This window comes from Podarcis bocagei (assembly GCF_964188305.1).
Source record: "Podarcis bocagei genome assembly, chromosome: 5".
Taxonomy (NCBI): domain Eukaryota; kingdom Metazoa; phylum Chordata; class Lepidosauria; order Squamata; family Lacertidae; genus Podarcis; species Podarcis bocagei.
Window position 1 is genome coordinate 3056278 of NC_138129.1, and position 53434 is coordinate 3109711.

At 45.8% G+C, this 53434-nt stretch overlaps 1 protein-coding gene across 1 annotated transcript; it reads left to right on the forward strand.

The window, feature by feature from the left end:
• The first annotated feature begins 18753 nt into the window (after positions 1–18753).
• On the forward strand, positions 18754–46422 carry LOC308588143 (uncharacterized protein). Its single transcript, XM_081196464.1, has 16 exons — positions 18754–19050; positions 19274–19400; positions 20614–20701; positions 24098–24205; positions 29444–29569; positions 30280–30331; positions 31808–31868; positions 33935–34026; positions 35677–35850; positions 38059–38100; positions 39964–40119; positions 41096–41169; positions 41539–41587; positions 42802–42859; positions 44500–44579; positions 46019–46422. The coding sequence occupies exons 2-16, from the start codon at positions 19292–19294 to the stop codon at positions 46058–46060; spliced, it is 1311 nt and encodes a 436-aa protein (XP_081052590.1). The 5' UTR covers positions 18754–19050; positions 19274–19291; the 3' UTR covers positions 46061–46422.
• Positions 46423–53434: the final 7012 nt, after the last annotated feature.

Here is a 53434-nt window from a genome sequence, read left to right on the forward strand (position 1 = left end):
TACCCACTCTGGAAGAATGGCAGATGAAAGTGATGGACTATATGACATTGGCTGAGATGACAGGCAGAATCCGCGACCAACGTAAAGAGACGGTGGAAGAAGAATGGCGAAAATTTAAAAGTTATCTTAAGGACTATCATAAACTTAATGAATGTTAAAGTGTTGTGGTTCCTAGAAACAAAGGGATACAGCGATATAAGATTAGAACATAGAGAGGACTAGGATGACAGAGATTGAAAGTAACAATTGGGAGTTGCTAAAAATTTTGGACATTGGGATGCAGAAAGGGGGGGGTATGGGGAAGTCCTAGAAAAGAGGTTTAGGAAAATATGTTATGATATTATACGTGTATGTTTGTCTTTTTAAGTGTTTGTTTGTCTTCAAAAATTTTGTAAAACCAATAAAAATTTTATTAAAAAAAAAGCAAGTCCTAGGCTCTGTGGTTTAACCCACAGCACCACCCATGTCCAAGTTGTATAAATGTGTAAGTAAAACCATATATGTTAAAAACTCCACAGTCTCCACTGACCTTCATCCCAAGGAAACCAAACTCTGGGTAAGGACCTGGAATTCCCAGAGCCTCTCACTGCTTTGAGAATGGGGTGGCACATAACTGTATTATCTCAGTAATCCTCACATCATTTGATTGGCTCCCGTCCTAGCTGCCTTTCCTCCAAGGACCTCCAAGGGGGCATGCATAGTCCTCCTCCTCACCCCAATTTTATTCTCACAACAGCCTTCTGAGGTAGGTTAGTCTGTGGATTTGAACCTGGGCCTCTCCAGCCCAACACTCTAACCACTACGCAACACAGTGTCTCCCTCCCTTGCACTGAGTGAGTCCAAGAGAGGCGTTTCTGGGTTCAAAGCTCAGGCTTCCAACCATTCCACAGCAACCATAGGCTTCAAGGTTGCCTTCTAGCTAATCTTCTAAGCCATGGGTAGGCAAACTAAGGCCCGGGGGCCGGATCCGGCCCAATCGCCTTCTAATTCCGGTCTGCAGACGGTCTGGGAATCAGCATGTTTTTATATGAGCAGAATGTGTCCTTTTATTTAAAATCCATCTCTGGGCTATTTGTGGGGCATAGGAATTTGTTCTTTTTATTTTATTTTTTTCAAAATATAGTCCGCCCCCTCCCCCAAGGTCTGAGGGACTGGCCCCCTGCTGAAAAAGTTTGCTGACCCCTGTCTAAGCTGTTAGGGTATCATCTTGGTTTGGCCGCCACAGACAAATGTGACTTCCCCCTCTGGGGCCAGTTTCCTAAAATTCAGTTCATTGCCCAAATAACTTTTGCAAAGGAGAGGAGGTCTGTGTGCGTCGCTTACGACATGCCTGGATATGGGATTTAATCTCCTGGCTCTTTTGTTTGTTGAGACAGCACCAGAAGTGGGCACAGGGGGTGTGAGTGTTAATGGCTCTTTTTGAAACGCCCCAGTGAAAGTTGCAAGAGCAGGGCATCTCTGAGTCAACACTCTTTCTCCTGAGTTCCTAAGCCATTTAGGCATCCCTTTGTTATGAACTAGCAGGTTTATTTGCTTTCCGAGTCCTTTCCCATCTTTCAGCATCCTGATCCTGGACTTGCTAAAGAGATCTTGACGTTGCAAAAGGGCTGCCTTCTCTGCCACTTAGGAGCAAACCACAAAGGTTTCACCTTTGGGTTCACCTGCCCATCACACTGGAGAGCATCACTTAAGGTCACTTAAGGTCCAGCACTTAAGCAGGAATAACCATATGCACAAATACAAGATGGGTGACACCTGGCTTGGAAATGGAATGGAAATCCACGCTGCATTGACAGAAGTCGAATGTTTCAATCAAGTGAAGTAATACTCCTACTCTATTCTGAGGGATGCAGGTGGCGCTGTGGGTTAAACCACAGAGCCTAGGGCTTGCCAATCCGAAGGTTGTCGGTTCAAATCCCCGCGACGGGGTGAGCTCCCATTGCAAGTAGATAAATAGGTACTGATCTGGCGGGAAGGTAAACGGCGTTTCCGTGCGCTGCTCTGGTTCACCAGAAGCAGCTTAGTCATGCTGGCCATATGACCCGGAAGCTGTACACCGGCTCCCTTGGCCAATAAAGCAAGATGAGCGCCACAACCCCAGAGTCGGCCACAACTGGACCTAATGGTCAGGGGTCCCTTTACCTTTACTTTATTCTGCCTTGGTCAGACTCCACCTGGAGCCCTGTGTCCAGTTCCGGCACCACATTTTAAGAAGGATTTTGACAAGCTGCAAGGTGTGCAGAGCAGGGCAACCAAGATGGTCATGGGTCTGGAAAAGCCACTTCCGCCCTTCGGAGGAGGTGGAGTTGCAGGCTTCACGGCCCCACCATGCGTGTGGCAGCTGGAACCCAGCACCCGCGCGATGGCGGGGATCCCCAGCCGCATCACCTCCTGGCCAGCCAATCCGAAGCCTGGGGAGGTGAGGGCCTAAGGGTTCCCCCTATTGGTGACCCTGGGGGAGTTCCTAGTTGATGTGCATCAGCAGGACCCCCCCTACTGGTGGTTAACCCTTCCCAGCCTTCAAGCGGATGGGCTGAAGTCAGATATAGTCAGTTAGGACCAATGCCTAAGCCAATACAGTGGTACCTCGGGTTACATACACTTCAGGTTACAGACTCTGCTAACCCAGAAATAGTACCTGGGTTAAGAACTTTGCTTCAGGATGAGAACAGAACAGCTAAAGTGGTGCTTCAGGTTAAGAACAATTTCAGGTTAAGAACGGACCTCCGGAATGAATTACCGGTAAGTACATAACCCAAGGTACCACTGTACCACTCATCACCTGTAACCAACAAAGTTGTGGCCTTTTTTAGCCCATTAACCTTAATAATTGTGCCATGTGTCATTATTTCCACTGGGGCAGACGGGAACTCGCCACACAACCAAGCTTTAGGAGGACAGTTGATGGAACTGGGTATGTTTAGCCTGGATAACAGGAGATTGAGAGGAAATATGATAGCCATCTTCATGGTTGCCATGTGGAAGGTGGAGCAAACTTCTTATCTTCTGCTCTGGAAGGCAGGACCTGAACCAATGGCTTCAAGTTCCAAGAAAGGAGATTCCCACTCAACATCAGGAAGAACTTTCTGAGGGCTGTTCAACAGAAGGTGGTGGTGCAGGGCGTGAGACTAAGTGATCCTTGGTGTTTCTTCCAGCTCTACAATGGTGGGGCTCATCAGTGAGAACGATGAGACTGCTTATAGGAAAGAAGTACAGGGGTTAATTCAATGGTGTAAAGAAAATAATCTTATGCTTAACACCAAAAAAACCAAAGAACTCATAATTGACTTTAGGAGAAAGAAAAGTGTATTGTTACCATTGCACATAAATGGCGAGGAAGTGGAGAGGGTTGGTAGTTTTAAATACCTGGGCATTTATATCTCGGAGGACCTCTCATGGACTGCAAATGTTAATATGGTTGTGAGGAAGGTGCAGGGGAGGTTGTATTTCCTGAGAATGCTCAGGGGACTGAATCTATCCCAGCACCTACTCCTGTCCTATTATCATAGTACCATCGAGAGTGTCCTAACCTATAGTATATTATCGTGGTATGGGAGCAGCTCTGAAACGGATAAAAAAGCTTTACAGCGAACAATTAAAATTGCCCAGAACGTTATTGGGCTCCGACTACCAACCCTGGATGAGATCTTCACGTCTCGCATCTTGAAGAAGTCACATAATATTCTGAGAGATCCCACCCACCCTGCTCACAACTTCTTTGAACTATTGCCTTCGGGCAGAAGATATAGGACAATGAAAACACGAACCACACGCCTTCTGCATAGTTTCTATCCAAGAGCTCTGATTGCACTAAATAATGATCTCAGGGCCAGTTGCAAGGTTTAGTAAGTAGGGAGTGGAAGGAATGAGATAGGTTTTAGGTTATGTTATGTTTTTAATAGGTCATGCTATATTCTGGATTATGTTATGTTTTATAGATTATGTCTAAATAGGATGAGAGTTCGGAGATACGTGCAAATGTATATGTGAACCCGGTCTTTGGGTGGGTGTTTGATTTTCGTTGTTGTGTATACTGTGTATATACGGACAATGACAATAAATTTATCTAAATCTAAATCTAAATCTAAATTCTATGATTCTAAGAACAGCATCTGCTGGATCAGACCAGCATCCTGTTGTCGCAGTGGCCAGCCAGATGCCTGCAGAAATCTGGCAAGCGGGACCTGAGGATGACATATGCAAAACTGCAGTCCAACATACAGTCGTACCTCGAGTTAAGTACTTAATTCGTTCCAGAGGTCCATTCTTAACCTGAAACTAATCTTAACCTGAAGCACCACTTTAGCTAATGGGGCCTCCTGCTGCTGCTGCACCGCCGGAGCACGATTTCTGTTCTCATCCTGAAGCAAAGTTCTTAACCCAAGGTAATATTTCTGGGTTAGAGGAGTCTGTAACCTGAAGCGTCTGTAACCGGAAGCATATGTAACCCGAGGTACCACTGTATCGGTCTTCCCACTGACTTGCTGGTACTGGGAGTGAGTGGGGCGAAGAGGCAAGATGTTATGTACTAAGCTTGGATCCTAGAGCAATAGGCAAGGAGGATCCTAGAATGCAACAACTGATTGGCCTGCAGGAAAAGACCAATCAGGCTCCAGGAGGGGAGCAGAATGAGCCAATCAGACAGGACTCAATGTGTAAATAATGTAAATAAAAGCCTGAGGTTTGAGGAGCAATTCAATCACTGTTTTACAAGCTACAATAAAGAGCATGAAATCACTACAGGACTCCGAGTATATTTCACAAGATGTGGATAATGTCTTACACATTGCTATATTTCCATAGCTGTCAACATTTCCCTTTTTTAAGGGAAATTCCCTTATTCCAAATAGGATTCCTTGCAAGAAAAGGGAAAAGTCGACAGCTATATATATTTCTGCCACACCGATTTGGCTGCCAATGGAGCCCTCAGAAGAACCTCCCCCTTGTGTTCTGCTTTTGCAATTCAAAACTAACGTCAAGGACCTGGTGAGATGGGACGGGCAGCCCTCCCACACTTTATCAAGCATAAAGCTGTTAGAAAACCACAGCGACTTACGAAGAGGGCGTGAGCATGGCAGAAAGGGCACAGGCTCCTCAAAGTTCAACAAAAAGTGTTTACCCAAAAGCTAAGCCAGGGCTTTGCTCTCTTCCCTCTCCATTGGCAAATCCTTGGCTGACGTGTCCTTAGCGCTACTTGCTGACATCCCTGGAGGTCTGGGGCTATGTTGCACTGGCTCCCGGTGGAGTATTGGGTCAGGTTCAAGGTGCTGGTCCTTTAAAGCCCTTTGTGGCTGAGGGCCCTTGTATCTACAGGACTGCCTCTCCTGGTCTGCCCCGCAGAGGACCTTAAGGTCCATGAATAACCATAGTTTAGAGGTCCCGGGCCCTATCCTCCACCAGGGCCAGGGCCTTCTCAGTGATGGCTCCGTCCTGGTGGAATGCTCTGTCCCATGAGACCAGGGCCCTGCAGGATTTAACCTCCTTCTGTCGGGCCTGTAAGACAGAGCTATTCCGCCTGGCCTTTAATTTGAATTCAGCCTGATCTTTTATTTCCCTTCTCTTCCTTCCCCCTCCCTGTTTATGAAGATCACCCGCTCTGGGACCCCACAGCTAATTCTCCCCTGGCCTCCTCGCTGGCCCAAATAGGACTAATTTAGCCAGCTAGCCCTGGGGATTCTCTGATAGATTTTTGATTTTTATTGTTATTCATGTTTTTATACTGTATTTTATGCTGCTTTTATAATTAAGTGTTTTAAATTTGTCGTTAGCCGCCCTGAGCCTGGTTTTTGAACTGGGAACTGGTATAAATAAAAAATTATTATTATTATTATTATTATTATTATTATTATTATTATTATTAGCCACAAGGGCGAAGTTCTAAGTCAGAGGCAGCAATGCTTCTGAATGCTGGTCCCTGGAAACTGCAGGAGAGGAGAGCTGCTCTTGCAATCAAATCCTGCTTGAAAAATGGAAAGGATTTGCTGTGATAATTAATAACTAGAATACAAAAAAGGGAGGTGTGAGGAGGTCGATGAAATAAGGCAATGACAGTTAAGGATTTGGGAATATTGGGTTTGTTTTTAAATTTTTGTGGTTTATTTTTGTTTTTTGATTGTGATTGTGGTTGGTTGTTTTTTTCCTTTTCCTTCTTTTCTTTGTTTTTCTTGTAATTTGAAAATTCTTAATAAATATCATTTTTTTAAAAAAAGGGAAAGTTGACAGCTATGTTCCTGATGCAAGTGCTAAAATAAAAAAACTTATGACAAGTTAATACTGTAAAAAAAAAAAATCCTGCTTGCAGGTTTCCCATTATGGACATGTTGTCGGCCCCTGTGAGAACAGGAGGCTGGGCTAGATGGGGCATTGGCCTGAACCAGCAGATGCTCTTCTTATGAAGTGTTCTCAGTAGCCAAAAATAAAAAATGGTGGGGTGTTGTGCTGTGGAATCTGCCGTTCCACAAAGTGGTGAGTGTGTCCCACACACTTGAAAGACCCTGATCTGTTTTGACCAGAATGAGGTTCTCACACTGTGGTCTGTGAACTTCATGAACTGAATTTTCCAGTGCAGGCTCCATGATAAGGTTGCAGAACAATCAAGGATATCTGTACCTTATTGTTATTTTTATTAATAATAATTGAATTTATATGCCGCCCTATACCCAGAGGTCTCAGGGCGGTTCATGTGATCACGCCCTGCATTTCTTTCTTTCTTTTCTCACAGAGATAAAGGCTGCTTCTTAAACAAAAAGCCAGGCTGGACTATCAAACAGGCTGACTGTGGGCCCTGCAGTGACATTCTCCTCTTGGAATCGGCAGCCAACTTTTGGGGAGAGACCAAAGCCCTCCTAGATGTGAAAACTGCTATCCGGACCTTGAAATGCTTTTTCTGAAGAAGGTTTCCCCGTTCTGCTGCAGTTTGCCTTCCACCAAAAAGCACATTATTTGTATAGCTGCCCACTGCGGCAAACTTATGTAAAATTTGTTGGTGTTACGTTATTCCACCTCATTTATTTTGATGCAAAGGAAACATACTGCAAAAAGGAGAGGGACATTATTAATCGAGAAGGCGCTGGACTTTCGTTCCTTGGACGTTTTTAAGCAGAGGTTGGATAGCCATCTCTCAGGGGTGTTTAGCTGTGATTCCTGAATTGCATGAATCACAGGCGTCCAAGATTCCAAGATACAGGTTCCTGTGTGTGTCTGTGTGGAAAAATGAGCACAACCAGCAATTCACACACCCAACACACACACACACACACACACACACACACACACACACACACACACCATCCCTCTGTGGATGCTGTTTAAACCTAAACCTTCAGAAGCTTTGTCTCTCTCTCTTTTCAACAATAATTTTTCAACAATACATTTATTCACCTAGACAGCATCTTAAAAAGTAGAGACATCACCTTGCCAACAAAGGTCCGTATAGTAAAAGCTATGGTTTTCCCAGTAGTGATGTATGAAAGTGAGAGCTGGACCATAAAGAAGGCTGATCGCCAAAGAATTGATGCTTTTGAATTATGGTCCTGGAGGAGACTCTTGAGAGTCCCATGGACTGCAAGAAGATCAAACCTATCCATTCTGAAGGAAATCAGCCCTGGGGGCTCACTGGAAGGACAGATCCTGAAGCTGAGGCTCCAAGACTTTGGCCACCTCGTGAGAAGAGAAGACTCCCTGGAAAAGACCCTGATGTTGGGAAAGATGGAGGGCACAAGGAGAAGGGGACGACAGAGGACGAGATGGTGGGACAGTGTTCTCGAAGCTACCAGCATGAGTTTGACGAACTGCGGGAGGCAGTGGAAGACAGGAGTGCCTGGCGTGCTCTGGTCCAGGGGGTCACGAAGAGTCAGACACTACTAAACGACTAAACAACAACAACTTTTATTCACACCTTATTAATAACAATACATTAAACGTCGACTTCCCTTCCATGGTTTCCTCCAAATAACAATTACTGCTGCACATTATAATCCAACCATACGTTATTTTTCTCATCTTAGTCTCAATACAACTTTTACAGCTGATTTTACTCTAAACCTGCTAATGATTTAACCTGTTCTACGTATGGTCTGCAGACATTCTCCAGTTCTCCTTAAATGCTGTTACATCTTGATCTCTTTTTCTCCCCTTGGCCTGGCTGACTGGCAGGTTGATTTATGTCCGGAGGTTCTAAGTTGGCTATTTACTCAGCACTCCCTCTGATCACTTGGAAAAACCTGCCAGACCAGATCTTGACATCTCTCTTTCTGCTCCTCTCGTCTTCTCCCAGCTTTTCAGTTTGACAAAACGGCTTGGCTGAGGGGGTGGTTGGAAATCACTAGGAAATGATCTGCAAGGGAATGAAATAGGAACTGGCATGGGCTCTCATAAAAGGGGGATTTCAGGCACACAAAGTCAAAATGCAGGTGGGGGTATATCATTTCCCCAAAAAATTTAATTAGGTACCTTACAATCCCACCACATATGATAAAATGTCCCCTCCTTTTCCTTACACTTCCAACATATATTTGAACTAGTTTTGTACATTTTCCCTAACTGCACTGGTGTCATATACCATCTGTCCATCATCTTCATATCATTCTCCTTCGACAGGGAACAGTCTGTAAATTTTAAATCAGTTTTCCATAATTTTTCCCAATCTTCCATCATAATGTTGTGAATTGAAGAAAATGTTCCATCTAACATTTTTTTTAAAAACCTGAAGCATTTTTGTTAGGGATTGTAGGGAAAGACCTGCCAAAAAAGCTGGAAAACATCTTCATGTATGTGACAACGGCCGCGAGAGTCCTAATAGCACAAGGATGGAAGACTGAAGAAATTCCAACTAAAGAATCATGGCAAGAAAAACTGATGGACTATGCAGAACTGGCAAAACTGACATATAAGCTATGGGACAAGGATAACTGTGATTTCAAAGTTGAAGACGCAACAAAGTGAATTGGACTCCTTGGCAGGTTTTGAATAAACATTCACAAACTTTTTATTGACATACCCCTAAACATTTTGTGAATCTAAGTTTGGCCTCATTGAGGGGCAGTATTTCAATATGAGTAGGAAAATGAGAGTACCCCTAAACATTTTTTTAGGGGGGAAAAGTACTGATAAGAATAATAATTTATTACTTATACCCCGCCCATCTGGCTGGGCCTCCCCAGCCACTCTGAGCGGCTTCCAGCAGAATATTAAAAACAGAATATTAAAAGGAGTCCCCTGTCTCGTTTCCCCCAAATTTGTCCATTTGACTTGGGAGCAGAAAATATCCAAAATATGCAGCGTATTTGGGGTGGCAGAGAGAGACTTTCGGAAAAGATATTTGCCGTTTCCTCCAATGGCAAAGGGTGGCACTTTCTTTGTCATTTGTCGAAAACATAAGAAGAGCAGGCGGGCAAGAAGGGAAGAAATTGCACAGCCTCTGCTTATTAAGAATATCCCCGAACCAAATCCCATTACTTTGAGGCAAAGGCTAACAAATCTGTTTGCAAAGGGAGACAGCTCCTGATGGAGGCGGCTGAGCCCATAAACCATCTCCAGCGCCACCTCCGTGAGTTCAGTCCCTTAGAACTGATTGCTTCTGACAGGGAGCCACAGGTGTTGCTGGAATTGCATCAGCGACGGGAGCGTCAAAGCCCGAGGGGGAAGGCGACAGGCCGAAGAAGCACTCGAGGGCGGAAATGAGACACACTAGATTCTGTGAACCAATATTAGCTACTAAAACAGCCCACTCTGAGCAGGGAAGAAGTGGGGAGGTTTCTGTGCTTTCTGTTTAATTCCAAAAAGTTCTACTCATTTTTTAAAGAAAGTCTAAATAGGTACAAAAACTGAGGACCAGTTCACTGCTGAGTACAGCATCCGCCTCGTATCGTAATTGTTCAAATGCCCATGGACTCAACAGCCATACACGTGTGTGTATAATAGATATGTGTGTATACCAGACCCTCCAAGTGTCCCTATTTTTCAGGGACATCTCTGATGTAGAGAAGCTGTCCCGGTTTCTGATCTGATCCCAGATTGTCCCACTTTTCCTTTGTTGTTATTTAGTCACGTCCGCCTCTTTGTGACCCCCTGGACCAGAGCACACCAGACCCTCCTGTCTTCCATTGCCTCCTGCAGTTTGGTCAAACTCATGCTGGTAGCTTCGAGAACACTGTCCCACCATCTCGTCCTCTGTCGTCCCCTTCTCCTTGTGCCCTCCATCTTTCCCAACATCATGGTCTTTTCCAGGGAGTCTTCTTTTCTCATAAGGTGGCCAAAGTCTTGGAGCCTCAGCTTCAGGATCTGTCCTTCCAGTGAGCACTCAGGGCTGATTTCCTTCAGAATGGAGAGGTTTGATCTTCTTGCAGTCCATGGGACTCTCAAGAGTCTCCTCCAGCACCAGAATTCAAAAGCATCCATTCTTCGGCAATCAGCCTTCTTTATGGTCCAGCTCTCACTTCCATACATCACTACTGGGAAAACCATGGCTTTAACTATACGGACCTTTGTCGGCAAGGTGATGTCTCTGCTTTTTAAGATGCTGTCTAGGTTTGTCATTGCTTTTCTCCCAAGAAGCAGATGTCTTTTAATTTCATGACTGCTGTCACCATTTGCAGTGATCATGGAGCCCAAGAAAGTAAAATCTCTCCCTGCCTCCATTTCTTCCCCTTCTATTTGCCAGGGGGTGATGGGACCAGTGGCCATGATCTTCGTTTTTTTGATGTTGAGCTTCAGACCCTATTTTGCGCTCTCCTCTTTCACCCTCAATAAAAGGTTCTTTAATTCCTCCTCACTTTCTGCCATCAAGGTTGTGTCATCTGCACTTTTCCTTAGGATGTCCCAATTTTCATTGGAGAAACGTTGGAGGGTATGGAGTTATTCAACTTCCCAGACGTCTGTAGGCAATCCTGAATAGGGAAGGGTTTTTCTGATGTTTAATGTTTTATCATATTTTTATATAAGTTGGTAGCTGGCTGGGGCAACCCAGTCAGATGTTTGGGGTACAAACCTGTGTAATGGGATGTTGGAGGGTATGGTATGCCCATTTGTGTATACCAAACAATATAATGTGTCAGGAGAAATTTGCACTCAAATATTGATGAATGTTCGTGAAGACATTGTAAAAAAACTGATTTAGAAACATGGAGAACTGGGTTTAAGATTGTGAAAATGAGAACCTGAGGAAAACCCCCGAAATTGACAGATTCTTCCACTCCTGTTCAGGAGGACTCCAGATTTCTCAAGAGAAGTGAGAAGGTGCAGAAGCTGCAATTAATTGCTTGAGAGAGAGAAAGAGTTGAGCTGACCCAGTTCATTGTAGTCTAAAAATGTATTTTTAACCTTCTGTTGGAAGCCGCCAGAGTGGCTGGGGAAACCCAGCCAGATGGGTAGGATAGAAATAATAGAGTTATTTTTATTATTATTATCATCATCATCATTATCATCAGAAGTCATTCCCATGGGGGTGGAGCCCCAACACACCCAACACATTGCTTTCCTCACTTTTCAAATGCAGTAGCCACCTGCTCAGCTTAAACTGAGCTGAAGTACGGGAATGTAAGTCCGTTTGGAACCAGGCTTGCTTGCTTTCATTAGTTTAAACTAGGGTTTGGGGGGGGGGCACTTTCTGAGCTAACTGAGTTGCAAGCGCAGCTAGAAACAATCTTTGCCTTGTCTTTTAGTGCTCCCCAGTGGCAGCAAGCATGAGTGCAGCTACTCTGGGAAAATCTGAAGCAGCCGTTTTTCTCTGGGTTTCTCCTGCTCACGGTCACAGCTCAATGAAGACACTTATTCTGGGATGCGGTAGATGCAGGTCACCTGGGTGGAGGAACCCGAGTGCAGAATTGCTATGAATAGAATAGTTAACTACAGGACATAGGATTCATAGTATGTGACAGGAGCGAGCCTGCGGTAAATTACACAGAGCGAGTTAGAGTTAAATCTTTATTAGCAAAAGCGGGATCTGCACAGGAGCGTCAGGCCTAATGAGCAGAGCAACTCATCTGCGGCAGGTCTTGCCCCCCAAGAAGCAGTTGCTGAGACGGAAGGTCCCTGCCTCCCCACAATCGCCTCCTCTCCAGGGTTTTCCCCAAGCAATCTGAGACTGCGCCTGCGTGGAGCTAATTTCTCCTCCACCCTCTTCATGCCTCTCCTGGTACTGGAAGACCAGTGCTAAGGGGAGCTCATCACAGCAGGAGGAAAAGACACCTTTGCTTCTTCACCAGCATGAACCATCTCTGTCTCTTGGCCTCCCTCCCACTTCAGCTTCTGCCTCTGAGTCTGGACCTCTCTCTGCCACAGACTCTCCCCGCTCACTAAGCCCTGTTGCCTCTTCACCTTCTGATACCTCCTTCTCCCAGTCTTCTCCCTCTTCTCCCTCTGACCACTCATTGTTGTCCCACCACCAGTCCCCAGGCTCTGAACCTTCTTCCCCTGGGGGTTTCCCAGCTGGTTCCTCCCACCATTTCTCTGCACCCACCCAGTCAATGGCAGGATGATGTTGTGGTTGTTTAGTTGTTTAGTCGTGTCCGCCTCTTTGTGACCCCCTGGACCAGAGCACACCAGGCACTCCTGTCTTCCACTGCCTCCCGCAGTTTGGTCAAACTCATGCTGGTAGCATTTTCATGCACTCCACCCCTGCATGGAAGCTGTAGCCCTTTGCCTCCCCGGGTCTTTCATCTTTGGCGATGCCTCGTAGCTGAGGACAATTGTCTTCCATAAACACGGTTTGACCAGTGAGCCCATAAGTGACTGTGGAGGCCAGTTCTGGACCCACACCTCCTTCCACAGTGGAACATGCTGCTTTCCTAGATCTGGTGATAGACGTTGCTGGAATCTTTGAGGGCTCAGGGCATTTTCCCTTGTTGTGGGAAAGAGAGGCGCTCGACCGACCCCCACCTGTTCCCCTGCCAAGAAAAGGAAGTTGCACATCACCTACTCGATCAGTTGGTCTACTTTGACTTCCACGTACTCCGAAGAGCAGCTGCCGATGCTCAGCCCCAAAGGTACAACCGTCAGTCGGATGATAGCACAAAATGTGACGCGCACTGTGGCTGGTAGCTGCCTAAGCAGAGAGGAGAGGAAGGTCAGCTGCTATCCATCCTTGATTCAAGAGGCGAGGCCGAAACGAGGGCACTATGGCCGCCAACACCACCCCAGACGAGGCACGGCTCAGTGGCCAGGCGTGCGCTCTGAACACAAATGGTCCCAGGTTCAAATCTTGGCATCTTCAGATAAGACCGGAGAGCCACTGCCAGTAGTGGAGCAGAATCAGATTTAGGGTGTTGCCGGTGGTTCCTCCGCGCAGGGTGCCCAGCCAAGGGGGCACAGAATTGTGCAGATCTGTGATGGAGAAGATCCATTTGGGGCTTGCACAGGGTGCCATATTGGAGGAATCAAATGGGATTTAGCTGCCCCAGCATCCCTGGCATCCCTTCACACACACCCACTCCCGTGATGGGTGAATCGTTGCAAAAGACAGCAGTTTACAAGAAAGGAATAAGGAAGTGAAGTTATCTTGAGAGGGAGACTAATCTTGAAATTCGCTTATAAATCATGTTCCCCAGCGGTGGAACCGGTGGGGTGGAATTCTTGTGATCTTCCTTGCTTGTAAAAATTTTATAATCTTGCTCTGGGAATGCTCATATATCCTGCAACAATATTACAAAAGATTACCTCCCCCCCCCTTTAAAATTTAAGGGCCAATATTTGCAGCCTATTAAAGTGCTCAAGGAAATGGAATCTGTAAAATATAGCCACTAATTTTACCCTTCGGAACAGTGGAAGAACCATTAACTAGTGCTAGAAAAGCACTAGAAGGAATAGAACAATTCGGACAAGTAGCAGGTTTCAAATTAAATAAGAAAAAAACAAAAATGTTATTGAAAAATATGAACTGAGATTTGATTGATACATTGCAGCATCAGAGTGGAATAGAGGTTGTTAAATAAGTTAAATACCTAGGAATCTGGTTAACATCGAAAAATATAAATTTATTTAAAGACAATTACACACTGGTATGCAATGGTACTAAAAGTGACTTAGAAGTGTGGGGAAGAATGAAACTATCCTTAATGCATAAGATTTCAGTTATTAAAATGTGTGTGCTACTGAAAATGTTGTTTTTATTTCAATCAATCCCAATAATTAATGGAGTTGGTATCTTTAGAGAGTGGCAAAAAGCAATTTCAAGATTTATCTGGCAAGGGAAGAAGCCAAGAATTACCGGTAAATTTAAACTGTTAACAGAAATAAAAGAAAGAGGAGGCTTCTCCCTACCACATTTGAAATTGTATTATGAAGCATCATGCCTTTGTTGGTTAAGGGACTGGATATTGTTGGAGAATACAGATCTTTTAGATCTAGAAGGATTTGACAACAGATTAGGATGGCATGCATATCTATGGTATGGCAAAGTAAAAGTTCATAAAGGATTTGGAAACCACATATTTTGAAAGTCATTGTATGAGGTGTGGGATAGATATAAAAATCTATTAGAACGTAAGACACCATGGTGGCTCTCACCGCTTGAGGCAATGAATGTAAAAAAGAGAAATATGAGTAAAAATTGGGCCACCTATGAACAATTAGTAATAGAGAGGGAGAACTAATGGAAGCTAAAGCCACATGGAACTAATGGAAGCTAAAGCCACAAGATGTAAAATGTATGGTGAATGATTGGTTGCATTATCGTCAAGTCAATGAAATGTTTAAAGAAGATAAAAATAAAAATGGATTCAGCTACACAAAATCAAGATATGAATTGGAGTTATTAAATAACAGAGTTAAAATATTATCTAAAATGTATAAATAACTGTTGGAATGGCATTTGAAAGATGAGGAAGTTAAATCAGTTATGATTCATTGGGCCAAAGATATTGGTCATAATATACAAATAGAGGATTGGGAAAAATTATGGAAAGAGGGAATAAAATTTACTGCTTGCAGTGCATTGAAAGAAAACATTATGAAAATGATGTACAGGTGGTATATAACACCAGTGAAGTTAGCTAAAATGTACAAAAGTGATAACAAATGTTGGAAATGTAAAGAAAATGAGGGTACCTTTTACCAAATGTGGTGGGAATGTAAGAAAGTGAAGGACATCTGGGAAATGATTTATAACCAATTGAAAAAAATGTTGAAATATACATTTGTTAAAAAAGCAGAAGCCCTTCTGTTGGGTATTGTGGGTACAGAAATTCATATGAATGATAAAAAAATTTATATGCCATAACTGCAGTAAGGATATTGTTCGCCCAAAGATGGAAGGAAGAAGGAATGCCAATGAAAGATGAGTGGCAAGAGAAATTGGTGAACTATGCTGAGATGGCGAGATTCACCGGGAAAATTCGGAAGCAGCAGCACCAGACTTTCCTAAAGGAATGGAAGAAGTTTTCGACATATTTGGAAAGCAGCTGTAACCAATTGACATCGCTTGTAGGGTTAAAAGAAGTTTTGTAAGGAGTAACATAGAAATTATTGTGAAAAGAATTAAGAATTTAGATTTGAATTTATAGCAATAACTTTAGTAACAAAATGCATAATTAGAAAGGATTTTAGAAAACCACCAGTTGAGGTTGAAGGCTGTGATAGCCAAAGATTTTGAAATGCTGTTTAAAAGGATGATATGCTGGAAAATATGAGGAAAAACCAATAAAAAATATTAATATATTTTTAAAAACGAGAAACACTGGACAAGAAGGTCAGAAACTGTAAAATGAGGGCAGGGTCATAACTATGGTATGGTCTGCTCAAACAATCTATAAAACACACACAAAATTTTTCTCTTCCGTTTAATTTGCATGCAAAAGCCAGGAAAATGTCATTAGAAACACTCATCTAGACAAAGATGAGAAATGTCAATTTTTTTTATTCCCTTCTCTTCTGATAGATGATAGATAGATGATAGATAGATAGATAGATAGATAGATAGATAGATAGATAGATAGATAGATAGAGATAGATAGATAGATAGATAGATAGATAGATAGATAGATAGATAGATAGATAGATAGATAGATATTCAGAGATATACAAAAATACAAACCCACAGCAAAGTATCTTTTTATAATATACGGAATTAAAACAGTAGGCAAAAACCAAATGGCACCAATCAGCCAATTGGACAAAATTCCTACCAGGCCCCTGCCGCAACGGCAGACGACCCCATGACAGGCATAGCAAGGTCAACACACGAGACCTAAAATTAGGGAGGGTGGGCGGGTGACCCGGTGCGCGCAGCGAAAGAGAAAGCACAAAGCTGCGTGCCCAGCTTAAGAAACCTCTGTTCCCTCCCCAAAGATGGTGGCCCCTCCTGGCTGCGCCACCTGCACCTTGCTGATCTCGCCAGCCATCACGAAACGCCACTTCACAAGACCCTCTCGCTCGCTCGCCCCGCGTTCCGTATCCCGGCTCCACCACCTCCGGTTCCATCCAACCCTTTCCCAAAATATTTTGTGGTTTTTTTTTAATATACATTTTTATTGATTTTTTTAACATATCAGTTCCAACAGTCATACAACATAACTTCTCATCTTATACAATATTTTTTAGACTTCCATCAACACCTCTGATGATTTTCCATTCTTTATCACTTATTATGCATTTCTTAGGGACGCGGGTGGCGCTGTGGGTTAAACCACAGAGCCTAGGACTTGCCGATCAGAAAGTCGGCGGTTCGAATCCCAGCGACAGGGGGACTAGTAGATAAATAGGTACTGCTCCGGCGGGAAGGTAAACGGAGTTTCCATGCACTGCTCTGGTTCGCCAGAAGCGGCTTAGTCATGCTGGCCACATGACCCGGAAGCTGTACGCCGGCTCCCTTGGCCAATAAAGCGAGATGAGCGCTGCAACCCCAGAGTCGGCCACGACTGACCCTAATGGTCAGGGGTCCCTTTACCTTTACGCATTTCTTAGTTTCTATACTACATTTAATTGTCCTTAACTAATGATTCTCTTCATAGTCTTTCTTGCAATATTTCAAATAATCCACCTTAGAAAACCTCCTGCAGTCCTACTAGCGTAATCTGCTTATCACAATTACTTTTCAAATAGTTCATATATTTACTCCAGTCTTCTAAGAATCTATGATCCCACAGGTTTCGAATCCTTCCTGGTAATTTATCTAATTCTGCGTAGTCCATCAACTTCATCCTCCATTCTTCTTTTGTCGGCAGTTCTTCTTGCTAAAAAGCCAGCTAAAAACATAGGGGGGAAAACAGCAGTGGAGCAAGCCAATCGGGCTCCTGGGGCGGAGCGTGTGCCCTGTGCCGAGGGGCCAGTCGCCCGCGGGGCGGTGTGAGCCAAGGCAGGATGCTGGGGGGGGGGCAGCAGGTGGACCAGGAGAGACGCATGGCTCGGACGTGCTGCAGGCCTTGCAGTGAGTGCTGCCTGGCATTTTGTCACCCCCCCTCAGTGGTGACACCCGGGGCGTATCACCCCCCCTTCCTCCGCCCCTGGTGGGGAAACCCAAACATTAAAAAACACCTAAACATCAATAGAATTAAAACTATATATAAACACAAGAGGTCTGTAAATACACAATATGTAATTAGGGATGGGTGAATCTTTCTGACTTTTCAGTCTTGAGTTCAGCTGTGCACATTTCCATGTGATCTTTTTTTTAAGTCCTAGAATCATAGAATCATAGAATCCTAGAGTTGGAAGAGACCACAAGGGCCATCGAGTCCAACCCCCTGCCAAGCAGGAAACACCATCAGAGCACTCCTGACATATGGTTGTCAAGCCTCTGCTTAAAGACCTCCAAAGTAGGAGACTCCACCACACTCCTTGGCAGCAAATTCCACTGTCGAACAGCTCTTACTGTCAGGAAGTTCTTCCTAATGTTTAGCTGGAATCTTCTTTCTTGTAGTTTGGCTCCATTGCTCCGTGTCCGCTTCTCTGGAGCAGCAGAAAACAACCTTTCTCCCTCCTCTATGTGACATCCTTTTATATATTTGAACATGGCTATCATATCACCCCTTAACCTCCTCTTCTCCAGGCTAAACATGCCCAGCTCCCTTAGCCGTTCCTCATAAGGCATCGTTTCCAGGCCTTTGACCATTTTGGTTGCCCTCCTCTGGACACGTTCCAGTTTGTCAGTGTCCTTCTTGAATTGTGGTGCCCAGAACTGGACACAGTACTCTAGGTGAGGTCTGACCAGAGCAGAATACAGTGGCACTATTACTTCCCTTGATCTAGATGCTATACTCCTATTGAAAATACATCAAACTTTTAGCGTCAGTTTCTCCCACTGTGCACATTTCCCACTCATATATTTTTTTGCATGTAGTTTTTACTACTGCATGCATTTTTATGCACCATTTGCCCTGGTATATTTGTTTTTGTACGCATCCCTGGGCTGGCAAACAGCACTGCAACGGTCAGGAAAGCGCGAATTCCAAAGGCTGGCTCCAGCCTTTCTGTTTGCGCATTGTCTTGGAAAGCGCGGATTCTATAGGTTTGCCTTTAACTCAGGAATAAATGGAAGCTCTTCCCTGTCCTGCTTGCAGCGCTTGGTGATGCCACCTCAGAGTTAAACTGCTGCTGATTCTTATCTAGAACAAATGGCGTCAAACTGGAAGCTGAAAAATAACGTATTTTCAGGCTTAATGGATAGAAATGTGTTTTGCAGATAGCAGCCAAACAACCTGTAGAACTTGGGGGAGGAAACTTGTTAAAAAAAACCCCTGACTTTCTTTCTTTCTTTCCTTCCTTCCTTCCTTCCCTCCTTCCTCTCTTCCTTCCTCCCCTAAGCTCACCAAAGACAGCACACTCAACAAGCACTGAGTTCAGAGCCCATGGTGTGCACCAGCCAGGCTGCTCCTGGTCTGAATGGCCTGTTCATAGCTAAGGAGCACATTCCACCTTTTCTCACAGTCTGAAGTGGCTTGGCTCTTTGCAGCGCGACCCCTCTCTCTCTCTGAGCTATTATTTTGGCCACGCCTTCCTAATTTTAGGCTCCACTGGCCCTGCCTTCCTGGTCTATATAATGCACACCTTTTGCCACCTGGGGGAGGGCTGTCCAAGGCAGCCACCAACCACCCAGCCCAGATCAACCAGCAAGAGAAGGTAAGGAGACTGGGAGGAGGGGTGGTTCGAGATGAAGTGGTGGGGTAGACTTGGAAGGGTGCCTTTTTTAAAGAAACATTATTTTAAATTAATTTTTCATGTATCATTTTCAACAGTAATTAAACATACTTTCATTTCAAATTGTGAGCTAGAGACGTGCTGCTTTAATGAAGGAGGCCAGACAAAGCCCTTTGACGCATTTTGGCTGTCTCTCTTTCTCCAGGTTACTGCAGAAGCCGCCATGGCCCAGACCGTCCTTCTGAGTGTCGCCCTTCTGAGTGTCGTCCTCTCCTTCCATGGCGCCTTGGGCATCAGTGGCTGCAGAGTCACTCAAACCGGGCTGGAAAACTGTAAGGGAAACTGCCCCTGCGAATGTGCCACTTAAAATCCCCAAGCCAACCATTTATTTATTTTGCAGAAAACCCCCAGGTAGCTCAACGCTTGGTGTGTTTCTGGGATGCAATAACCACCCATAAGAACAGGTTCCAGACACGGTTCCTTCCCCTGCCTCCCCTCCCTCAGAGAACCAGGGGAACTGTAGTTTTGCGAGGGCGCAAAGAGTTCTTGGGCCTTCACCTTTCCTGGGATTCCTTCCTTGTGCACCACCAGCTACGACCTTTAAGACATTCTGGAGCTGTGTGGCATCTATAGGGTTGTGGTTGGCATCTGTCTGTCTTCAGAGACATTGGAGTGTGCCTCCGGGGCTGAAGTCAAACTGCTGCACTAGCAGGACCAAAGCGACCTCTCTGGGGGACAAGACTGGGCAGTGTGTCCGGAGGTCCTGGGATGCCCAGAGGCCCCACTGATGTGGTCCAGAGGAAAGCAGAGCAATGTGTTGGAGCCTTTTCTTCTCCCAAAGATTCCCTGCAAGGCAGTGGAGGTTTCAGATGAGCGCTTTCCTTCTCCTAGATGGGTTCCCTTCCCAGGCGGGCAAGGTTCAGCCAGACGTTCCAACTTCCAGATACCTGCTGAAAACTTTTGCAATTATTCCATCAGGCTTGAGCAGGCAATTAAGAACGGCATCTTTCTGTAAGAGCTAGCTGACCTCTGATTATAATTTTTTTATACAGCTTTATATACAGGTGAAACTCGGGAAATTAGAATATCGTGGAAAAGTTCATTTATTTCAGCAATTCAACTTAAAAGGTGAAACTAATATATGAGATAGACTCATGACATGCAAAGCGAGATATGTCAAGCCTTTATTTGTAATAATTGTGATGATCATGGTGTACAGCTGATGAAAACCCCAAATAAACAATCTCAAAAAATTAGAATATTAAATGAAATCAGCAAAAGAAGAATTGCAAATAGCTGTACGCCACAGCAAATAAAGGCTTGGCATATCTCGCTTTGCATGTCATGAGTCTACCTCATATATTACTTTCACCTTTTCAGTTGAATTACTGAAATAAATTAACTTTTCTCACGGCCACGACTTTCCCAATGCTGAATGTGGAAGACTGCTGGCTTGCACCAACCCTGGCTTGTTCCAGGGCATTGAAGAACCTGGTCCTTGCCTCTCCCTTCTCCAATAATCTCCTGTTTGTGTTGTCTTTACAGATTGCCTTTCCACAAAAGATTACTGGGTGCAATCAATGCAAGGTCCTATCCAACAGCTCCCTGGCCCCGCCCTTCCTGGTCTGGTTGGGTGAGTAACGATCTTCCTGCTGGGAAGTCATTAGTTTAGATGCTTTTATGGGAGACAAGTTCACCTCTCCAAGTTGCTCCGGGTTCTTGTTTCTCTTGGAATCCTGGAAGCCAAGACCCAAGTTTGGGGCAAGCGCTCTTTGGTGAGAAGACTCTCCAGCAGAGATGTAGCATGGCAAAACACGCAGCAAAGAGAAGTGTAGAAATCTAGGCTGTGAAACCTTTCAAATGTGTCCTTCTGGTGATTCGCACAATGTCCCCATTTAAAAGCTTTCCCCAAGCTATCCCACTTCCCTAGCACAGAGAGAGGCCACATGTCCGGTAAGTCATAAAGTACTTTACTTACGAACTGTCCAAAGATCAGGTTCATGTGCTTTTCCATACAGCAATCAGAAAAGATGCACAGGCAGTTTAAAATGTTGCTTAGTTATAAAAGGTAAAAGTAGAGGAGAGAAAAGCTAGTTTCAGTCTCCATTCTTTCTGAAACAAAAGAGGCTGGTTAAAGCCATGCGACTGGAGCAAACAGCTCAGACCTCCTCACATGCTGTCATCCACACGCTTTGTCTAAATCGGTGGTCCCCATACTTTTGGGGGCTACTGCCCCTTTGGTTCCGTAAACCCATCCCCAATGCCCCTTGCCTTACCCTCTAGAAAGCCTTATTCAGAATGGTGGTTTGCATGGCCTACTGAGAAGAACCACACAGTGAAATTCAAAACTGTCATGGTGACTTGTACATTTATTCAAAATCCAAATGAAACCGTTCAATCAAATGGATAAATGCTATCCAGTGATGCCAGATTTTCAAGGTCTGATAAGTCTTTTGCAACTCCAGCACCTCCTTGCCTTTTAGCACCCCACCCTGGGTAATCCCACTGCCCCCCCCCCCGTGGCAGTCCCTCTCCTAGCATCTATACATATCCGTACAAAGACTATGGGCCCAGAATTGATTATTGATGGATGCCAGTAGAGTCTCTTAAGAAGAGAGACCGAAGAAAAGGGAAATACCAGGAGAATCTAGCCTGCCTTAAAACATCCTGGATTACTTAAACTACAAGGCTAAAGCTAGCCTATCAAAGCTTCCCTTTTAAGCTGCAAAGTGATGGCACTCTGCTGAACTCACAAATGTGAGCAAGGAAGGATAATATCCAATAAATAGATCCTCTCCTGGCATCTATAAACATTCCTACAAGTACTGCCCACTTTGGGAATCATTGGTCTCTAAAACAATGGCTGTCACCCACCTCAATAGAACTTTGCTAATAATTCAGATGCTTAATAATAATAATAATAATAATAATAATAATAATAATAATAATAATTTATTTATACCTTGCCCATCTGCCTGGGTTTCCCCAGCCACTCTGGGTGGCTTCCAACAAAATATTAAAATACAGTGGTCTGTTAAACATTAAAAGCTTCCCTAAAAAGGGCTGCCTTCAGATGTCTTCTAAAAGTCTGGGAGTTGTTTTTCTCTTTGACATCTGGTGGGAGGGCGTTCCACAGGGCAGGTGCCACCACCGAGAAGGCCCTCTGCCTGGTTCCCCGTAACTTGGCTTCTCGCAGTGAGGGAACTGCCAGAAGGCCCTCGGTGTTGGACCTCAATGTCCGGGCAGAATGATGGAGGTGGAGACGCTCCTTCAGGTATATGGGACCGAGGCCGTTTAGGGCTTTAATGGTCAGCACCAACACTTTGAATTGTGCTCGGAAATGAACTGGGAGCCAATGTTGGTCTTTCAGGACTGGTGTTATGTGGTCCTGGCGGCCACTCCCAGTCACCAGTCTAGCTGCCGCATTCTGGATTAGTCGTAGTTTCCAGATCACCTTCAAAGGTAGTCCCATATAGAGTGCATTGCAGTAATCCAAGCGAGAGAGAGATGACTAGAGCATGCACCACTATGGCGAGACAGCCTGTGGGCAGGGAGGGTCTCAGCCTGCTTACCAGATGGAGCTGGTAAACAGCTGCCCTGGACACAGAATTGACCTGTGCCTCCATGAACAACTGTGAGTCCAGAATCACTCCCAGGCTTCGCACCTGGTCCTTCAGGGTCACAGTTACCCCATTCGGGACTGGGGAATCCCCCACCCCTGCCCGCCTCCTGTTCCCCCAAAACAGTACTTCTGTCTTGTCAGGATTCAACCTCAATCTGTTAGCCTCCATCCATCCTCCAACCGCCTCCAGGCACTCACACAGGACCTTCACCGCCTTCACTGGTTCTGATTTAAAAGAGAAGTAGAGCTGGGTGTCATCTGCATACTTATGGACACCCAGCCCAAACCCCCGATGATCTCTCCCAGCAGCTGCTTGTAGATGTTGAAAAGCATGGGGGAGAGGACAGAACCCTGAGGCCCCCCACAAGTGAGAGCCCAGGGGTCTGAACACTCATCCCCACCACCACTTTCTGAAGGAGGAAGGAGCGGAACCACTGTATAACAGTGCCCCCAGCTCTCAGCCCCTCTAGACGGTCCAGAAGGATGCTTTGGTCGATGGTATCAAAAGCCGCTGAGAGATCCAGCAGAACTAGGAAACACCTCTCACCTTTGTCCCTAGCCTGCCGGAGATCATTGACCAATGCAACCCAGGCAGTTTCAGTCCCATGAAGAGGCCTGAATCCCGACTGGAAGGGATCCAAATGGTCCGCTTCTTCCAGGCGTACCTGGAGTTGTTCAGCAACCACCAGCTCAGTCACCTTGCCCAGGAATGGAAGATTTGAGACTGGGCAATAGTTGGCCATATTGGCCGCATCTAAAGATGGTTTTTTAAGAAGTGGTTTAATAACTGCCTCTTTCAGCGGGTCTGGGAAGGCTCCCTCACAGAGGGAAGCATTCACCACCCCACAAAGCCCATCGCCCAGCCCTTCCCGGCTAGCTTTTATAAGCCAGGATGGGCAAGGATCAAGGAAACAGGTGGTTGGTTTCACTCATCCAAGCAGCCTGTCCACATCCTCGGAGGTAACAGATTGGAATTGATCCCACACAACTTGACTAGACAGGACTCTAGCACTCTCCTGCCCCGGCCCTGCTCCCACGGTAGAGTCTACCTCTTCCCGAATCTTTATCTGCAAAAAACTTTGCTAAATCAATGCAGGAGTTCATGTGGCCCGTATCTCTTAATGAATTGCTTCAAAGGTGCATATATCTGCATGGGGGTAAAAAACCCAAGACCCCAATACTTGGGCAGTCTCCTTCCTTTTTTGCTTTTGATGGTCACACGCAGTCGCATAGTAGTAAATGCTGACACGCCGGAGCTTGCGATGACCATAGCCGGAAGATCCCTTGTCCACCATGGAAATGGCTGGCAAAGGGTTGTGTCGCAAGGAGCGTGTTTTCCTTGGGTCGTGGAAACTTTGGCTGGCGCTGCTCAGCCCCCTCCTAACAGCTCCTTTTCCTTTTCTGCAGCTGCCGATTCGATGTCCTGACATTTAAGAGTGTGAGCGTGGTTTTCAGGCCGCCCTATGGAGTGGACATTGTTGGGTGCTTCGCGGTCCAGATCAAGTGCTCTTTGCTGTGAGTAAGATGCATCCTGGGTCACTGGGCAGATTTGGGAGACCCTTCGTTGCCGAGAGTTGCCAAGACAAAACCGCAAAACCTTTGCGCCCGCTCTGCCCGGCTGCTCGCGCATGGCAGGACTCTCCCCTTGGCCGTGAGCTCTGTGGTTTGAGGACAGGGGGGTGCTGATCTCCTGGCACCCCCTTCCCCTTGGCGCCTGCTGGGCGTAAGGGGCCAGTCTATTCTGGCTGGGTGGGAAAGGCCACCCCAGAGGTGAAAAGGGGCAGATCAACAAAGGCAAACCTGGCCTTTGCTCACTAGGCAAGTGAAGGAACATCTCCACACGCCAAGATGAAATATGCAGGAGAATGAATGAAAGGAATATATGGCCTGGCTCATGACATCCTCTGTCTTGCATTTAAGAGCGCTAAAGAAAAATCAGATGGGAGGGAGGCTCTCCAGATGATTTGTCATTTCACATCATCCCCTGACAGCATGGCTAAGGGCACATAGGAACACCGGGGGCTGTTTTTTGCCTGGTCATCTAACTGCATGCTGTCTGCGCTCTGGATGGACCTTCATAATATGGCCATAGTTCTCTTCTTTCTCTTTCTCTTAAGGCCTTTCTTTTCTTTTCGTTCTTTCTGCCTTTGTTCTTTTTTCCCAATTAAGTAGCTGTTTTAATTCTGTATATTATAAAAATATACTTTGCTGTGGGTTTGTATTTTTGTATATCTTTGAATAGGTATCTCTAGCTATATCTATCATCTAAGTGGTACTCAGAATATCACTCAAGTAATCACTCAAGATATCCCTCAAGTAATTAATGAACAAAAGAAGAAAAGGCACAATAACCTGGGAACTTCCTCTCTGCCCAGAACGTTGGAGGCTATACACCACACCCCTCAACAGTATTTATAGGAACTCAAACACTGAGATCCTGCTCTGTTCTAGTAACAAGAAGCCGAAAGCACCAGCCTGAAGATGACGAGTGAGACCTCGTCGAAACGTCGCCTAGACACCCCAACTCTTACACGGGAAGATACCCGAAGACACCAAAACCTGCATCTATCATCTATCTATCTATCATCTATCTATCTATCTATCTGTCTGTCTGTCTGTCTGTCTGTTGTTGTTTAGTCATTTAGTCGTGTCCGACTCTTCGTGACCCCATGGACCAGAGCACGCCAGGCACTTCTGTCCTCCACTGCCTCCCACAGTTTGATCAAACTCATGCTGGTAGCTTCAAGAACACCATCCAACCATCTCATTCTCTGTCGTCCCCTTCTCCTTGTGCCCTCCATCTTTCCCAGCATCAGGGTCTTTTCCAGGGAGTCTTCTCTTCTCATGAGGTGGCCAAAGTATTGGAGCCTCAGCTTCACGATCTGTCCTTCCAGTGAGCGCTCAGGGATGATTTCCTTCAGAATGGAGAGGTTTGATCTTCTTGCAGTCCATGGGACTCTCAAGAGTCTCCTCCAGCACCATAATTCAAAAGCATCAATTCTTCGGCGATCAGCCTTCTTTATGGTCCAGCTCTCACTTCCATACATCACTACTGGGAAAACCATGGCTTTTACTATACGGACCTTTGTTGGCAAGGTGATGTCTCTGCTTTTTAAGATGTTGTCTAGGTTTGCCATCGCCTTTCTCCCAAGGAGCAGGCGTCTTTTAATTTCGTGACTGCTGTCACCATCTGCACTGATCATGGAGCCCAAGAAAGTAAAATCTCTCACTGCCTCCATTTCTTCCCCTTCTATTTGCCAGGAGGTGATGGGCCCAGTGGCCATGATCTTCGTTTTTTTGATGTTGAGCTTCAGACCATATTTTGCGCTCTCCTCTTTCACCCTCATTAAAAGGTTCTTTAATTCCTCTTCACTTTCTGCCATCAAGGTTGTGTCATCTGCATATCTGAGGTTGTTGATATTTCTTCCGGCAATCTTAATTCCGGCTTGGGATTCATCCAGCCCAGCCTTTCGCATGATGAGTTCTGCATATAAGTTAAATAAGCAGGGAGACAATATACAGCCTTGCCGTACTCCTTTCCCAATTTGGAACCAATCAGTTGTTCCATATCCAGTTCTAACTGTAGCTTCTTGTCCCACATAGAGATTTCTCAGGAGACAGATGAGGTGATCAGGCACTCCCATTTCTTTAAGAACTTGCCATAGTTTGCTGTGGTCAACACAGTCAAAGGCTTTTGCATAGTCAATGAAGCAGAAGTAGATGTCTTTCTGGAACTCTCTGGCTTTCTCCATAATCCAGCGCATGTTTGCAATTTGGTCTCTGGTTCCTCTGCCTCTTCTAAATCCAGCTTGCACTTCTGGGAGTTCTCGGTCCACATACTGCTTGAGCCTTCCTTGTAGAATTTTAAGCATAACCTTGCTAGCGTGTGAAATGAGTGCAATTGTGCGGTAGTTGGAGCATTCTTTGGCACTGCCTTTCTTTGGGATTGGGATGTAGACTGATCTTCTCCAATCCTCTGGCCACTGCTGAATTTTCCAAACTTGCTGGCATATTGAGTGTAGCACCTTAACAGCATCATCTTTTAAAATTTTAAACAGTTCAGCTGGAATACCATCACTTCCACTGGCCTTGTTATTTGCAGTGCTTTCTAAGGCCCATTTGACTTCACTCTCCAGGATGTCTGGCTCAAGGTCAGCAACCACACTACCTGGGGTGTACGAGACATCCATATCTTTCTGGTATAATTCCTCTGTGTATTCTTGCCACCTCTTCTTGATGTCTTCTGCTTCAGTTAGGTCTTTACCACTTTTGTCCTTTATTATGGTAATCTTTGTACGAAATGTTCCTTTCATATTTCCGATTTTCTTGAACAGATCTCTGGTTCTTCCCATTCTGTTGCTTTCCTCTATTTCTTTGCATTGCTCGTTTAAGAAGGCCTTCTTGTCTCTCCTTGCTATTCTTTGGAAATCTGCATTCAATTTCTTGTATCTTTCATTATCTCCCTCGCATTTTGCTTGCCTTCTCTCCCCCGCTATTTGTAAGGCCTCGTTGGACAGCCACTTTGCTTTCTTGCATTTCCTTTTCATTGGGATGGTTTTCGTTGCTGCCTCCTGTATAATGTTGCGAGCCTCCACCCATAGTTCTTCAGGCACTCTGTCCAGCAAATCTAAATCCTTAAACCTGTTCCTCACTTCCACTGTGTATTCATAAGGGATTTGGTTTAGATTGTATCTTACCTGTCCAGTGGTTTTTCCTACTTTCTTCAGTTTGTGTGGTGTAGTGGTTAAGAGCGGTAGACTCCTAATCTGGGGAACCGGGTTCGCGTCTCCGCTCCTCCACATGCAGCTGCTGGGTGACCTTGGGCCAGTCACACTTCCTTGAAGTCTCTCAGCCCCACTCACCTCACAGAGTGTTTGTTGTGGGGGAGGAAGGGAAAGGAGATTGTTAGCCGCTTTGAGATTCCTTAAAGGGAGTGAAAGGCGGGATATCAAATCCAAACTCTTCTCTTTAAGCTTGAATTTTGCTATAAGAAGCTGATGATCTGAGCCACAGTCAGCTCCAGGTCTTGTTTTTGCCGACTGTATAGAGCTTCTCCATCTTTGGTTGCAGAGAATATAATCAATCTGATTTCGATGTTGCCCATTTGGGGATGTCCATGTGTAGAGTCGTCTCTTGTGTTGTTGGAAAAGCGTGTTTGTGATGACCAGCTTGTTCTCTTGGCAGAACTCTATTAGCCTTTGCCCTGCTTCGTTTTGATCTCCAAGGCCAAACTTGCCAGTTGTTCCTTTTATCTCTTGATTCCCTACTTTAGCATTCCAATCCCCTATAATGAGCAGAACATCCTTCTTTGGTGTCACTTCTATAAGGTCTTGTAATTCTTCATAGAATTGGTCAATTTCAGTTTCTTCAGCACGGGTAGTTGGTGCATACACTTGGAGTACTGTGATGTTAAAAGGTCTGCCTTGGATTCGTATCGAGATCATTCTATCATTTTTGAGACTGCATCCCAGTACAGCTTTCGCCACTCTTTTGTTGACTATGAGGGCCACTCCATTTCTTTTACGGGTTTCTTGCCCACAGTAGTAGATATGATAGTCATCCGAACTGAATTCGCCCATTCCCATCCATTTTAGCTCACTGATGCCCAGGATGTCAATATTTATTCTCGCCATCTCATTTTTGACCACATCCAACTTACCCAGGTTCATGGTTCTTACATTCCAGGTTCCTATGCAATATTTTTCTTTACAGCATTGGACTTTCCTTTCGCTTCCATGCATATCCGCAACTGAGCGTCCTTTCGGCTTTGGCCCGAAAGTCTGTCTGTCTGTCTATCTATCATCTGGTCTGTCTGTCTATCTATCATCTATTGATCTATCGATCTATCGATCTATCGATCTATCGATCTATCGATCTATCGATCATCTATCATCATCTATCTATCTTTCTATCTATCTAGGAAATATTGAGCAGAAGAGAAGGGAATAAAAAAATGTTTGATGTTTCGCATCTTTGTCTAGAGGAACATTTCTACTGACATTTTCCTGCCTTTTGCATGCAAATTAAACCGAAGAGTAAAATTAGTGGCTATATTTTACAGATTCCATTTCCTTGAGCACTTTAATAGGCTGCAAAGATTGGCCCTTAAATTTTCAAGGGGAGGAAGGTAATCTTTTGTAATATTGTTGCAGGATATATGAGCATTCCCAGAGCAAGATTATAAAATTTTTAGAAGCAAGGAAGAATTCCACCCCACCGGTTCCTCCGCTAGGGAGCATGATTTATAAGCAAATTTCAAGATTAGTCCCCCTCTCAAGATAATTTCACTTCCTTATTCCTTTCTTGTAAACTGCTGTCTTTTGCAATGATTCACCCATCACGGGAGTGGGGGGGGGTGAAGGGATGCCAGGACGCTGGGGTAGCTAAATCCCATTTGATTCATTTGATTCCTCCAATATGGTGCCCTGTGCAAGCCCCAAATTTGGCTGCCCCAAATGGATCTTCTCCATCACAGATCTGCACAATTCTGTGCCCCCTTGGCTGGGCACCCTGCGCGGAGGAACCACCGGCTACGCCCGAAATCTGATTATGCTCCACTACTGGCAGTGGCTCTCCAGTCTTATCTGAAGATGCCAATATTTGAACCTGGGACCATTTGTGTTCAGAGCACACGCCTGGCCACTGAGCCGTTCCTCGTCTGGGGTGGTGTTGGCGGCCATAGTGCCCTCGTTTCGGCCTCACCTCTCGAATCAGGGATGGATAGCAGCTGACCTTCCTCTCCTCTCTGCTTAGGCTGCTACCGGCCACAGCGCGCGTCGCATTTTGTGCTACCACCCGGCTGACGGTGGTACCTTTGGGGCTGAGCGTCGGCAGCTGCTCTTCGGAGTACGTGGAAATCACACTAGACCCACTGATCAAGTAGGTGAAGCGCAACTACCTTTCCTTGGGGGGGGGGGACGGGACAGGCGGGGGACGGTCGAGCGCCTCTCTTTCCCACAACAAGGGGAAATGCCCTGAGCCGTCAAAGATTCCAGCAACGTCTATCACCAGATCTAGGAAAGCAGCATGTTCCACTGTGGAAGGAGGTGTGGGTCCAGAACTGGCCTCCACAGTCACTTACGGGCTCACTGGTCAAACCGTGTTTATGGAAGACTCGGCTACGAGGCATCGCCCAAGAAGAAAGACCCGGGGAGGCAAAGGGCTACAGCTTCCATGCAGGGGTGGAGTGCATGAAAATGCTGCCCAGGTGGGGTGTGCAAGGCGCCCCTCCCCCAGGGGTGTGGTGCGGAGGGAACCCGTTGCAAGCAATGGGGCAGGGGCTCACTCCTGCCCCCAGTCCTGGAGAGGGCGCAGCAGTATTGCAACCCAACCCTAACCCACTTTCTGCCAGAGCTGCTGGGCCGGCCGTGAGGAAGCAGGATCTGAACTTCACCCTCCATGCTCTCCAGCACCCCCTGCTGGCAGGGCACAAGGGGGATCTCTGCCGGGGGGGCTGGTTCAATTGCAGTTATGGGAAGAGATGCATAAATGAAATGAATAATAACAACAGAATATGAAGAAAGGAAAGAGGAGCAGGATTCCAAAGAACCTCTCTGCTAACTTAATTCCTGCTTCTTCTTCTTTTGTAGTTTGCAGCTGCCAGTAGTGGCGAAAATCCTGGCCCCTGTGCTGGATCCTGTGGTAGGTCTCACAGAGAATTTTATCTCCCCCACATCAACAAAGCAGTTCCAAAAAACAGGAAGCAAAGTCAGTTGATCGGAGGCCTCTGCCTCTGCAATGCTCTCTTCAGGCGAATCTGGTGTCTCTTGTGCATCTATGCTTTATTGTTGTTATTTAGTCGTGTCCGACTCACAGTGACCCCCTGGACCAGAGCATGCCCGGCACTCTCTTCCACTGCCTCCCGCAGTTTGGTCAAACTCATGCTGGTAGCTTTGAGAACACTGTCCCACCATCTCGTCCTCTGTCGTCCCCTTCTCCTTGGGCCCTCCGTCTTTCCCAACATCAGGCTCTTTTCCAGGCAGTCTTCTCTTCTCATGAGGTGGTCGAAGTATTGGAGCCTCAGCTTCACGATCTGTCCTTCCAGTGAGCACTCAGGGATGATTTCCTTCAGAATGGAGAGGTTTGGTCTTCTTGTAGTCCATGGGACTCTCAAGAGTCTCCTCCAGCACCAGAATTCAAAAACATCAATTCTTTGACGTTCAGCCTTCTTTATGGTCCAGCTCTCACTTCCATACATCACTAGTGGGAAAACAATAGCTTTAACTATACGGACCTTTGTCGGCAAGGTGATGTCTCTGCTTTTTAAGATGCTGTCTAGGTTTGTCATTGCATACTATTTGCATGCTATCCCTTGCTTTTCCCTGTAGGACTAATTGCAGTTGTTAACAGTCGTCCACAGGTTCACCATACCCATTGAGTCAATTACCCATCTCCTACTACCCTCCTGAGAAAAACCCCACCCCACCCTCCCAGTATATATAAGGGTCTGGTGACTTCTATTTCATGTGACTAATAGGCGGCCATGACCTTTCCAGACCAGGTAAAAGCATGCACACGAAAGCTTATTCCCAGAACAAACTTAGTTGGTCTCTAAGGTGCTACTGGAGAATTTTTAAATTTATTTTGAAAAAGTTCACTCACATTTCAGTTCACGATTTGATCCCTGAAAGGCAGGCTTTAGCTAGTAGTTACATCAGAATCTGTGAGTTCATCTCACATGGAGATTGAACTCATGCGCTGCTGGCTGAGAGCCAGCAGACAGCAAAATTACATTAAGAGAACAAAATGGCCGCAGGAGAGCAGCACTGCAGTAAGAGATCAGCATTGCAAGAGAGCAGGTGAAAGTGTGTGAGAGACAAAGCTTAAGATGGCTGCGTGACTCGGCTCTTTTATGGAGTCAGCCAGGGCTGTGCCCATCTCCCAGGTCACACGCAGAGGGAGGACACTCCAGACCAGTAGAACAGGAAGTTTGACTGGCTGGACGGTCATCCCCTGTATGTCCACTCTAGCAATACAGGTAATGTTGTACTTGACTGCTCCACTGGATCACATCCCACAAAAGAGTCCCCAAAAAGAGTGGGGCATGAAGCCACCTGCTTAATCTCAAGAGGCAGGAGTTCCAAGTTTCTGACCACTCGACCTTCTCTTTTTCTGCAGGTTTGTGGCCAAGCCCAGAAGATAATCACACAGCTGAACATTGGCTTTGGCCTCCAACTTCGTAAGCGCTAATGGGGTGCACCGCTGGTTTACTTAAAAGACTCACGAGTCGCTTTGATATTTTAACAAAATGGCAAAGTAGTACGCAAAAGAATAGAATGTCTAAACAGGCACAATAAGATGATATTTAGCCAGAAAACTCTGCGCCTTCACATTAACCCAGTGATGGCCAGAGTTGGCCACTGCAGAAACCAATAACGCAGCTGAACTCTGCTCTGAAAATGAACGCAAATGGGTTTTGGCCAACGCAGAGGACACAAATGGCATTAGGAATGAGGTCACCTGGGAGGAGGCTAAAGCTGATGGTCTGAGGGTCAAAAATAGCGTTAAATAGGTCTTTGGTTCCCAGTCCTGGGATTCTCCTCTTTTTTTTGTTTTTGAAGTAAAGGTTTTGAGAGAAAAAAGTTTCATTTGGATTTCGGGGGGTGGGGTGAAAGTCCCTATTCTTCAGAACTCCCTGCCTATCAATGCCTTGGCTGGTACTTTTTTCAACACCCACTAAAGCCATTATTCGCTAGGCAAGCCTACTATTCATTTGCTTTTGCTTTTGCTTTCTTTTTTTTTTTGCAAGTAAATTTTTATTCAGAATTTGTAAAAGAAAAAAAAAGGACAAACAGATACAAAAATAAACATTTTAACATAAATTATTCACCCTATTTTCATGCTATACAAAAAGTAAGCATACAATCATACAAAAAAATAATATAAACATTAGGCTCTACTTAGCCTTTGACTTCCCTTCACCCTTTTGGTAAGTATCAAATAAATCCCGGATTGCGTAATTAATTTATTAAAGTTTATAATTATTAGCTGATAAAGTTTTTCTAATACCACCAGTTCCTCCTATATATCCGTTCCAATATATTTCCAAAATTTACTCCAATTTTTTTGAAATTTCTGGTCGTCTTGGTCTCGTATTCTGCCTGTTAATCTATCTAGCTCGGCATAGTTAATCATTTTGACCTGCCAGTCACTTACGTTAGGTATAGTTTCTGTTTTCCAGTTTTGTGCCAGCGTAATTCTTGCGGCTGTGGTGACATAGAGAAATATTTTTTTATCTTCATTTTTTATTTCCTTACCCATAATTCCCAGCAAAAAGGCCTCAGGTCTTTTGGGAAAAGTATATTTAAAAACTTTTTTAAGTTCATTATAAATTGCTTCCCAAAAAACCTTCACCTTGTTGCATTGCCACCACATATGGTAGAGGTCTCCCTCCACTTCACCACATTTCCAGCATGTCTTATTTTCTGATCTATAGATTTTAGCTTTTTCAAATTGCTGAGTTTCTGCTTATATTTTTACAGGTTTTTTAAAAATGCATTGTTTTTAAAGCTATTGTTAATGGATATTGCACACCATTCTATGTAAATGGTTAAGAGTTTTTTTCCATTAAAGCAAAGCGTTATATCGTTCTTGCAAAATAAATAACAGAATATGACCCCTGCTCTGCCCACATTCCACATGTAAAACAATAGGATCCCATTCACAACCAGAGGTGCCACTGTATTAGATATTTGTTAAATGGTACAAGTCATAAAATGAATGGGTATTGGGGAAATTAAGGTGAAATTAAGGGATGCAGTTAGTCTTAATGTAAAAGAGTTGTGAGAATCTGAGAATCAAAATGTAATTTAACGTATTTAAAATTTCGAGGGCATACATTGCCTATTTACAGGAGGCTCATTTAATGGAACAGGATAAATCTTTATGAATGAAAGATTGGGGGGGTAACAGGTATACCTCACGGATACTTTGACGAATGCTAAAGGTGTGGCCATTTGGTTCAAAAAGCATTTTTCTTATGTACTTCTAGCCGAGAGGTTGGTACCACCTCTCGCCCCCCCCCCCTTAGTCTCAGTGCTGTCCCTTGCAGAACTCAGCAGGGGGCAAGATGGAGACCAGACCGGGTTGCGTCTGTCTGACATTGGCTCTCTGGCGCCACCTACTGCCTGACTCCCGGCCTCCTGCCCCATCAGTCGCAAGAGCTGCCAGCCATCCCTGCTTGGGCTAGTGTTCTGCTGTGCTTTGTGGTCCAGCTTTGGAAAACTCCCAATCTTTCTCCCCCAGAGCCAACGCCGTTCTTCACAGGCTGCCAGTACATCTGCACAAGGCCCTATCCGCCTCAACTCGCCTCCGGCCACTTGGATTTGCCTTTAGTGGTGAGTGGCTTCATCTTCTAGGAGGTTTGTTACAGGCTCAGAGGGGGTCAGTCTGAATAATGGATGCAGGGAGGGAGGGCTAGAATTAGGGCCAGGCGATATTTCAAGATTGTGATATATCACCAGCTAAACATTGCAATATACTGATAAATCACTATGCCTGAAATAAGGATCAAGCTACGTACAGGTATACGCGGGTGGCGCTGTGGGTTAAACCACAGAGCCTAGGACTTGCCGATCGGAAGGTTGGCGGTTCGAATCCCCACGGCGGGGTGAGCTCCCGTTGCTCAGTCTGGGGTTGCAGCGCTCATCTCGCTTTATTGGCCGAGGGAGCCGGCGTAAATGTGGCCAGCAGGACTAAGCCGCTTCTGGCGAACCAGAGCAGTGCACGGAAACGCCGTTTACCTTCCCGCCAGAGCGGGACCTATTTATCTACTTGCACTTTGACGTGCTTTCGAACTGCTAGTTTGGCAGGAGCAGGGACCGAGCAACAGGAGCTCACCCCGTTACGGGGATTCGAACCGCCGACCTTCTGATCGGCAAGCGTGCAAGGAGAGACTCCCTTGATTAGATGCTGGCTGGTGAAGGAACTGACCCATAGCTGCCAACTTTTCCCTTTTCTTGCGAGGAATCCTATTTGGAATAAGGGAATTTCCCTTTCAAAAAGGGAAACGTTGATAGCTATGGACTGACCAGTCCACCAGGGCACTGCAACACCTGCCCTATCCCGGGTACCAGCAACCCACGCTATGCTCCTGCCCCAAGGATCATTTAGTTCAACCGGCTGCAGCGCAGGAATCTCAGCTTGCTGCTCTCTGGGCTGGCAGTTCCTTTAGCAGTTGGCGCTCTGACCTTCCCACCTGCTTTCTGAAAGGCCGCTGGACCTGCCTTGGGTCGTTTTCCAGCCAGTGACTTTCCTCTTGCCTCCAGATCTTATGTTCGGGCGCAGGCTGACTCACGGTGACTGTGCTGGTCCTGTGGGTTACCCAAGAGGCGAGGTCCAAGTCCGGTCCATGGTCAGAGGTGCAACGTGGAGACAGTTCGTAGTAGCTGAAGCTGGGTGCAGGGCAGGGAGTCGGGTGAGGTCAGGACAGACATGCAAGCTGGGAGCCAGGGCGGGTCAGGAGCTCAGATAGGAAAGCAGGACAGGGTTCAGGCAGGAACTAGCAACCAACAATGTTGCTCCCGCAACTTGGGACTGGGGCTGGCCGGCTTTTATCTGTCCTGAGGCATAGGGCGGCCCTGATCCTCTGGTGACTCGCCTCTCCTGGCCTGGAGGCGAGCCCTCCTCCTGCGGGAACATAGTTCCCTCAGCTTCTCTGCCCTGAGCCTCTGCAGCTCAGGAGAGGCTGGAGGGTTACCAGACCCAGAGGCAACCTCAGCTTCCCCTGACGGGGCTGAGAGTGGAGCAATGGGTCCTCCATCACCTCCGGAGCCAGAGCAGATTCAGCTGGTGTCTGCTCCTGAGGATCCAGCACAGGTGAGGGCCCTTCAGGTTCAAGCCCCAGCCCCGGCTCAGCTGGTCCTGGAGGCGGGGACTCCTGTGCAGGCTGGGATCCCTCAGGTTCAGCCTCCGAGTCCGAATCCCAGGCCATCACAGCGACTGCAGTTGGGTCCCACTGAATTTCTCCCCTCTTGTTCTCCTTGCAGCCTCAAATGTCCTGTGGAGGAGCTGTGGTTCCCTGGCCCACCTATCCCATCTACTACCCACCAGCCACCCTCGTTCCTGACGGACACATCTGTTATTATTTCAACGAAGCTGACATGGGCAATATCTTTTCAACTTTGATGGCAAGAGAATTGTTCAGCCTTGAGCTCACCCAGGTGAGTTCTGCACAATTTCCCTGGGCAATTGACAACAAGCTGGAGGCAGTGGGTGCTGATTTTTTGGGGGGAGCCCACTGCCCCCTTGATTCCATAAGATCACCCCCATTGCCCCCTAACTTTACCCTATTAAAAAAGCATCATTCAGAGCAGCGGTTTGCACAACCTGCCAAGGAAGAGAATAACACAATAAAATCCAAACCAGTAACAATTAATTGCACATTTATCCACAATCCAATTTATTTGTTCGTTTAGCTTAATTAATGCAGCTGAGGTGATCAGCTTGATCCAGGGCTACCAGCTTTTCAAAGTCTGGAAGTCATTGACACCTCCAGTGCCCTTTTGCCCCTTTGCCTCTTAGTGCCCCCCCCAAATCCTACTGCCCCCCCCCAGTTGCTTCCACCACCTTTAGGAAGCACTGAGTCAGAGGGTCAACACCAGAAATATTTTTGCCCCGCTCAGTGAAATATGAAGCCTGTGCAAAGATGGCAGCTTGATCCGATTCAGCTGAAGCCCTGGGATCCCGAGCTGCAGGGACCAGTTTGTTTATCTGGGCAATTAATTCTCTGCTTCATACCAGTGGCGTAGCGTGGAGGGTGCAGGGGGCCGGCCGCACCGGGCGCAACATCTGGGGGTTAGGGTTAGGGGGCGCAAATCCAGGGGTTAGGGGGCGCAAATCCAGGGGTTAGGGGGCGCAAATCCACGGGTTAGGGGGCGCAAATTACTTGCCTTGCCCCGGGTGCTGACAACCCACGCTACGCCACTGCTTCATACTGCTTAAAGTAAGGATAGTAGGAAAGGCTATGTTGATTACGTATTATAATTCCTTCCCCTCAATACAGCAGGAAGTTACTTTGCAGATTTGTTTGAATCTCTTTAGTTAAACAATCCAATTTGGCTTGCTCAGAGGGATAATTCCTGGTGTCGCCTTTTATCCTTCTTAAAATAATAAAGACACGAGAGTCTTTCCTTAAAAGTAGCAAGAAGTTTACTAGAGTCAGGTACGTAGCCTTGTTGGACTGATGCAGTCGAAATAAATTAAAAAATTAAAAAATTCTCCAGTAGCACCTTAGAGACCAGCTAAGTTTGTTCTGGGTATAAGCTTTTGTCTGCATGCACACTTCTTCTAAGCTTTTGTCTGCATGCACACTTCTTCAGGTACACTGAAACAGAAGTCACCAGACCCTTATATATAGTGGGAGGGTGGGGTTTTTCTCAGGAGGATAGTAGGAGATGGGTGATTGACTCAATTGACTCAGTTTGACTTCGCCAAAGGATTACATCCCACACAAACTATCTCCGCTTTTCACATCTGGATCGCAAAGATGTGTGTGTTTTTAGGAAAATGGGGAAATCTACAAAATGGAACAACTACAATTAAAACCCCACATTTTAAAAACCCCAGAACAATTAGCCACGATCCCCTTAGGGCAGTTCTACACTTGCCATTGATAACGTTAAAAATGTGTTATTAAAATGTGACACCAGGGGGTGCTGCAGAGCAGAGAGCCACCGACAATGGGAAACTACCATTCAGCGTTCTAAACGTTATTAAAAAATAACATTCTGTAAGATCAATATAGATCCAGCCCCTGTCATAAATATAAGGGTAGTATCTGGTGCTATTTGCAACAGGACATCTGTTTCGTCTTCTCTCTGTGGCTTCACACAACCTCAAGCCTCAGTTTAAGTATCCAGGGAGACATCCTTTCAGACAGCGTGTCTCCCCCCAAAAAATTTTTTTATTGATTTTCCAAATTTATAACAAACATAAACAAAAAAAGGAAAAAAATACATATAAAAAACCAAACAAACATACAAACATTCATCCTAACTATTATACTCCCACTTTTATTACCATTGTTAGTTGACTTCTTCCAATCCCTCTAGCTGATTTTCCATATATTTCATTATAGCAGTTTTCCAATACTAATTTCCAATAAGATTAACTTAATCAATTAACATCTTTCTTTCTTATCATATTCACTTCTATCCATAGTGTCATACAATTTAAAACATATAACTCCCAAGCCAATTTGGTACTCACAAATATTACTACTTATATTATCTTAGAATATTTTACTAAATAATCCTTAAATTTCTTTTAATTTAAGAAATCTCCTGGTTGACTCTTTGAACAGAGCCCAGCGTGGGGGGGGGGGGGACCATGGCAGAACATTATAATCAAGATGTATTTTCTTTCCACAGTCAACTGTGACCACCACTTTAATAATGAGCCACATCCCTGAGGTACGTGATCCTCCCTGGCTGTGTGTCAGGGGATGGGGAGATTTTCAGAGATTTGTTCATGGGCCGGCAGGGTGGCGAAATGGTTTCTTGGGCCCCCTGTGTGTGAGCGACGGACACATTTTGGGAGCAATAACGACCACTTTGGAAACACCCCTCAACAAGTTCCGGACAACGATACCCTTTTCCTCTCCCCAGGAGAAGCTCTGGAAACCAGCCTTGGTTCAGCTGATGCTGCGCAGCGGGAACCGATTGGCTAGTGCCTGTGTTGTCGCCAGCACATCTCTCCGCTCTGTCCATGGAGCAGTTTTGCAGCTGTTTTCAGGGGCTTCACTGGGGACAGGAAGGACTGCCAGCTGAATCAGGATTTGCTGGTCTGTCACACAAACTGTGAAGCCAGCTCCGACTGAAAGTGAAGAATCCTCTGGGCTGGCTTTTTCAAAAGCATTTTATTGTTTTCCCGCGTAAGAGAAACACAATTTAAAATACAATAAACAGCAGCAGCATCCAGATGTTTCTGTGGGTCTGGGGAGGTTTTCTCAGTTGATTGTCACATCTCATATGGTGAGATATTGCCTCTGGCCTCACTGAGCTGGCAGGTCAGTTTCTCGACCAGAGCAACAGGGCCACACCTGAGCATGCCACAAATCTTATCGACAGGCCTGCTGCAGAAAACCAATGTTTAGCAATTTCTAAACAAAAAAGCCAGCATCTCCTGGTGAGATAAGTTGATTTCATAGAATTATAGAAAGGGAGAGTTGGAAGGGAGACCCAGGGTCATTGTATATTATTGAAATTGTATATTATGTCCTACATCTTGCGCCCATTTAATCATTACTGATTTTCCTTCTTCATCTTTGGTCTCCCATTCCAAAAGGCTATTATATGCCTTTTAAAAATAATTTTGTGTTTTCTTCTATCACTTTATCAAATTAGAGCAAATTATATAGCCAAGGTAGCCACCAACTGTAAAGGAGATGAATTTATTTGACCCTATCTACATCAAGCTATATTCTATCTTTATCACCAAACTCCAAATATAATTGCACATTGTATTAATTAACATTATTTTTAATATATTAGTGGCCATGTGATAATCTTAGCTTACAAATTTTATTGTTTAATGTCTTAATTTGTATAGTAAGGTACTTTTATAGCTCTGTTTAGAGTAGGTAATGTCTTGATAATATAAATGTTTTAAGTATCAATTCAGTATATTTTCTTTTAATTGTTGAATGATTCTGTGTACATTGCGGCAGCCTTTGGCTATGTGCAATAAAACTGACTGACTGACAGCTCCTTAAATACCAAATTGGTCTTCCCTCTAAAGGAAAACTTCCATAACACCTTACGTTAAAAACCTGACAGTACCAAACCATCGAAGGCTTTTCACCAAAGCCAGAATAAACGTCTTTCCTTCTGCAGTGTTGGATGGCAGGTTGAGAGGAGTTCCCTACCAGGACAGACTTTGCTCGTGTGCTCAAGACATCGATTCTATAAAACATATTTTGCTGCACTGTGCAAAATATGAGCGAGCCAGGGCTGAACTGATACTACCCTTGCTGGTACCTTTCCCGGGAAAATCAGAGGCTCACTATGTCAGGTTCCTATTGGAAGACCGGACAAATGCTAGAACATTAGCAGTGGCAAAGTTTTTGTTGGTGGTTGCAAGAACCAATGATCCCTATATTCTGAACAAAATGCTTGTTTAACCTGGAGGTAGGCTGTCTGAATTGTGCATTGCTTTGCTGGGTCTCTGGACCGTAATAAGGATTGATTGATTGATAACTTCCACCCCACTGATGACGTGCGCCAGAGCCAGGATAGATGATCCTGAGAGATCACATCTACCCTCTTTTCCGACAGATTGAATGTCCAGCGGATCTTCCTTCTTTGCTGAAGTTCTCGTGCACAGGCATCTCCATCCAGCTTACTGCTAACGCTGTCATTCTTGATGCTGAGCTGCATATCGATATTGGCTATTTCCAGTCAGAGTTTGTTGGCCTCCTTCAAGCCACAGCGGTAAGTAAAAACACCGGGCAAGTGACCCTTCAGGAGCCGAGAATCAGGGGTGGAATTTTCTGAAAACCTCAATGAAGATTTTATCTACACTTATTTCCCTCCCCAATTCTTGTTTTGCTCCTTGGTCTCAACAAGAAGTGTGTCTTCCCCGATCTCCCCACCCTGCTGTACTGAAAATATGAACTATTAGGCACACGTGCTCTCTAGGCTCCTAAAAGTAACCAGCACACAGCTATAAATGAAAGGCAATAAATTGGTGAAAGATGAGCCACTCCTCTGTGCAACCTGAGCTTCGCGTTTAATTTTGCACATGCTTATTTCGCTTTATGGGATGCGGGTGGCTCTGTTAAACCACAGAGCCTAGGGCTTGCCGATAAGAAGGTTGGCGGTTCGAATCCCCACGACGGGGTGAGCTCCTGTTGTCAGTCCCTGCTCCTGCCAACCTAGCTGTTCGAAAGCACGTCAAAGTGCAAGTAGATAAATAGGTACTGCTCTGGCGGGAAGGTCAACGGCGTTTCCGTGCGCTGCTCTGGTTCGCCACAAGCGGCTTAGTCATGCTGGCCACATGACCCGGAAGGTGTACGCCCGCTCCCTCGGCCAATAAAGCGAGATGAGCGCCGCAACCCCAGAGTCAGCCACGACTGGACCTAATGGTCAGGGGTCCCTTTACCCTTTACCTATATTACCAATAAAGAATTTGTGAATGTTTATTCCAAACCTGCCAAGGAGTCCAGTTCATTTTGTTGTTTCTTTAAGTACTTCGTAAAAGGTTCCCATTCTTCTTTAAAGTCACAGTTATCCTTGTCACGTAGTTTATGTGTCAATTTTGCCAATTCCACATAATCCATTAGTTTCTCTTCCCACTGTTCTTTAGTCGGGACTTCCTCATTCTTCCATCCTAAAAAAAAACCCAGATTCCTCTCAATCTCCCCTGGCCCTCGGTTTGACTTTGATGCCCTTTGCATCCCAATTTCAGAGCGTGAGAATAATTCTCCGCCCGGCCATTGACTGCCAAAGAGGACTGCTGCTGTTGTCGGTGGATGTGATAAGGTAATGCATGCAAGGACCCTTCCCCTGGTTTGGATTAGGTCCCTTGGGACTGTGCATGGAGGCCCTCGTGGGCAGCTGTGGTGGGCTTGGGGCAGAGAGCGTTGTTTGTGGGCACCCTTGACACTTCTTCCTCCCTGCACACAACCTGACTTTTCCTGGCTCTGGAAAGGTCCCCAGATGTCGGAGAGGCCTGTCTCAGAAAGCAGGGCTGCAGGGCTGAGGCTGTGAATGCAAGGAAGGAAAGAGGCCATATAGATTGAAAGTTGCAAAGAGACCTGGGGCTGGCTTGGGATTGAAAGTTGGGGAATGGATGGGGAGGGGATGGGTGGCTCTGCCTCACATTACAGCGGCTCATTCCTCTCTCCCCAGCGACTTCCAGATTACAGCTGCTTGCAGCGGGAGCCCTTGCACGGTTTATGTAAGTATCGGGTGATTTAATGGGGGCAGCGGGGCTCGTGGGTGGAGCCGACCTCACTCAGCCCTTCCCCCCCCCTCCAGCTTTTAGTTGGGCAAAATCAACATCTCATGAATTTTTGCCCAGGCCATTGTAGGGCATATCGACCGCACAGATTTTAAACCGAGTGACACATCTCTTCCCTCTCTCTAGGGAATCATGGGGCCTGTGGTTTTGAGGGTGGCAGGGACCTCTAGCAGAGACCCCCCCAGCTTTGAAATCCAACTACAATTCCCATGATTCCTTGAGGGGAAGCCATGGCAGAGTGGAACTGGTGCTGAAGCGATGCTGGTTGCAATGCAGAGAATACGCTCCCTTGCCCGCCTTGCATCTTGCACTTTCTGGGCTCGATGGTTCTCCCCGTGGTCTTCCTTGGGGTCTTCACGCCTCTAAAATTATAGCATTTGCCAAAGCCCCCAACTCTTGATCTGTGCCATTCAGGGCTCTGCCCAGTATACCTGAAGGAGCGTCTCCTCCCCCATCGTTCAGCCCGGACACTGAGATCCAGCGCCGAGGGCCTTCTGGCGGTTCCCTCATTGTGAGAAGCAAAGCTACAGGGAACCAGGCAGAGGGCCTTCTCGGTAGTGGCACCCGCCCTGTGGAACACTCTCCCACCAGATGTCAAAGAGATAAACAATTACCTGACATTTAGAAGACATCTGAAGGCAGCCCTATTCGGGGAAGTTTTTAATGTGTGACATTTTAATGTTTCTTAATCTTTGTTGGAAGCCGCCCATAGTGGCTGGGGAAACGCAGACAGATGGGCAGGGTAGAAATAATAAATTATTATTATTATTATCCAACACACCCTGGTAGAAGTGCTACTTACCTACCTTTCCCCCAGTCTCCTTCCAGTTGCTTTGAAAGGGACCCCAAAAGGTATCTAGTCCACCCCTTTGGCCCAAAGGCTGGTGGTCTCCGACTCACCCTGCTGCCCCACTCCCTTTCTTCCCTATACGGAAAACAAGAGCAAATGCAGGAAAGGTGCGATGCCTCAGAAGGTGGCCCCATTCTCCTTCATTTGGAGGCTGCGTGGCCATGCGTCATGGATTCTTTAGACGTGGTTCCTGCACTGCAGCGGGTTGGACTACGTGACCCTCGGGGACCCCTTTGAAGTCCACAGTTCCATGATTCCCATCTGCCTCTCTCTTGACGCGTGGAGGGTTTTCTTTTCGCAGGGCTCCGTGATAGAGGAACTGTTTCCGATAAGGACACACTGCCAGAACTTATTCAACGGTGAGTGAGGCTCAGGGGCGCGTTTGGCTGAGACGGCTGGTGAGATTTGCACCGGCTCAAGCCGCAGCGAAATCTAGGGGATGGTCGGTTTAAAGGTTCCAGCATTCGGGGACACTTGACATAAATGTCGGGGGGGGCCCAATCCTCACTTGCCCCCCAATGGAAAGCCTTGCAAGACTGGCAACTTCCGTGTGGGTAAAAAATAAATAAAAAGCATGGCATAAAAAATAACTCAAATATTATGTGTTGCCAAAGGCTTGGAGGACTCTAAAAAACCCAAGCTGTTTGGTCAGGACTCCCTCTCTGCAGTATATACAGTGGTGCCTCGCAAGACGAAATTAATTTGTTCCGCGAGTTTTGTCGTCTTGCGAAGCACGGTGTCAGGAAAGTTTTGGAAAAGCTTCAAAAATCACCAAAGTCTTCAAAAGCCTCAAAAAAGGCTACCACACCGCGTTCTATGAGTTGCTCCTCGAAGTCAAGTCGCAACTGTATTAACGGTGTTAAGAAAAAGGAAACAAACTTGCAAGACGTTTCCGTCCTGCGAAGCAAGCCCATAGGGAAAATCGTCTTGCGAAGCAACTAAAAAACGGAAAACCCTTTCGTCTAGCGAGTTTTTCGTCTTGTGAGGCATTCGTCTTGCGGGGCACCACTGTAGTGGAGTTTGGCTTTCCTAACGGTTTTAAGCTGTCTACCAACTTAACAATAAGTCTTTCCCAGATATACCGTGTTGCTTTTTTTGCCCTTCTATTATTTTTGATGCCTTGATTTCTTCAATTTATTTCACCCACCATCCTCACCCCTTTGGTGGTACAGGAAAAACAACTTACTCCTTAACTTAAAGAAAACAAAAGAGATAATTGTGGACTTTAGGAAATGTAAATGGAATATTCAGCCAGTTATTACTGAGGGGAAGTGCGTGGAACAGGTCTCGGTGTTTCGATTTCTGGAAATGGAGTTGAGAGATGACCTAACCTGGGGAGAAAACAGCAAAGAACTGATGAAGAGAGCACAGCAGAGGTTATATTTTCTGAGAATCCTCCGGAAAAACAATCTCTCAAAGGACCTGTTGATGGCATTTTACCATTGTACTGTGGAGAGTGTATTAACTTATGGTCTATGTGTGTGATTTGGGAGCAGCACAGCCAGGGAAAAAACAATGCTGTCCAGGGTTGTAAAGACTGCGGAGAGAAGAATTGGGCGCACTCTTCCCACCTTGGATCAAATCTACGTTTCCAGGTGCCATAAGAAAGCTGCAGAAATAGCGCAGGATAGTGCGCACCCCGGAAATGATCTCTTTCAGCTTCTGGCTTCTGGAAGAAGGTCCAGGGTTATAAAGACTAGGACTAGCCACCTGAGAAACAGTTTCTACACAAATGCAATTCTGGTTCTAAACACAGCACAAGGAGTCTCTATACTATATTGTATTTTAAAATGGGGTTACAGAGTTTTTAGGGGTTTTTGAATGCCTTATGTAGATTTTCAATTTCATTGTTCTGTATGGGACAATGACAATAAAGATATTGTATCGTATCGTAAGTGCTCCAAGGCAAAAATGCCAGGGGTATCAGTCTTTAGCTCTTGCGATGTGGGCACAGCCATAACTGCATAATAATTTTTTTATTCCCCATCTTCTCCTGCAGAGAGGCTGAGCGGCGGATTCCCCTGGCCTTTCCCCATAAACTGCGCCTGTTCCTCCTGCCGTGACGTCATTGTTATCCCGGTGAGAAGAGAGACTTTAATTTGTATGCCAGTGTTGGGTGGGAGTGCCTAAATCTCCATTTGGGGAGAGAATGGGGGACATAAGAAACGGGAGAATTGGGAAATAATGCGGGGGGGGGGAGCACTGTGTTCCATAATCCCTCTTCTGTATTCGTAAGAACTTGATCATGTAGTGTGGCAGCAGCTACCCTTTGGAACTCCCTGCCTCTTGATGTTGAGCTCAGAAACGCTTGTGTGAATTTTATTCTGTTCTGGTATTTTAACTCCAGCTCTGGAGGCAGATCAGAGCCATTCTGGATAGTAGCCATGAGAACGGGGGGAGTTTGGGGTGAGGAAGGTCTACCTTTTGGCTATAGCTTGACTTCCACCAAGGATCTCTTTAGCTGCCCCTGTCAGGCATGCACCTTCAACCCATCCTCCTTTCCACTTCCCATAGTAAAGTTTCATTTCATTTATGTCCCTTCTGCTGTGTCCCGAGGGACGCAGGTGGCGCTGTGGGTTAAACCACAGAGCCTAGGGCTTGCCAATCAGAAGGTCGGGGGTTCGAATCCCCACGACGGGGTGAGCTCCCGTTGCTCAGTCCCAGCTCCTACCAACCTAGCAGGTCGAAAGCACTTCAAAGTGCAAGTAGATAAATAGGTACCACTCCGGCAGGAAGGTCAACGGTGTTTCCGTGCGCTGCTCTGGTTCGCCAGAAGCGGCTTAGTCATGCTGGCCACATGACCCGGAAGCTGTACGCCGGCTCCCTCGGCCAATAAGCGAGATGAGCGCCGCAACCCCAGAGTCAGACACGACTGGACCTAATGGTCAGGGGTCCCTTTACCTTTACTGTGTCCTGAAAGGGTCCCAGTTGGCCAGGATTTCTTCCATTGCCACCTTTCCCCCCCCCATGCCCCCGTTCATTCCAAAAGGGCCTGTGCAGGACAACTTCCCAAAGGAATTGTGCCCCGAGTTTATAATTTCATAAAAGTTATATACCCCCTTTGCAAAAAAGAGAAAAGAAAATGTGTACAAGGTATTTGTAACAATGCAAGAAATATAATTGTACAAGGGAAATGTATACGGAAAGTTTAATTACTGAAACAGATTAAAAGTTCCGTCAGCTTTCTAAGCACCTAGATGGGCTTGTCTAAACAAGAATGTTTTTAGCAGGTGCCAAAAAGTGTCCTGCCACTTTGATGTCCATAGGCCGGGAGTTCCAAAATTTGGATGCTGCCACACTAAATGATGGAGTTCTTACAAAGGTGACACGGGTGTTAACGTAATGCAGTGGCCCCAATTCCCCTTCCCCGGAGGGCATGTGTCCACTGTGTGGCTTTTCTGCCTCAGGTGCCAGAACTTATAGGGGCCTGAGTTGAAGAGGGTGGAATCCAGTGGTGAAATGGGAGGTTCATCATTCTCACCCAATCTCTTCTGGCCCCCTTTTTCTTTTAAAACCAGAAATTTGCCATGTGGTGCTGCAACCTGAACTACCTGCCCTGATGACCTCGGGTGGCTGGAGAAGACCCTTCGACGGAAGCCAGAGCGGTCCCTTTGCTTCGCTCAGAAGGGGGAAAAGGCGGGGAAACCCGGGTGGTTGATTTCTCTATGTTCTCTTTAGTGGGATGGGGTCAATCATGCACAGGGGTGTATCTTCAATTGTGCACATCTTTAGATCTTGCAATCAGGGCTTTTTTCAGCTGGAACTCAGTTGGTGCCATTCTAAGAGAACAGGGGAGGCGTTTGTGGTGAGTTCTGGCACCTATTTTTCTAGGAAAATAGCAGTGCTTATTCTGCTTAAGGGCAGTTTATCAGGGGTGATTTTAAGTGCTAAAGGGTGAGAAGAAAGTTGTTTCATTAAAGAATCTTTGGGCTGCATTACTGAGTTGTAGTGTTTGATATTTCTTTATTTAATTGCTTTGTCAAATTTATGCACTGTTTGATTCAACAAACAAACAAACAAACAAACACCTCAAAGCGGTTTACGAAAAGGTGAAATGACAAAATCAGGAATAATCTGCAATACTTTAAAACATGCAGAGAGTTAAAACAGATTAAAACTTGCATCAGCTTTCTAAGCCTCTGGACGGGGTTATGTGAACTAGAACACTTTCGGCAGATACCGAAAAGAATATGGCAAAAACAGCTGCTTGGCCTCAAGAGGCAGAGAATTCCAAAGTTGAGACGCTATCGCACTAAATGATCAAATTCTCAGCTAGCTCCTCACTGCTTGAGATATTCGCACCTAACCAAGGCTGTGCTTTGCACGCAGCTGCATTGCTTACATGTTAGTACGGGGGGTCTCCAATCTTTGGGGGACACTGGTCCCATATGGAATTTGAAGGGAGTGCAATGGGCATCCATCACAAAATGCCATGATGTGTGTGTGTGGCACAATGCAAAATGGAAGCCACAGCTAAAAGAGACAGGACCACAGCATGGTGCAGGCAGCCCCCAATCAATCGATGTGGAAAAGCTGCCTTTATGTGTTAACAAAGTCACTTAAATAATGCAGATGGAGTCCAGAGAGAAATAAATCCAGATAGCCCTTTACTGACTAGCCTGAACAAAAACAGTGTATAATGTGAGGAGAAAGAAACAGGCTTTGTATTTCGTGGCCCCCAGGCATTGGCTCCTATGGTGAGTTCCCAAACATTTCCTTAAAAAGTTTCTTTCCAAAGTTTCTCTCTTCCCCCAGCGTGGGAAAAGGACTACTAGTAAAAAATAAAAATGTTTACTTGCAAACTCCTCAAAGGTCAGATTTGTGCCCTTCAGAAAGTTGCACAGGCAGTAAAACTTTGCTTAGTTACAAAGTGGGGAAAGTTCCTAAATTGCTGGTATAAAATCTCAGGAGTGGCTGGTGAGAGCCATGCGGTCTGAGCAGCCAGCTGAAACCACTTCCTACCTTCCAGAGCAGGAGAAAACAAGCTTGCCCCATCCTCTTTGGGATGCCCCAGGGCACCATTGGCCCATTGCAGAACACGCCCACAAAACCCCCACAGATCGGGGGGGGCCCAGGCAATGGCTGTGGGCTGATGGGACTTGTAGTTCCCGGAGGGCGCCACGTTGGCGGAGGCTGGTTTAGACAATTGCAGTTCTCTTGCTGCCACTTTCCGCACTCCGACTGACTCAGTTTAGTGCCAGTTCCCCACGGGCTCCTCTTCCCTTTGATGCCAACTTAGCAGACGGCACATTAGAAGAGCTCCTTTTGCTCAGAGACTAAAAGCGCGGAGGACGCTTTGATGTCGGAGGAATTACGATCAAAGCTCCCGCCGGTGCCACAATGCAGCTGGCTCTGCAAGTGAGGAGGAAACAAAGAGGCAGCTAAGTGCACTCTGGTTATATTCAGATCAGAAGTGAGGAACTGAAGAGTGGAAGAGACCCCACAGAGACGCAAGGCCTGGCACTCGCTTTGACTGTCGCCCGGGGACTCGAAACCCAAAGCGCTTTACGGAAGAGGGTGGGGCATTGCCTGACCAACCCCAGTTTTTCCTAGGGGTGTGAAGGCCTGGAAGAAGGATCAAAAAGTTTTTTGGGGAGGAGAAATCACCCCAATTCCACCCCCTTTTCCTCCCCGTTTGTTTCTGAAGATTTGGGGAAATAACAGAAAAGTGAGGAGGGAGTGACCTCATTTATCAGATTTTTCCCCCAAAAAATTGCACATTTCCAATTTTCTCCCAGCCAGCCCCGACTTTGCTGACTTCTGACTTAGAAGCAGCCTAGTCCAGGGGGTGGCACTGCCAGAGAGCTTCCTCTGGGTCCTTGGCCTCAGGTTTTGCCCTTGCAGAACTCATCAGGCAGGAGGATGGGGGTAAAAATGGACTGTGTGTGTGTGTGTGTGTGTGTGTGTGTGTGTGTAGCAGCAGCAGCAGCAATTTTATTATTTATACCCTGCCCACCTGGCTGGGTTTCCCCAGCTACTCTGGGCGGCTCCCAACAGAATATTAAAGGTATAGGGAAAGGGACCCCTGACCATTAGGTCCAGTCACGAACGACTCTGGGGTTGCAGTGCTCATCTCGCTTTACTGGCCGAGGGAGCCAGCATACAGCTTCCAGGTCATGTGGCCAGCATGACTAAGCCGCTTCTGGCGAACCAGAGCAGCGCACGGAAATACCTTTTACCTTCCTGCTGGAGTGGTACCTATTTATCTACTTGCACTTGGACGAGTTGGGACCAAACAACGGGAGCTCACCGCATCTCTGGGATTCCAACTGCCGACCTTCTGATCAGCAAGCCCTAGGCCACTGCACCACCCACATCCTGTAACAGAATATTAAAAACACGCTAAAGCATCAAACATTAAAAACTTCCCTAAACAGGGCTGCCTTCTAAAAGTCAGATAGTTGTTTATTTCCTTGACATCTGATGGGAGGGTGTTCCACAGGGCGGGCGCCACCACCAAGAAGGCCCTCTGCCTGGTTCCCTATAACTTGGCATCTCGCAGCGAGGTTGTCACGGCTAAAAATTGGCCGCTGTTTCTTTAATGCTTAAAAAGCTGGGTCAGCGGTCTGCACCGGGTTGTATATATAGAGTGAGAAATGTTAGTTTGTTGTTCGGTTGGTTGGTTGGTTAGTGAAAGCTGGTAGTGTTGATGTGTGTACAGTTGGTCAGTCGCTTTTGCAGAAAGACTTTTAAGAATAAAAGCAGAAAGTACTCTGCAAGGATACTTTTCTCATGGACTCTTATATGCCCACAAGGGTCCGAGGACCAGGCTGAGGTGACAAAGGGAGGTCAGAACCCCCCCCTTTTTTTACAAACACTGACAGGTTATGGGCCCATTGTTTCTGAGCATGTGGAGAGTGCAAAACTACTGACAGCATCTCAGCAGGGAGCTGGTGAGTCCTGGTGATGTACGGACTGTGTTGAAACTGAGGTTTTGAGAACTGACTCTGCTGAGGAAAAACGGCTAGATGAAAGGGCTCGTGCCCAAATTATGCTGTGTTTGAGCAACTCTCAGTTATTGCATGTAGCAAATGCCAGCACAGTGTTTGAGTGCTGGAATTTATTAAAGGCAATGCATGTCAGAGAAACTGCTGGAACTATAATTTCTCTGACCAGAAGGCTGTTCAGGACTGTTATGAAAGAAGGTGAGAGTTTGGCAACTCATCTTCAAACGCTGAAATCTCTGTTTCTTCAACTACAGCAGAGAGGTAAGCATTATGATGAGACTGACCAAACCTACATTATCCTTTCAAGTTTGCCTGAAAGCTGGTTGCCTGTGATTAACAGCATGGAGAGTATGTGTCCCCGTCAAGCAAAGCGGTTATGCGAGGATTCTTGATACAACAGAATGCAATAAAGAAGAGAATCCAAAGTGAGAAAAAGGACAAGATCCTGGAAAAGATAAAAGAAGGGGAAAAGAAATTAAGATCGAAACCAAAGTCTCAGGAGATTTTGAGAGAAATTAAGTTATATCAGACACAGTATTTGGAACTAATGAATCAAGAAATAGAATGGAAAATTAAACAAATGAGACAAAAGACATTTGAATCAGCAGACAAATGTAGTCAATTATTGGCTTGGCAAATCAAGAAAAGACAAAAATTAAATACAGTTACAAATTTAGAAGTGGAAGGAAAGAACATCTACAACCCAAACGAAATTAGAAACTGCTTCCAGAGATACTTTAAACAATTATATGCACAAGGGCCACAGAAAGAAAAAGACATAGACGATTTTCTTAAGAAACATGGATTACAAAAAAATTCTCATCAAAGTAAAACAGTTTTGAATCAGAAAATAACTGAACAGGAGATAGAAGGTGCCATTCAAAATATGCAACTGGGCAAATCTCCGGGACCGGATGGGCTGACTTCCAGATACTACAAAGCTTTGAAGGAGTGGTTATTACAACCTTTGAAGGAAGTCTGCAATGAAATCTTAAATGGGAAAAAGGCACCAGAATCGTGGAAAGAAGCTTATATTACACTCATACCGAAAATAGAGACAGAAAAGACGCAACTTAAGAACTACCGCCCTATATCGTTACTTAATGTGGATTACAAAATTTTTGCTGACATTCTGGCTAAAAGGCTGAAGAAAGCATTGATGGAAGAGATTCATAAGGACCAAGCAGGCTTTCTCCCAGGAAGACATTTGTCAGACATACTGAGAGCCAATGCAGATCTCTCAGAACTGGTGTTATGTGGTCCCGGCGGCCACTCCCAGTCACCAGTCTAGCTGCCGCATTCTGGATTAATTGCAGTTTCCGGGTCACCTTCCATGGACAGCTGTGAGTCCAAAATGACTCCCAGGCTACGCACCTGGTCCTTCAGGGGCACAGGGAATCCCCCACACCAACCCGCTCCCTGTCCCCCAAAAACAGTACTTCTGTCTTGTCAGGATTCAACCTCAATCTGTTAGCCGCCATCCATCCTCCAACCGCCTCCAGACACTCACGCAGGACCTTCACCGCCTTCACTGGTTCTGATTTAAAAGAGAGGTAGAGCTGGGTGTCATCTGCATACTGATGAACACCCAGCCCAAACAAATACTGACAGAGGTAACCGCCAGAAGGCCCTTGGAGCTGGACCTCAGTGTCTGGGCAGAACGATGGGGGTGGAGACGCTCCTTCAGGTATACTTGAAGTACAGAGGCTCACACCCAGATTCCCTGCTGGACAGACGGCATTACCAGACAGAGCTGAAAGAATTTCCACCAGAACACAAACTATACAGTACAGGTAAAATATATGCCATGTTACCTGTTCATTCTCTACCCGACCACCTGCTTTCACCCAACTATCTCACCTCTGACCACATGCCTTGAAATGCAACCTTATTCAACCCATTATTTTACTGTACATGCTGGAACCCTCCTTTGTTGGGTTGAAATGAACGACAGACAAGTAGGTAAGTGTCATACGGGAGGCATCTCCGAGCAAGCCCCGGAGAGTCCCTTTTATTGGATATTACAGTGTTTGCCACGTATGTGCTTGTTGCTGATTGGTTAACATAAGTACAAAGCAAGGGTTGCATATAAGACATTAATTATTGCATATAAGACATTAATCATCGATAGGTTAAAGGTTGGGAAAAGGAACGCGGAGTTTAGACAGGCATGGTTTCCTTCTTATCATGATCGATGTGGTGCTACTAATGGACTGCCCGTACCAGGGTGGTACGAAAAGGAATGTACACAGAGGGATAAGTACAGATTGATATGGTGTGAACTCAAGGTGAACAGAACGTACCAGGGTGATGAGGGAATGTCTTAGCATCAGCACGGTTTGTGCAGCATGAGCAGAAGTAAAGCTTAGAAGCAAGACTTCCCATCATGCCACAGTTATGTGCAGAAGCAAAGCTTCCCATCATGCCGCAGTCATGTGGCAATGCTTCCCTTCATCTCCCCCTTTCTTTTCTTATTTGCGAGGTGCTCTGGGTGAATAAGACAAAAATACTTCAGGATACGTGGTATGCCAGCGCATGCCCGAAATAAGTTCGCCAGGGTTGATGGTCTGAAGGAGATTGATTTATTGGTCAGATAAGCCTGGCGTCCGGCCCGCTTCGGCTGCGCAGTCTCTTGGCCAGGCCTCTGCATTCCAAACTCCACATTCCGATGCTCTGAGCAAAAGCAGAGATCAGCAGCGACAAGAGAAAGCTGCAAAAACTCCAGTGCATCCTTCAGTGTGCTTAAATAAAGTCCACTCAGGATCTTAGCAGCTAAAAGCAGTTTTATTTACAGCAGACTATCCATTATCTATCACAGCGGACAGCATCGTGAAAACACGTCCTCTCTCCTCAAAAGTGAAAGTAGAGAGAGACAAAGGCTGGAGACTCTCGGAAATGACGCAGAATTTCCCCCCTCCCAACAGTAGGCAGAGCGTACACTCTGAGCTGTTTAACCCTGTAAGCTCAGGTTCTCCTCACAGATGGGACAAAAATACTTTGGGATACGTGGTATGCCAGCGCATGCCCGAAATAAGTCTGCCCACATCATCCCTAATGTTTACTGCTGATGCTGCAATTTCGCAAAGTAGGCAGCAATGATTTTATTGGGTGGCTGAGGGGGAGAGAGAAGCCGAGACAAAAGACTTATGAGTCCAGGAATGCATTGGAGGAAGCAACATAGCAAAATCAATATACATACTATGACAATGGCATATTGAAAGAGATTACGAAGCCAATTCAGGTTTGGCAACCAGCCAGTGAACCACTGGGTGAATGAATCCCACAGGCCAGAAAGTCCAACGTCCTGTTTAATGTGGTGTGTAAGATTTTGCAAATGATTTTGCTTTTGGATGGCTTTGGAATTATCAGTAATATTAAAGCAGCATATGTCATCCACTTGTTCACAGCCGTAATGATGAAGCATCAATAGATAATCGATAGCAGCGTGGTTCTGCAGAAGACCATGCTGGAGTTCACTCTGCTCTTTATTTAGAAGATGAAGCGCTTGAGAAGTAAAATTCAGGGCTTTTGCTGCAGAACAAGCTAAAGAGTTAATGTTCCTACTATTGCATACAGCCAATCCAGGGACTCCTAGGAGAGAAACAGCTAAAGAGATATATTCAGACCTACTGGGAAGAGAAATAGAATCATCACAATCGTTAGTCAGTTCAATATTGCAGCGATATCGAGAGCGGGACAGATGATGCTTTTTGGGTAATACGATGGACAAACGGCTTAAGCAACAGGGTGTGCCATGGCTGATGTTTGTTGGCACATGGTAGGGGAATTCAGCATTCCTTGCGGTAATAATAATAATAATAATAATAATAATAATAATAATAATAATAATAATTTATTATTTATACCCCGCCCATCTGGCTGGGCTTCCCCAGCCACTCTGGGCGGCTTCCAAAAGAATATTAAAATACTGTGACACATCAAACATTAAAAGCTTCCCTAAACAGGGCTGCCTTCAGATGTCTTCTA

What these genes read in the sequence shown, in the direction of transcription:
- LOC308588143 (XM_081196464.1), top strand. Translation starts at nt 19,292, where the DNA reads ATGGCCCAGACCGTCCTTCTGAGTGTCGCCCTTCTGAGTGTCGTCCTC. An exon ending in GCCCTTCCTGGTCTGGTTGG is followed by an intron (nt 20,702 to 24,097) that starts GTGAGTAACGAT and finishes CCTTTTCTGCAG; the next exon opens with CTGCCGATTCGATGTCCTGA. An exon ending in TTGTCGGTGGATGTGATAAG is followed by an intron (nt 41,170 to 41,538) that starts GTAATGCATGCA and finishes CTCTCTCCCCAG; the next exon opens with CGACTTCCAGATTACAGCTG.